Source organism: Alosa pseudoharengus, unplaced genomic scaffold (assembly GCF_046254945.1).
Source record: "Alosa pseudoharengus isolate Yale_2024_CS ecotype anadromous, Long Island Sound unplaced genomic scaffold, YU_APseudo_1.1 YU_APseudo_1.1_scf_2, whole genome shotgun sequence".
In the NCBI taxonomy this organism is placed as follows: domain Eukaryota; kingdom Metazoa; phylum Chordata; class Actinopteri; order Clupeiformes; family Clupeidae; genus Alosa; species Alosa pseudoharengus.
In genome coordinates, this window is record NW_027468663.1 from 39,691,994 (window position 1) to 39,764,082 (window position 72,089).

The 72,089-nt window shown below is 41.7% G+C and overlaps 1 pseudogene; it reads left to right on the top strand.

Annotated features, from left to right (window-relative positions):
- The first annotated feature begins 42,957 nt into the window (after positions 1 to 42,957).
- Positions 42,958 to 44,214, top strand: LOC143133507 (uncharacterized; annotated as a pseudogene).
- Positions 44,215 to 72,089: the final 27,875 nt, after the last annotated feature.

Here is a 72,089-nt window from a genome sequence, read left to right on the forward strand (position 1 = left end):
TCATAATCAGCTGTCATTATTTAATGACACGATTAAGGTGATGGAGAAGCAGAGAAGCACTGCCGTTCATTCAGCCAGCCATCTCCACACTCTTGAAGGGAAACTCCGAGAGCGGAGGTCCGCTGTCTTCACCGGTGTCAAGGTAGGCCTATCTGTGCTCTGCATCTCTGCCTGCTTATATTTAACAGGCCTATAGGCTAGTGTTGACTGTCTGCATATGTCTCGACTGTCCTATCCTCAACAGTTTACATATATATACTAAAATGTCCATTGGGATGAATAAAGTATCTGTCTATCTATCTTCATATAATCCTAAATATTGGCTGCAGCGCAGCACGGTCAATGAATGACCGTCTATTGCCTTGGCCCGCAATAGACAGACTGGCTTGGCTACAATGTTGCATCTGTGGCTGCTGGTAATACAACCACATACATTTGCAACATTTTGCAACAAAGTAGCCTACAGTATTCTAAATCTGCACGTCAGAATTTTGCAGTTTTTCACTGGCTACAATGTTGCATCTGTGGCTGCTGGTAATAGAACCACATACATTTGCAACATTTTGCAACAAAGTAGATTAATCTGCACATCAGAATGTTGCGGTTTTCGCTGGCTACAGTGTTTCATGTGGCTGCTGGTAATACACAACCACAAAAGTCTACTCTACGGGGCTACTATTAAATTGTTGAATTGCTTTTAAATCGCAGGTGAGGAGTTTTCTGAGCGCCCTTGATGAACCAAGGAAGGCAGAGGATTTCCGCAGAACTGTCTGTGATTTCTATGATTGCTGCATCTCCTACATCGAAGAATGGGGAGCACCGTTTAAGGAGTTGGAAGTTCTCTCCTGGACCCTGCTCAACAGTGTCCCTGAATGGGATGAGGTTGAATTATCTCTGCAGTATCTAACGTCAAAATTAGATCAGTGCGACATCGACGAGGCCCAGCTATTTGATGAAACCTCATCCGTGCGGGCATACGCGACAGGGATGGTCGCACAATGGAATACTGAAGCGAAACCAGCGGACGAGCGCTGGGCGGAGATGTTCGCTCATTTCAAAAGCAGGGAGATTCCATACAAAAATATATGTTTCATTTGTCAGTTCGCCATGTGCCTGCCTGGCACAAATGCTCCCGTTGAGCGGATCTTTTCCTTGATGAATAATACCTGGACTGATGAAAGAAACCGTATGACCGTTCCCACTTTAAAGGCATTGCTTGTGACAAGGGCCAATTTTGACGACACCTGCCCGCAATTCCATAGCAGGCTGTCAGCAAATAGAGCGATTTTGGAGCAAATTCACTCCTCAAACAAATATGTGTAGGGTAATTAGATGAGTGTTTGTTTCTGTGTTGAGGTCTTGTTTTCAGTTCTTGTTTGAGTTCTATGAGGTTGACATCTCACACACACGCACACAGACCTACTAGAGAAGAAATCCATGTGTTCTAATGCTTTAATAAAAAAAAGTTTTTCCTAAACTTTCTTCAGCTTCTGGCTAATTCCTACAAGTCCCACACGAAACTCATGCAATGTCTTTTCATATTTTCTCTTAAAATTAATGTGTAAATAGGCCCTTTCCCCTTTAGGCTATGTTGTGAGCAGTAGGCCTAGTCTACGTGCTAAAATTGAGCCTAATATCTGCGTCTACCACCTCACATGCACGAGCGCTACGGTCATGCGCAAAGTGTCCCGGTTTTAGGTTCAGGAAATATGGTCACCCTAAACCAGTGGTCTCCAACACGGTGCCCGCGGGCACCAGGTAGCCCGCGGGACGGCTATGAGGCGCCCCCAGCGCACTTTCTAAAAAATAGCCAACAGGTCACCTGCAGATCACGCTCTAAAAACACGCTCCATTGTGAAGTTTTCAATAGATATTTAAGTCTAGACCAGAACCATTTTAAGAATGTATGTAGCCATACATCTGTAACAATAAATTGATATTGGTGATACCTTATAAATTGTAGCTGCGTTAAAATTTAGCCTTTGGCTTCAAATCCGTTTCCCATTCAATCTTTAAACAACAACGGAAGCGGAGCGCACACGCTGCTCGCACGCATAGACAGTAAAGGGGGAAAAAACTTGCTTGTCTGGTGTAGCCAATGAAAGCATATCTTTGCAAAAGTTCTGTGGCCATTCCATGTTCGTCAAATACGGTTCTTGCATGATTGTTCAAGGACTGAAAAACAATTGCTTTAGCTCACAGGCCTTTTCTCCTCCGTAGGCAACTGCCGTATAATAGCGCTAAAAATGTTATAGCATGCATGACTGAGCAGGACTGTGCATTACCCTTTTTTGTCAGATCATGGATCATTTCAGGTGTGCAATAACTTTAAAAGGAGTTTTCATATGTTAGGGTGGTGTGGGCGATTACTATTGAAATGTTAAAACCGAATTGTCCACTGAAATCAGAACTTAAACATCCCCTGAATTCATAATGGTGGGTTGGTATAAATTGGGTACAAATTGTAACCCAAATTATTAATTGCACAAAAAGAAAGTTTTTTTGTAAAAAAAAAAAAAAAAAAATAGATTAGATTCCCCATGCAAACTTTGAAATGAACAAACTGAACAAAAATGTTGGTAGTGTTGCATAGGTTATTGATATTAAATTTGAAAATACAGTTGCTTAATATATAAAGACGTATAGGCCTGCACAAATAATGATCATTTAAAAGTAAAAATCACATAGGCCTATTATTTAGGAGGACTACCCTCGCAAAAAAGGGGTGAGGGTATGTTTGTTTTAAATGAGTAGCCCTCCATATGATTTCGGGTCTTCAGGTAGCCCTCATTCCCAAAAAGGTTGGAGACCCCTGCCCTAAACTACATGGAACAAGAACATGACATGCCTACGACAGTGTTTCTCAAACTTTTTCAGTTTCAGGACCACTTAACTAACCCTAGCTAAAAAAAAAAAAAGATTAGACCTACTTCAACAGTAGCCTATAATTAGTCTACACAATAGGCTTACTCACTGAACCACCTTGCTTATTGTCTTTGCACTTTGCTTATTGTGTGGATTCATACTGTATGATTTAAACTGGCATATCTTACATAGACAGTGTTGCAGAACTGTTTTTACATACAAGTTGGTTCAATATTGCAAACAACTCATCTATATTATATTTTACCACGTCTGCTCGCGGACCACTTGGGATAGCTTGCGGACCACCAGTGATCCCCGGACCACACTTTGAGAAACACTGGTCTACGAATATGACAGTGGTCCAGTCAAATCTTTTACTGTCTATGGTCAAATCCCAGCCGAGCTATAACTGTAGCTCGACTTACCTGTGCATGTAAACATACTGACTGACAAAAAATCAGAATGAGTAATTATAACAGACGAGTAGCCCTGTGGACACACAATATTGTTGGAAAATTGAGATGTGTGAAATACTATTTGACTCAAATGGTAATCAGAAATAATTTGTTATAAAAAAAAGACTAAAATGTGTTGACTAAAACTACACTGTGTGCTGTGTGTGTTTCACTAATTCACGGATTGGGATAAATTCAGAGACCAAATTTCCCTCACGGGATCAAAAGAGTATATACTATACTTATACTTGCCTCCTTCAAGTTGTTTTCCTGCAATTTCCTTCCTTCTATATAGAGGGAGAGCAGCTTCACAGAAGAGAACTTCTGACGGCAAATTTGAGGAAAAGTTGGTAAACCACCCTTCTTACCTAATTTGAGGGTGCTGATTCTGAATATTTTGTTTACCAAGCTCAATTATGAGTTTTAAGCTGCATAATCAGCATTTTAACATAAAATAGCTTTTTTTTTGCTTATTTTTCCCTAAATTGGGTTTATTTCAAAAGTAATGAAACGGAAACGATATCCAAATCCTAAAATATCTGGAAAAGAAAGGACGCAGGCCTTCTACAAGTGTATTGAGTCATTTGTGTTGAATTTGGTGCACTTTTGGTCAATTCTGGGTTTTAAACTTCTAAACTACATAATTATTATTTTTGCAGTCAGTAAAATAGTAGTTTGTGTGTGATTAAGTCCTTTATTGTTTGTTATAGCCAGTGTTGGGCAAGTTACTTCAAAATCATAATGTATTATGTATTACTTATTACTGTCTTTTAAAAGTAATTTGTTACATTATAATATTACTGTCTCTGAATTGTAAGGCATTACACTACTATTGCATTACTTTTAAGTTACTTTCACCAAAATATCTAGAAATATGGATTTGCCATTCTAAATGCAGTTTATTACGCTCAATGCAGCTTGCTCTTCCAATGGAGGGAGATGTGGTTTAGCATAATGAGTGAGCTAGGCTTAAGGCTAACAACAGTAGAATGCAATAGGCGCAGTGCTCATGATGCAATACAAGGAACAATCATAGTCAGAATTTTGTTAAAAACCGACAAAAGGTCAAAGTCTGCTAAATTGTGATAGAAATACTGTAACTTTAAGGCCTAGGCCTACTCATTAAAATCAATAGAGAGCCTACTATATTAATCAAAGCTTAAAGGAACCGTATGTAAGATTGTGGCCAAAACTGGTACTACAATCACTTTCAAATGACTGTAGAGCGGTGTATCCCCTTCCCCTCCCCTCTGACTGGCAGAGTTGGCAACCGGATGACGAAACACTACTGACTTTGTGATTAGTAGATAGGTGGAGGGTGGCGCATTAGGCCAAAACACAACATGACAACATCAACATCAGTTGAGGGCTGCAACTTCACTTTTTAAATGACAATATCCTGGCCAGACTACTGTTGTCAGGGATATAAGTATTTGAAATGAACATGATATCTTAATGTCTAGTGACATATCAGGGCAATTTTATGATTAATTGAAATACATATTTTACATACGGTTCCTTTAATAAAGACATGTCAAGATGGTGGCCTGCTGGCCATTTCTGTGCCCTAAGTGAGTGGCTTTGAGTGAGTGACATTTAAATGATAACTCAAACACTCAAACACCTGTGTGTTTTTAAACATTAATTTCTGAAGAAATTATGTTTTACCTATAAATGGTGCACTGTCACTTTAAGAGCATTGATCTTTACGTTGTCATAATGCCCTTTTGCCAGCTCTTGTTTACAAGCCTTATTTGTTTGAGTTACATTGATAGCACAATATTAACAATAATATGCACAATGTTGTTTGAAGCAACCTTCATTGCTTTGGAAATGGAAGTATGCAATGACATGTTGCTTCACATTTCGTTTTGCGAATACAAGTGAATTATGGTATCCACCTAGCTATTTGAATGGAATACGTTTCAGTCGACTCAGCATATCATGTGCTTCATGTAGCCTAAATGCTTGGAAAACGAATGATTGAAGACCCACCAATTCTAGTACTACGTGGTGATTGAGAGAACCCAAAAGGTATCAAACTTGCATGTAACATCGTGTTAGTGCATTTTGACATTGTTAACGTTATTGATGAAGAGTGAAACGCAGTTTGCAATAAAGCTACTATTCATTGGTTACATTTGGGTGCCCCCTCTGTCCTTTGGTGCCCAACGCAAAGTGCGTGATGCGCGTGGTGGGAGCGGTGGCACTGCCAGGCTACACAATCTTTTTCTGCATTTCTATCCCGTTATTCTCTTCAATTCAAGTTCACAGCACAAAGCTGACATGCACAACAGCATAGTTTGTGTTTTATCAAGAATCAAAAAGATTAGCGTGGCACTACTTTAGATAAAGAGATCTTTCGGTTTCGCACACAAAGTGCACTAACTATTATGTTCTTCATAGCCTTGTCTCTGACAAGCTGAAAATAATGAGCGTAGGCTTATGTCCATCCCGCAAATAGAGTCCGCCTGGGAGTCTGCTGCAGCAGTCATATTCAACCAGTATCAGGAGATAACGTTCTACTATTTTGCGCTGATTTTTTCTCCTCTGTTGTATCAATATGTATCAAAACAAAACACCACTTAATTTCGGGTTAAATGCATTGTAACGCGCGTTACTGAAGTTTGTACCGAGTAAAATATTACCGAATTTTTTTTTGTAATGCCTTACATTACCACGTTACCGCAAACAGCAATATATTACAGTAATTACATTACTTTTGTAACGCGTTACACCCAACACTGGTTATAGCTCATTTATATTGTGTGGTGTTTTGGCAATAAATTACCTTTAAAGGTGCCATGTGTAATGTCTGCCAAAAAATCAATTCATACTCCACATTCCATAAAAGATGGGGCAGTATACCTCCAGAAAGTGAGTTGGTCTACCCTAGAGTAACAACCGAGACACGTGTATTGCAGTTTGACTGGCTGTTATGTTGCCCGCATACCGCCTCCCATGGCCGAAACTGGTATTATGACACCTGTCGGGCTGTGGCTAGTAATTTAGCATGCTAATTCAGGTTGATATCTCTGCAGCACTATACCTTGTAATTTTTTTAATGACACCATCGCCCTTATTTCTTCTTATTCTTTTGATGCGTGTAGCTAATTTTTTGGATATTTTTACCTCAATTTTTACACATGGCACCTTTAAAAAGCCAAAGTAGGCTAGATCAAGGTCAGTGTTAATTACTGCAAGCAAATCACTTAATGCTATGCAGAAGAGCCTAATCTTTAGGCCATCTGATGTAGGCTACCCTAGGCCTTCCCGTGTTTATGGGATTTCTTTGACAGTTGCAAAGGGAAAAAAAGTGAAGAAAGTCGTCTTAGCTCCCAGACAGTGTAATTTATTAAGTATCTTTCAACCACTCAGGTCTTAATCAGAGGCCTACACCATTATCTGTTGCAATATCTGTGTGCATTCCTACAGGGGACGGACCATTGGTCCGACATCCCATTAGTCCGACATCCCATTAGTCCGAAAATGACCCATTGAGGAGAGATACCATAAGTCCGACATACCATTAGTCCGAAAAAAAGAAGCCCATTGGTCCGACATCCCATTAGTCCGACGATACTTTACTGAATACTGACCAAGATACAAATCACACAGTTTCACTTTCTATTCACACGTGAACTGACCACGTCATAGCTCAGGGCGCGCTCTTTTGGTTACTCTAGGCAATGCAATGCATAAACATACTTAACTATGTAACAAATCGCCCTTATTCAAAAGAACTGTTTACTACGCATAAAAAAGGTTACGGGCGGATCCAATAAGCAGGAAATCGTGCTGGTTCAATGCAGATGAAGGCCGTTTAACTTAACTTAAACTGGCAAAAGGCCTTGCCTTCCTCTTAATAAGAGTGTATATTACAGAAAGAAACCCAACATATGAGATTGATTCACTTTGTATTGTAATGCACGAACTTGCGGCCACTCGGCGATGGCCGCAAGTTCCAACGATTTCGGAAAAGAATCATAATCCACAGCGATCGCAGATACAGAGGAATTATCACAGTATGTTCAGCATACAAGGCCTCTAACGCGCGTTACTCCATACAGCCGGCTTCACACAGGTAACTCTCCGGGGCGAGCGCCTGGCGCTCCTCGCGCCTCCATTTAAACAAAGTGCCATAAAAGTCACTCCTACCCAAAACGCGCGTCCAACAGTCAGCTGAAATCAAATGTACATACATGGCATATTAAACAGAGAGAAAATACTAATACATTTTCATACAAACAACCATGTAAAAAGGTGATTTTGGCAACCTTTACAACTAGAATGCAAAATGAAATACAATAATGCAATTATAACATAGCCTAATTGATAATAAACAATCACCAAAAAATTAATCTAAATAATATTACATCTAAATCTGAGTCTAAAATACAATATCGAAAATGGCACTAACACCATGGATTAGGCAGGTCGGGTAAAGAAAAAATAACTAAATTGTTAATTGCCGGTGGGTCGTGGGTTGATGAAGGAGGGTTATGCTAAGTCATTAATGACCAAAATATTGACGCTATACTTCACCTTCACTGTGTGAATGCGTCTGTGGGCATATTTTGCGTGTCTCCGCCTCATACGTTATTTGGGATGCGCTACTTTGTGATTGGTTTTTTCGTAGGGAAGTTTTTTAGACTGAAACACGTTTCGATGTTCGTTTGCAAAAAAAAAAACTACACGTCTGCTGTTAGATAAACATTGCATCTCACAGGATGCGAACCTGGGTCACCCGAGTGGCCACCACGCACGCATTCCCTACCCTACGTCTCTGCCAACAATCGCTTTGAAAACATAAGATAGTCTTATCTATATCACATTCAACATCATGTCAGTCTAACAAAACAATGACAGACAGAGTTTTTAGGAAATAGACCAGAGTCTGGATTTATTTATTAATAATTGGTAATTAAACAAAATGGGTCAAACAGGGTTCAATGTCTTCACTATAAACCCGGCCACAGTAGGCTAATCAATACATCTCACATTTGAATTAATATTCTAAATTACGCATTTCAATCAACTTTTTAAACTGGGGTTTACACTGTGTTCTGGACAAACAACTACATACTTTTAGGTACAATGTATGCCCAAAAGAAATAAATGTTCAAAAGAATTATATTTCCCATGTTCCCTTGCTCAGCACTAGATGCTGCAGTAAGGCCTTCTACCTGTGAGTCTGTAAGCGTCAAGAGTAACGGGCCAGATGGCATCCATACAGCCAGGCAATCGTGGAGGTAAGATTCTGGTACACGAAGGCCATAGATATCAAAAAAATAAAGCAAGACCGGACAGAATCTACTGGCGTTGTTGGCGAAAGGGTTGCAATGCTTATGTGAAAACAAACGCATTTGACCTCGAGGAGCAAAACCCAGAGATCCGAATGCTAGGCCCACCATGTGCCAAACCACGATCATCCAGATGATACGGATGTCATTAGGTCCAGTGCCATCAAACAAAAGATGGTAGAGAAGGTTGTGGCTGACCCTTCAAAACCTGTCAGAAGGGTATATGATGAGGTCGTCGCTGATACAGTTGACCATGACCAGATACCCGAATTTATCAACGTTCGTTCTAAAACTGAACAGAAAACGAGCATCCCTTTTTCCTCCGATTCCTCATAATGTGGAAGATGTGGTGTGGATCGGGATTTCTGTCTCATCAAGACAACGAATGGGGAGTTTTGGTTTTTTGCACTGATGAAAATTACTCTAAGCTCAGGAGGTGTCAAGATATTTACATTGATGGCACATTCAAAAGTTGCCCGAGGCCCTATGAGCAGTTCGTGACCATCCATGGCAATTACCTGGGCAGGGTTGTGCCATTTGTAATGTGTTTGATGACTGGCAAAACGGTGGCCCAGTACAGGCAGGTCTTGGCGCACGTGAAGGGCAAGGTGCGGCACGTTACTGGGCACCGATGGAGACCGCAGCGCGTAGTGACAGACTTCGAAAGTTCTCTGTTAATATCCATTCAAACAGAACTGCCGGGGTCTGAAAGGTCTGGCTGTTACTTTCATTTCTGCCAGAGCTTGTGGCGGAGAGTGCAGGACCTGGGCCTTGTACGTCCATACCGACGGCATGGTGGGCTACGAAAATTCATCCGGAAAGTCATGGCAATCGGCTACCTGCCACTGGCATTGATGCGTCAAAATTTCCGGATCCTTCAAAATGAAAGAGCTACCATTCGGCTCACACGTCGCTTTCACAGGCTGGCAGAGTTCATCCAATACATGGAGCGGAACTACATTAACGTGGGTTGTCAGTTCCCCCCACCACTTTGGAACGTCTTCGATAGAACATCAGACAACAGAACCAACAACTTTGTGGAGGGTAAGACATGTATTGTATTGAAGCTGACTTTATTATAAGGTTTTGTCACTTGGTAGCCTATCTGCAATATAGCCTATATAATAGAAAAAGTCATACTGGATTAATATGACATAGTAGTATAACGTAGTTAAAAAATCCCCTGCTTAATGTAGGCCTATTTGTATGTATTTTTATTCACTGTTTTAGGTTTTCATCAAAGGTGGAACGCGATGCTCCAGAGGCGGCATCCGTCACTGTGGGTCTTTCTGAGGCGCCTGAAGGATGAACAGCGTGTGGTGGAGGTCGCGTCAGCTGCTGCAGAACGAGGAGAAGATCGTCCGCCACAAAAGAGAAAGTGGAGACGTCTGGAGATGAGAATAAGGCGTCTCAAGGCCGATTATAATCAAGGAGTTCGCACTTTAGTGGAATATTGGGAAGCGGTGTTGCATTCCATCCATAATTTTGTTTGACTAAAATTAGCCTAAATGTAGCCAAAAAACGTAATTTTCATTTGCTTAATTTAATATTGGGAAGCGTGTTGCATTCCATAATTATGTTTGACTAAAATGAGGCCTAGCCTAAATGTTAAATGTTAGACCTACCAATTTAACTAAAAAATAAAAATGCTTAATTTAATGTAGGTCTACGCTAATTTCATTTTCATACAATTGAATGGACGTGAGTTAAATAGCTTAATATAAAATAATAATTATATAGTTAGTTAGTAGCCTAATAGCCTAGTTAGAATAATAGGCCTAAGTGAAAAATGTTTTGACGTGTCTTTTGTTTATACTGTATGTTGGGATTGTGAAATAAAGTGATTGTTTTACTTTGTAGCAGAATACTTTTTAGGGGGAAATGCAAATCTTCGCTGATTCGAGACCATATAAGGGCAAGTTGACAATGTGTAAACGTGAGCAATATGGTCAAACGAAAAGGCCATTAGGGTAAATATAGGCTAAGGGTAAATAGCCTAATACAAGCTGGCCCACATTAACCAGGGAAGGGTATTTTGGGTAGGGGAACGTTCACTATGGGTTAATGTTTCAGTTAGTAGGCTTATAGCTTGACATTAGTGAGGACATTAAACTCTGTGTGATCGATTTTGTTTAATTACCAATTATGAGCTTTAATTAACTAATGAATAAATCCAGACTGCTGTCTATTTCCTAAAAACTCCGTCTGTCATTGTTTTTGTTAGACTGACGTGACCCTCTGTGTGAATAACATTATGTTTTACAAGAATTTATCAACAAAGACAGCGTAGTGGGTGCGTGCGTGGCAGATACACGGGTAACCCGGGTTCGCATCCTGTGAGATGCGACAATTCATCCGTGGATGTGTTTTTTTTTTTTTTGCAATCGAAGCTAACGTGTTTCAGTCTAAAAAAACATTCCTACGACAAAACCCATCACAAATGAGCGCATTCCAAATAACGTAAGAGGAGGAGACAGGCACAATATGCCCCCTACGCATTCACTCACACACAGAGGAGCATAGAGAACAGCTCAACACTGACAAGTAGCGTCAATATTTTGGTCATTAATGACTTAGCACAAGCCTCCTTAAAAGTCATCCATGCATCTCTCTACATGTGTATCGTCGGACTAATGGGATGTCGGACAAATGGGCTTCTTTTTTTCGGACTTATGGTATGTCGGACTAATGGGATCTCTCCTCAATGGTTCATTTTCGGACTAATGGGACGTCGGACCAATGATACGGAACCTTCCTACATTAGGTCTATTTCTTTGATAGTTAACATCATTTGCTACCACATAACAAATACCAATACGAAAGTTTCTCACAAACTTTCCTGCATACTTCTTAAATGTGCTGCAGTCAGATGGGTGTCCTAAAGACATAACTAGATCTTGAGCATCTATTACCAGTGTTGAATGAGCAGTTTTTGCAGTGATCACTACTGGACATTCCACATTGCTAGACAGCACCTGAGTGAGGATAGACTTATTTCCACTTCACAAATAACCATCGCTATCTGCAATAGCTACAGGGATATTAATCAGTTCATAGCTGAGGATTTGTCCTAGGTCCACTTTCCTTTCAGCATCATATGTAGTAATGATGCATATCTTGTCTAAATTCTTTGCAAATAATGCAATCTCCATAGCACTCTTCAGCACTCCTCAAACATGCACACTCTTCCATTTTTCTGCATGGCTGGAATTTGAATTATTCTATCAATTTATTATCAAGGACAGGGGCGCCTGCAGGAATTAATGATATGGTACCACACCCATCACAAAAAAAAAAAATCACGCGTGGACAATATTTGTCTGTTTCCCGGTTTTAGGTCTGTGCATTGGTCAGCAAAATAGTAGCCTACATAGCACAGCAACATTCACATGCAATAATACAACAACGTATACAATGACCAGTGATGCCAGTAACGCGTTACTTAGTAACGCGTTAGTCTATTTTTACCACTTTTTTCAGTAATGAGTAATCTAACGCGCTACTATTTACAAACCAGTAATCAGATTAAAGTTACTTATCTAAGTTACTGTGCGTTACTATTTTTGTCATTTTCCTTAATAAAAATATATATTCTTTGCTTTCTTCTTGTCTTGGGGATTAATGTCATGTAGGCTATGCTCACGTTTTCAGCATGAGGACAATTCACGTGCAGCGACACAAACGAAAACAACAATGGAGGGAGAGAGAGAGAGATGCACATTTCATCAGTCATTACTTTGAGTTTGTGTCAGCTAAACATGACAACATTAAGGTACATTGTACATTCTGTGCTGGCGACAAAGTGCTGTCTAGCTAGACATCCCAAGTCTCCCGAACTTTTGGGAGTCTCCCACATATTGATAGTGGCTTCCTGACGCCCGCAAATTACATAAAATCTCCCGGAACCTAGAGCGAACAAGAGCACGCAAGCCAGACCGGACTTCAAATCAAAGATAGAATCTTTGCTTCAAATCGCGTGTGCATAGCTTAATGCGCACACAAAGGAGAGGGAGAGAGAGAGGAGTGGTGCGTTTCTGACTGAAGCGCATCCAAGACAGAGAGCATCCTGGTCTGTTTTGCTAAATCAACCAATCCGTTTTCAGTGTAAGTGCTTATATCTCTTTTCTGCCAAACATAATTAATCAGTTCAGTCAGTGTATCTAGGAACAGAAGCGTCATGGCAGCGTCAGTGCCCCTCAAAAAGGAAGATTTAAGACCCATTTCACATCAGACTACACAAAAGTGCACCCAATTGTCTCAAAAGATTAAAACATAATGATAATCTTGCACACTGCACTGTTTGTAACAGCAACTTTAGCATTGCTCACGGTGGGTTAAATGATTGCAAAAGACTTGTTGAGGTGAGTTTAACAAGTGTAATTTCATTTGCATATTACTCAGGCCTATAGGCTACAAGATGGCTAGTTGCCAAGGCTACATGAAAAAAAATCTACATATTTTACTATAACAATTTCTATCAATAGGCCTTCCTTATTTGGTGTACTTAGACATTATTGAACAAACATCTGAATTTCAGTATCTAAGTAGGTTAGGTTGGGATGTCTGCTATACATTGCTGTTAAAATGCACTTCCAGTATAGTGAGTATTGGCAAAACCGGTTATCATTTTTATGTTGAGGCGTTGGGGGTGTTGTCGGCAGCTGCTGAAAGTAACTAATAAAGTAACTTGTAATCTAACATAGTTACTTTTAAAATCAAGTAATCAGTAAAGTAACTAAGTTACTTTTTAAAGGAGTAATCAGTAATCAGATTACTTTTTCAAGGTAACTGTGGCAACACTGACAATGACCTATTCATTTGGACAACTTGATACAGTCCTATACAGGCTAAAGTTAGCTTTAGTTTTGTTCTAGCTTACCGTGACGTCTGGCTTTAAACAGCTGTCTAATGCAGTCTAAGGTTCTGACAAGCAATTGCCTGTTCTTGCCCATCTGGAATAACTCCTCTAGCTTTGCTGCATCCATCCTTTCTGTTTTCGTTGTTTAAACTTGTGATATCCATGATGGAGTATTGAGTTAGTGAATTAGCTCAACATTGTGTGCTGATAACCATATATAGATAGCCGAGTAAAAGAAAACAACAAGTTGCCTAGTTGCGTGCCTGCGTGCATATTCTCTCTCCTGCTCAAACAAAATGTGTGCGCGTTAATTTTGACAATGTGTTCACTAACTTTATGTAATAGAAAAATGTAAATTGCAGCCTGATAGCATGCAGCTAATGGGATACGGTCCATAGTTGGGAAGGTATGGTGGGCCAATTTGTTGTGAATGCACACACAAGGGAAATTTCCTCTTGCTGTTGAGTAGCCTGATGGTAAGCACAGTGCGTACGGACGTACACCTGCAGGCGCGCCTGATCAAGGAATCTATTTTGTTTCTAAACGTCATATTGAATCTTTATATTTTAATTTTAGCTTATTTTCATTTGCTACTTGAAGGTCATTGGGATAATTCCTGCCCTGTCCTGTCCTACAACATATCTGATACACAAAGAGTATTAATGCCTTATTTTTTGCAATTCCTATGATATCTGATGGCAAAACCAAAAAGTATGTGAATTATGCTAATTAGCAAGCTTAAAACTCAAAATTGAGCTTGGTAAACAAAATATTTGAAGGAATTGAATTCAGCACCCTCAAATTGTGTGAAATAGCCCCTTTACCAACTTTTCCTCAAATTTGCCAACAGGACTTTTTCTGCATGTTTGTTAGCTATCTGCTCTCCCTCTAGTAGTCCTCCTTAGCCTCCTTCAGCTTGACTTTGAGTTCCCCTTGCACGCGCCTCAGCTCTGCCATGTCCCCCGTCTGAACGCCATCTTTTTCCTGTTAAGAAGGGTCTTGACATTGCTGGTTATCCAAGGCTTGTTGGGAAAGCAGCGTACAGTTCTGGTGGGAACAACAATGTCCATACAGAAGTTCAGGTAGTCAGTTGTGCACTGTGTGACCTCCTCTAAGTCCTCTCCATTCTGTAACACACTCCAGTCAGTGCACTCGAAGCAGTCTCTCAGAGCCGCTTCAGGTGTCCACTTTCTGAAGGTGCGTGTGGCAACTGGTAGCCTCTGTACTTTGGGCTTGTACATTGGCTGGAGATGAATGAGGTTGTGGTCTGACTTTCCCAGTGGGGGAAGGGGGTTTGCACTGTATGCATCCCTCACGTTTCACGCATTGCGTCCCGTCACAAAATCCTCGTGTCGGACTGGGCTGTCATGAAACAGCCATTACAGACTTGAAAGTCCATGTTTAACTTCCCATCCAGCAAATTAACATCCATCTCTGAACGCATTGTGCAGTATGTGCAAACCGCATGAGCCGATGTTAATAAGCGACCTTCCTGCATCCATCTCCACCTGCTTCTGGAGGGTTTGAAAGACCTTCCAATTTACGTTCGGTACTTCCATAGAGATCTGGGGCCGTATTCACAAAGCCTTTTATCTTACCACTAGGAGTACTCCTAAATTGCACTAAAAGGTTTTAGCTAGAAGTTTTCTCTTAAAAGTTATTCACAACGCCTTTCAGACCTACTTTTAGTAAGGAAAAATGCCAACTCCTAAACTAAGAGTGAGTCTCCGTTGCTATGGATGACGTCAATTCTCATGCACGAGCTTCCTCACAATGATCACGGTGATTGGTTGTTAGATGACAGGGCCATCATGCGGAACATAACACAGACGCACCACATCATAGCTTATCACATCTAAATATGTCTGTGTTCTACACAAAATAATAATAGTAATGTTAAAAGCATATATAATGACATGTTTGTGCAGGCCCCAGTGAAGTGTAATTCTAAAAAGGAAGACAGAGAGAAAAGTCGTGATTTCAATTATCAAGGTAGCCTAATACCCTAATGAAAACCGCCACTTGCCCAATAATGAAAAACGACATTGCATTAACACTTGCTTGGTTAATTGGCATCTTATTAGCCGAAATAGCCTACTTAAAGCAGGAAATGTTGCTCCGATTGAAGTAATGTCATAGGTGAATGTCGGTGATGAACTCGCCAAAACGGAGAAGAAAGCCTAACTGGACGCAGGATCAGCTACTGCTGCTGGCCCAGTTCGTGCTGGAAAAAAAACATATAATAAAAGGGAAATTCGGCATTGGCATATCAAGCCAAACCAAGCGTGAGACATGGGAGAGGATTTGTTTGCAAATTAATGCAGCATTCCCGCTCTTGTCGCGGACCCCGGACGACTGCGAGAGGCGGTGGTATGCGTTACAATCACAGTCGAGGATGGAAATTGCAGCCTTTAAACGGGCAAGCATGGCAACAGGTAGGCCCATAATATTATATATACAATATCATTATTGTTTGATGTAATTATAAAAAACGTTCTGCTTGTCATAAATGTAATTACTTATGGAAAAAATGTCACAAAGAACTTACATTAAAGTGTGCTTTTAAGTGTTATGTAGGCAATGCTTTTGAGTTGGTGAAACTTTCAATGTGTTAAGGAGGAGGCTCAGCACCTAAGCCATTGAGCCACGTTGCATCGGTGGTGTATAGTGTCATTGGGTCAGACACCAGCATAACGGGCCTTGCGGGTGCAACTGATCCAGCAATGCAGCTGCTCATTGAAATAGAGGGGTAGGCTATGTTTATGCAATGATTAGGCTACAATACTTGCACATTGTTGGTGATATTTAATGAAGGACATACAATATCATTATGTGCAAACCACCCAACCACACAAAAAAACTGTTCACAAATGATAAGATATTTTAACAGACTACAATTTCTGTTGCAGGCCAAACGAAAACCCAGGTCCTTCAGGCGCAAGTCATCTTCCTCTTGCGTGTCTTCCACCCCTGACCCTGGCACCTCTTCCTCTCCCGGCACCTCTTCCTCTCCCGGCACCTCTTCCAGCTTCCTCTTCCACAATCCCACCTCCCTCTCCCCTCACTTCTGCTGCTGGTGCAAGGCCATCACCCCTGGAAGAAAAGAAGACGAAGATGGAAATGCGTGTCTTGAAAAGGCAGAGAAGGGTCCTTGAAGCAAAAGAGAGGCTGATACAGTTAAAGACAGAGTATTACACTCTAAAGATTGAAAAAATGCAAAGAGAATAAACACACTGCAATTCAGCAAAATATGTGTCTTCACTCATTTGTGCATATGTGATTATTTACCCAAAGTGTGTATGGACAAAGTGATCCCTGAATGCCAGTCCACATTGTTCCACTTCATCCTCAAATTGGTTTAGGTCATTGTCGTAATCAGCTTCATCATCATCATCATCAGACTCATCACCATCTCCTGGCTGTGGTATGTTCCTTAGCCGACACAGGTTGTGAAGAAGCGCACACACAGTGATCACTTTGCTGGTCTTCTCTGGACTAAGGCGGATTTCACTATGTAAGACATGGAAACGTCGCTTTAGCTGTCCAATCCCCCTTTCCACCACACTGCGTGTCTTCTTGTGTGCTCTAAAACATATGCCAAGGAACAGTAGCCCTAAACATTATTGATTTAACCAACAACACCAAGAGCCACCACTAATTTGTTGTAAGCTTTCACATTGTGGTCATGCTATTAAATTATGCCACCTAAATAATATAGCCAACATGTGCACTTACCTATTGTAATTTAACTGTGGTCCCACTTGTGGACGGAGGTAAGGTGTGAGGAGCCACGACTTACAGGGATAGCCACTGTCCCCCACTAAGTGACATCCAGCTGGCACATGACGCCTCTCAAACAGTTGCCTCAGACCACTCTCCATCAATATTCTCGAGTCATGAGTGGATCCGGGCCACTTTGCAACAACATCGAGTATTGTGAAGTGCGCATCGAACACAATCTGCGTATTGATGGAGTGTGTTTTCTTTCGGTTTACGTACACGTCCTCATCCTGACTTGGTGCAATTATTTTAATATGTGTCCCGTCTATAGCACCGACCACTCCGGGCACACCGGCAATATCCATGAAGCTGGCTTTGTTTCTTTGGAGTTGGCGAATGTCCAAAGGAAAACTTATGAACTGTCGAATGATATGGGGTCTACAGAGTGCATCGATCGTTTGGTGGATGGATCTGCTTACTGATGGCTGAGATATCGCTAAATACATAATTGCAATTTCCCCGTTGCTAGGTAGCAAACATTTCAATTCGGCACTGATTGGGTTGTTGCGATTAGTTGGAGCTGTTATTGCATCTCTCACAAGATCCACAACAATCAGTATTCTCTCACGGTTAAGCCGGTATCTTTGTAATAACTCCGTGTCGTTGAGGGTCTCCAACACATTGCGTCGCGCTGCCATGTTAAGATCCTTTGTGAATAGGTCTTAGGGAGTTAGGAGTCCTCTCGACCTCTTTTAAGCTCTCCCAGACTTAGGTGCTACTTTTAGGTCTAAAATGCTTTGTGAATTAATTTTAGTGAAAAAAATTAGGAGTCCTAAAGTTAGGAGTGACACGCCCATTATTTTTAGGAGTTGCTCCTAAATTCGCCACTTAGGAGCTACTTTTAGCCTTAAAATTCTTTGTGAATACGGCCCCTGGACAAGATTCCTAATTCTGATCTCTGAGAGCAAGTTGTTTAATTTCTCAGCAATATCTGTTGCTGTTGAGAGACCCAAAAATTCTGAGCTTATGTATGTCGTCTTCACTTAGATAGATAGATGGATATATAGATACTTTATTGATCCCCATGGGGAAATTCAAGGCCCAGGCCCATCATATACTCTAATATGCATGTCTGTCTAACTGTTTAGACTGCAAATAATGATTCAGACTCTCGTCAAACATCACATATCTTTGCTCTGACACTTGGCGTCTCCTAAAGTAGGGAGCCAGTCCAAATGTATGCGCACTTGCAAACAAACACTAGCATGTAAAATGTGCACAAGCATCCCTGCCACAGAAGTGGTTGCAGAACATATCGACTTGACCTGTAAGGCAAGAGTAAAAGGTGTCTTCGTAGGTACATGTAGCCAGCAACATTCTCTCTCTCTGCATCCTAAGGGCAGGATGGCCAGCAAGAGGGTCCCATCCGAACGGCGCAGGATAAGTCAGATTTCCGCCGTTCTTAATATAGTCTGCTGTGACTTCGGCCGCAGGGGGAAGTAATTCAGCTGGGATCCGAGCGGTGTTAAGGTTGGCAGCGAACAGGGCATCGGGTACACCCTTGTGTGGAATTGTGTGCGCGTTCCAGGCTGCTGTAAAATTATGCAATCCAACTGCGCAGCACTTGGAAGCTATAGTGGAGACAGTGTTTGACATAAGGGTCATCGATATCCAAGAACCCATTGTTTACCAGAGTGCACAGCGTTGATTTTAGGGGGTAGTTGATTCTTGAATTGATTTCGACCCACTTTCTCTCAGCAGCGTGATTTTGTTTAGATTGGCTTTGAATAAAGGGTGGCCAGTTGACGTTTGTTCGGTGGTCCCGGAGATTATCTTGTTGGTAAAGACATAAATAAAATTCTCTACCATGATCAACTCTGAGTTGGTCAAAAAGGCCGTGGTTAAGGCAGATTTCCCTGTAGACCTCGTCGTATATTGTGAGGTTGTTTTTGATTGGCATGACCGAAAACCCCATTATTTTACCGCTGAATCCATCCGAAGCAACGACCTCAGTCACCCCAAAATCCACAAGCTTCTCATTCTGGTCTGCGTGAAGTTTGTGTCCTGCATACTCTGCGTAGTACACATGGGGGTTAGTTTGGTGTGCAGTCCTCTCTCTTCGCATTTGAGTGTATGTAGGGGTCAACTGCGCTAGAGCACGCCTTACGACTCTTTCACCCAACCTGTATCCTGACGCTCTCAGCATCCCGGTCATCATTTTTCTTCCACAAACAGGCCCACAAACCGTTACTGCTGGTTGCACGAGCGAATCCACACCATGCTGTCCGAGCCACGCATAATCGTATTTATGCATGGATATTCCTCCGTGCACAAAACTTAGAAATAGAGGAGATACTGGAACCCTTCTCCAGGCCAAGAGGCAACGTTATCAAAATCACCAAGCCACTACGTCGCGGCAACGTAATTTGATTACTTAATGGCAACTTCCTCTAGGCAAGGTTGTGGCAATGTTGCCACAACGTTGCCAGAAAGTAATGTCGCCATGACCAACTTATAGGCAACGTTGCCATCTGGTCATGTGTTCGTTCCGCTTCTCCAAACTGCTTCTGGCAGCGGCTGAGCTGACAATGACCGTAAATGCACGTCCCAACATCAGATATTTCATCATAATACTTTTTGTTACAAACCGAGACAAGACTACAAGAATGGGTAAAGATTTGTGGCTTTTTAGGGCCCCGAGAGGGCTGTGAGGATCCCGCAAAGATCTGAATTACTGTCTGCAGAGACCTGCCGCTGATCCCTGTGTCCAGCCAGCCATGGCGAAATACACTGTAAAAATAGTATTAGAAACAAAAACTGCTCTCTCTCTCTCTCACTCACTCAGGTTCCGGCGCCGATGTGAGTGGCAGCCTGCTTAGTAGCTCCGTGTCTTTGTGTCTTTTTCTCCGTCTTTGTTTAATTTTACTTCGATTACTTGGATTACACACTTTGAGGAGTGTTTTTTTTATTCTATCCCATGGATATGATCTATTGCAATGTTCCAGCAGCAGCGAACTGTTTACACAAGGAATCAGCTGCTCGCACTATGACGGAAGGCTGGTTTGGTTCACGATAACATCAACATCTCTGAGGAACTGTGGCGATTCCGGGGCTGCAGAGCGGGAATTAAAGTGAGGACGATGCGACGGGAGAAGAAGTGGAGATACAAACCCGCAGTTCCATCGATGGTGATGGGAAATGTGAACTCACTGGCTGCCCTGGTAAGAAACCAGAAGTTTCTTACAGAGAGTGTAGTTATGCTTCACAGAGACGTGGCTAACTAGCTGCATACCCACTACTAACGTTGAGTTGCCCGGCTTCAGCGTAGGCAGCTTTGACTAGCCATGCCAAAGGTGCAAAGCACCAAGCTATAGTGGCTGCTCGCGAAGCTAACTCCATCACCAGCTTTTTAAGTCCTCAGACAACGAATTTGACACCTGCTCCGGTTACTAGCAGCAGTAGGCTACCACTACCTCGTCTTTGAGACAAGGGACACTTACAAGCACCGTTACAAAAAATGAAGCGTTAACAGCTGAGATTTTATGGGCGCTAAAGGTAGCGACCGCTCACTACTCTTTCAAGTCATGTGAAGACACAAGCCAGGCAGAAATGTTTCGAGCAAGGACCATCTCTGACATTTTGGCCTTAAGCTCATTTAAAATTGAACACTGCTGTGCTACTTGTGCTGCGTGTGTATGTACCTGGGTGACAGATACAGATAGCTCATTAGTCTTCTCCTGAAGATGTTCAGACAATTTGGCAGCTGAGTTTTTCATTTCTAGTTCAACTTCCAGAAGGCCATTTAACACTTCGTTGTCCTCTTGGTCGATCCTGAAAGTTATGGCACAATCATTGTGTTAAAAGCAATAAAAGTACAAATTCATTCCATCACTATGTGGAAATGGGATGATTAAAGGATGTTAACGTGTCTGCCAGTGGTGTGTGTGTGTGTGTGTGTGTTGGCTTTAGTGTGAGTTTGAGCAAAACAAATTCTAAGTTGCAAAAACTGAATATTGATAATCAACTGGCATCAATCAACTGTCCAGTAATGTGAAATTCTTAAACTAATCAAAATGAAAAGGGGCACAATTAATACAAAGTAATACATAACAGTAGCCCAACAGCTGAACCTAACCTCACAAGGCACACAAATTAATCCAAACAAACAACAAACAAACCCCAGTACCCTCATAGGTTAGCTTTATCTGACGGAACACAATTCAGATCTGCACTTTCTTTATCAATCTGCCAGTAAAGACTTGCAAAACAAGGAGAAGACTTGAGTAATACCAGAAATGTCACATCAGAACTAAATGGCAAGTAAATAAAATACCTCTTCTTTTTGGTGTTTTTCCCCAATCTTGTGGCCTTTGCTTTGGCTAGGTCCTGGGTCTTTATGGCATAGAGTTTCCTGCTGGCTGTTTTCCAAAACTCTAGGTCTAAAATATAAAACATACATGATAAAGTTGTTATTTACCAAAAACACACATAAAATAGGTTATAGTGAATCTGCATAGGGCATACACTAAATATAGCTATAGACAAATGATCACCCAGACCCTCATGTGGCAGCCAATGTGTTTGACAGCTAACATTAAACATCTATCTAGCTGGCATATTAAGGCCATACTCTTTTGGCTGCATGTGAGGCCAGTTTCATTCATGTTCTATTCCCCATTCAAGTGCTGTCCACAGGGTAAGGCACAGAGTTGGTGTGGCAGCCCTCATCAAGACTTATTTCTACTCCATAGAGATTCTCCAATTTTCCGATATTATGGTTGATGCCATGACTAATACCATCTGTCCTGACTAATACCATCTGTAATCTAGCCTGGTATACCAGCCCTTCGTACTTCACTTCGCTTTCTACTGAGGGTTTGGACCTGATATCATTGAAATAGCCTAACTGTACGTTTAGACCGCAAGCAACACAGGCAACAAGGGCGACGGAAGTAATTCACTTTTTGTATGGACAAGGGCAACACGGGCAACAAAAGCAACAAGTGTGGTGGGCGACGAAACTTGGGCGTCTTGAGCGATAAAAAAAAGTTAAACTTCAGTTAACTTTATGGAAATGAGCTATGACACGATTCGGCAACTACCAATCAGAATGTTGATGTCGATATGTGGCTCCTTTGAAGAAGCAGGATCGAACGTTCGAATGCCTGACGTTAAGGTCCACTTGCCAAAATTTCCGCTTTTGCCGCTGTGTGTCAAGTGATGTTTTTGACACTCTTCGGCAACTCTGGGACATCGCTCGCGGTTTGAACGTACAGTTACCGAACAAAATCCTACCGGACCAATCAGTAAACAGAGGGTATTCGCGAGAATGATGACTTTGTGTGCTACATTTGAATTGTACTGCATGTCACAACCAAATGTTAGCGATTGGGTAAAGGCAGATCCAATCATTTTAAATTTCCTTCCAAACCTCCAGGAAGAAACGTGTTTTACAATACAGCTGGTCCAGACCCTCAGTACAAAAAGAAGTGAAGTACGAGGGGCTGGTTTACCAAGCTTTGGTGGACCATCACATCACCAAGAAAAACTGACACATAAAATGCCCAATTCCCATCAGCCTGTAAATGCTTATGAAAGTGGCTTTTTGATAAAAGGCACTGTTTGAAGTATGCTGTATACAGTACAGTATACAGTATATTATTTCCATTAAAATGATTATTCAGCAATGTCAATGCTTTGTTTTTATTTCATAGTTGTGTGTTAGACAATACATATCTGAAACTGTTTAATAGTGGTGTACATTTAAACTGACATACCTTTGGTTTCTGCTGTGTCAGCAATGGCAAGACTTTGCTGTCGCAGATTGTGAAATCATCAGCGGAATTAAGGTACTCCTTCACCGTCTCCCCCACCACCTGAACATCATGGCCCTCACAGATGGTGACATGGACGGTAGCTGCATAAAATAATAAAAGAGAGAGTTCACACTAGATGTGTAAGAGGCTCTTCAGTTTCCTTGTCAGTATCAGGTGGTTAGAGTGGGTGGCATGGCATCAAGCAACCTACACCACATCACTAGTCCTACATACACTGTTAGACTTAACTGTAATTTCCCAGTATCCTTACCGCAAAATGGCCAGAAAAATACCATAACATTATCATTACAGTATCACTACTGTATTTTGCATTGCATTATGGGCATTTTGATGACGTTTCATATAATTTATGGTAACTTACTGGGAAATAGGTAGTTTGTGGTAGCGCTACTGTTTCACACACTTTCACAGTAGATAAAAACAACAGTAGTGCTACCGTAACTTTAAATGTGTGTCCAGCAGCTGTTAAACACATCTGTAATTCTCCCAGTTACTTACCACAATGACCCAGTAAATTACCGTCTGATTAGTCTCGCTTTGGACAATAACCATAACCATAACCATAGTACGTGGTATTGCTGTACTTTGCAATGCATTGTGGTTTTTTTTTTAACAACGATTGATTCAAGTTGTGGTAAGCAGTGTTGGGCAAGTTACTGAAAATTAGTAATTAGTTACAGTTACTAGTTACTTCTTTCAAAAGTAATTCAATTACGTTACCAATTACTGTATATCAAAAGTAATTAGTTACTAGATAAAGTAACTTTTGAGTTATTTTTAAGTCTGTAATTCTCTCTAATTCAGTACTGAACAGTCACACACACAATAAACCTAATTTTTGGACCTATTTATTGTAGTTTCAACGGGCCTTCAAATCAATAGCCTTGTGCATGAGTTCTCAAACTTTTTCCGACCACAAAACATTCTACAATGCATGAAGGCCTCCCTGACCTTGTTTTGCGCCACCGTCACCATCTAGGTCGTTTGATAGATATGTACAGTACACTGCCTACTGCTTGCCTACTACTTGCCTTCTGCAATATAGTAATAAGTTATTATTATCATTATTATTGCAATCCTTCTGTAGGCTACATGGAATTCGTTCAATGGGATGTAATGTGAAACAATGTTAAATGGCCTATTTTCAAAGCAGTTATTGTCTGCTCACACACACATAACCTTAGGTTATCCTCATCCTGCTTTGAACACAGTTGTATTATATAGCATTTTAAGCACCACCAGTTTGGGAAAAGCCTGCGCTGCACAAGTGCTGACCTACCGAAATAAGTTCTAATGCATCCGAGAGTTTGGGATTGTCGCGCACTATGCAGAAGGTTATTCTTCAGCTGATAAGGTGTTCCAGAGAGAAGTTGCATGTTCCGTCGCAGACAATGAATCCATAACACTATGGACGTCAATTCCGATGTAAACATAGCCTACTGTGCAAATAACTCAAGTCACTGTTACGTAGGCTACGGTAGGCTATTTGGAGTTTTCTTTATCTGGTAAGTGAAATCTGCATTTTCCTCTCGAGTTAAACGTGTGCTTGCTTGTGCCAAGGCTATATATAGGCTACCGTAGCCTATTGGTGTTGTGGCGTGGCTATGTTGTAAGAATGAGAAATTGATATAACGAGGCTTTTGCGCAATAGGCGAAAAAGAGCGGAGATAAACAACAATGCGCTTTTACTGTAGTGGAGCTTACGAGATGGAAATGAAAGGGAAAAGGCTTTTAAGATGCCCATTTAAATTGTAGCATAATGCACTCTTGTGTGTTTTAGCATAAATCCGAAATAAGGAGGAATGTGAGGAGGCTCCTATTAACTGTAAAGAATGCATCTGCATCTAAACATGAAACACAATCGCTGGAAACACAGCTAAGGTCGGGAGACAAAGCAGCAAATGTGCATCTTGTCTGCAGTCGTTCATTCAAGATCAGAGTAACGCAAGTAACGAACTCTTTGAAATTTCAGTAATTGTAATTGCGTTACTGGATTTACAAAAATACTTCGTTACATGCTCGTTACCACTAAAAGTAGTGGAATTACAGTAACGTGTTACTTTGTAACGCATTACTCCCAACACTGGTGGTAAGTTACTGGGATTTTTTTGAATTTGTGGTATTCTACAATGTACACAATAACAGTAGTGATACTGTAATAGGGGTGGAAAGTGAAAAACAGCGCCCCCAGTGGTTTTGTTCCTATCAACGAGCTCCCATAGTTTTCAAAAAATATGATGTTGACACTTACTGCTAGCTCTTCATGTTAGGGGCCCAACTCAAAATACCCTAACTTGAAGGCAATTTTCCTTAAAAATAATAATAAAAAAACGAATAATTAAAAAAAACAAAAAAAACATCAGCTCCGCTAAACTGGAACGCCCCTTGCCCATGACGTGCCCGCTTTAACGTTACCAGTGTTGCCAACTTAGCGACTTTGTCGCCATATTTAGCGAGATTTCAGGTCCCCCCAGTGACTTTATTTTTTAAAAGCGACTAGCGACAAATCTAGCGACTTTTTCTGGCGTTCTTGGAGACTTTTGGAGACTCTGTCGTGATTGCATGTACTGTCCCATTTTACTCTTCTGAGTGAGCAGTGAGTTCTGTACTGTGTGTGATTGCCCCTCCTCCCTCGCTACTGTCTCACCCTCTCTCAGCTGATAGCTCTGCTCAGTGGCAGTGTGTGCTGCTGCGAGACAGTGGGCTGGATTCAGGCTGCTCGAAACACTGCAGGCCGTAGGCTATGCAAGTGAGCATCACAGACCGGTCTGCTTATCCTGTCCGTCATCTGCCATTCTCGTTCTGTATTAAATTATTAACGCCTTAACTAACGTGATATCTGATCATTTGCATTCAGTCAGATGAGTGTGGTAAAAACCAAACTTCGTAATCGGATGTCCTTGCAGACCTTTAAACTCCATCTTGTACATCCGTTATGGCCTGAAGCTGTCTGCTGAGGCTTGCTATGAACACCAGCTACCTGATAATGTTTTACAGCTTTTTGGCACTTACTCTTTCAAGGCAGGTCCCTCAGCTGCTGAACCTGCCATAGAGGGTGAAAATGAGGATGACCTACTCTTTGTTTAGTGTGTGTGTGTGTGTTGGGAGCAGAGGAGTTCTGAATAGTTCATAGGCCTAGTTGTAAATCAATACATTTAGAAATTTTCATAAAAGTGGGTTAAAAACCAATAAAAAATAAAAAAAATAAAAAAAAAACATTACAAAAAACACAAAACCATAAAAAAAAGTAACTCTGCCAGCGTGTCTTTTAATTTACGTCTGCCGGTCCTATGCCCGGGTAAAGGAGGAGGGTTAAATTCGTCATTACGTCATTTAGCGACTTCTGGCGACTTTTAGGACAGCCTTTAGCTACTTTTCTCACTGAGGAGTTGGCAACACTGAACGTTACAGCGCGGTCTGGCTGACTTCTACCTTTTAAACGTGCACATGGTGGAGGTAAGTTTGCCTTCAGCTCTTTTCATAATTCTTTGGACAATGCAAGTAAATGTGATTTATTATTTCTTCCAAACTATGAGAAATGTATGCTGAGCAGAAGTGAACAGTTGAAATCAGCCAGGTTACAACAGACGCCGGAAAAACAGCGTCAGTCAACGGTAACGTTAACTAGTTCTACTTGCAGAACCATAGCTAACTGAAGGAATAGGCGGGCTTTTGACGTTAAGAATGTTAACATCGGTAGCGTTGTCAATGTCAGGGAGGTCTGAAATGAATAACTTTGCATTGCTATAAGTTCACATTTGGAGTATTTTGTTGACAAGCAAAAGTTGGCAAAGGCGGGTTTTTTCTGCAACATTGTCTTTTACCAAGATAGCTAACATGCTAGCAATATGCTAACTTAGTTATTGATACATGCTAACGTTAGTAACATCACTGAAAAATTGTCACGTCCAGTTTCACCCCAAAGCAAGAATACGATGATACATTTTAAATCACGCCATATAGCCCGGCATGCTCAGTCCATCGTAATAATTAAGCTTAACTAAGCTATAATTAATCTTCCTAGCTGCTACCGTCTCCCTTTCTGCCGCTTCGTCATCGTTACTCTGAGAGACTTAACGTTAAGGTTGATGATAGCCATTTTGGACAATGCAAGTTAACGTGATTTATTATTTATTCCAAACTATGAGAAATATGTGCTGAGCATAAGCGAACAGTTAAAATCAGTCAAGTTATAACAGTAAAACAGCGTCAGTAAATGTCAGGTATAACGTCAACTTAATAGAGAACCTGATAACTGAATGAACAGGAGGGTTTTTAACGAGCACTTGAACTGAGTTGAGTAACATAACCCATAACGTTGCTCAGTTCAGTTCAACAGTTCAAGTGTCTCGATGTTGATGTTAACATCAACCTATAACGTTACTTAGCTCAGTTCTAGTGTCTCATAAGCCGTTTTCAGACAGATGTGTATTTCCGCAATGTTCACAGACTTTTTACGGTAGTGTTTTTTCTGTTGTAATGTCTGAATTCATATGTCCGTAAATCTACTACCGGAAATTTTCCTGCTGCCGACCTAGTAATTTTGCCGCCACAGCTGCTATGTGAATCCATTTGCGGAAAAAATTTCGCACTTGTCAGTGATGATCGAGGGAAGTATTACGTGTATTTAAAGCGCCCTAATGCCACTGAACAGTTTTGCATCTCTCTAACACGCTGCTGGTAATGCAGCAAGGCTCCATACTCCCGGTGTAAAAACTACACTTCCGCTCTCAAGCATGAACAGCTGACAGCGTGGCCGCATTTATAAGGCGTCATTATCTGCCCAGTGAAATTAACGGAAATTCTACATTAGATGTGAACAACAGGTGGCCGTAAAAATTCCGCATATATGCTTCATGTCTGAATGTCCATTACCGTCAGAAATGCGGCAAGCAATTATCGCAATATATGCGGAAAACCTGTCTGAAAATGGCTATAGAGTAACGATGACGGTTTCCCAAAGAAATAATAATAAAAAGTTCAGGGCGTCTTTTTTTAAGTTAAAGTTAAATCGTTTTTTTTTTTTTTTTTAATCCAACTTCTAATAGTCTAGGCTAACGTAGGCATGCCTACATATAATCTTACTAGCCAATATAATTGAGCCCACTTTGTGTTGGAGAAATAGGCCAAAAATCTTTTAATGCATGCAGTTGTTGCATATTGTTCTTACTGTGTTTTATAATTCATGTGTAATGAGCCACTGTGGCATGACAGTAAAAATACATTAAACTAGATGTACCGCAGAGCGGTACAAAATATGACCGCCGCCAAGTCCAGCACATGTTTTCCACAAAAATAAATCACGCTGAAAGGCCTATATGATTCTAACTGTCTCACTAAATTGCATTATCCACACTCAATTCTCACTGGTATCTGCTAGACAACAAGTACCAAAACATGATTAGTTTATAGATTTCACATGTAAAATTCATTTTATACAACCCCACCCCCATCTTGCCTGTTCATATTGCCTGCGTATGTGCCTGTGTTTGTGCATGTGCATGCATGCGTACATATGTCTACTGTGTGAGTATAAGTCATACGTATGATTACTGTGAATGTATGTGTGTGCGTGTGTATCTGTTTATGCACATGTGTGCATATGGAATGGGTTGACATGGCCCCTGGAGGCAAACATACGGAAAAAATTGGTCATCCTAGGCCCTACTGTTCTCAAGATATTCACAGAAAACTGTGTCTGCCCTACCCTCCTTTCGGGGGTCCAGTCCAGCTAATTTTTTGCTTTTTAATTTTTAACTAGGTGGCGCTATACATGAAATAAGTGGTAATGGGATGAGTTGACATGCCCCCTTAAAGGAGAATTCCGGTGTGATTTTGACCTAAAGTGTTTTGAAACATGATACCGAGTGTGAACGTATGTCTCATAGCCCATCTCGGCTTGTCCCCTGCACTCCGAAATCTGTCGCTAGTTAGCCGGTGCTACCAACAAGGCGGTCAATGGTGGTGCCTCGGCATCGGCATAGCCATGCAAATAAATCACTGTTTTACACCATTTACGAGGCTCAATGTATCTCCACACTTCATTGGTAGACTTCCAAGGGCCCTGACATTTAAAACGAGACATTGAGAACTTTGAAAAAGCAGTTACTTATAGGCAACAGGCCGATGTGCGTTTTATTTGGAGACTGTTTTGCGCGACAGAGACTGAGTTTGCTGCTGATATTCTGGGGATAGGCCTAGCCAATGTACGACTTCAGCCTTTTAATATATTTGCTGCATTAGATCAGTCTTTCTAGAACAGGCAAGGGCTTTCTAGCCTCACGTCAGCAGCGCTGCATCACCCATATAGTGATATAGTAATATACATTAAAACAACCAACGGATGGTGGGCTGGATAGCATATGACTCCACAGAAAACAAATTGTTTTGTAATATCTGCACTACAGCTAAAAACATGAATGTACCTCTTCCATCATCAACCCACGACCAAAAATCTTTAAAAGCTTTCATTCAAGATGGCTTTTCGAGCTGGGGTAAAGCACTCGAACGATTTAGATCACATGAAAAGTCCAATTTGCATCGCACTGCAGTTAGCATTATGGCAGCTACTAATGCAGGTGTTAATGTTGCTGCTTCACTCTCTGCTGGTAAACGAAGGCAGATGGCTGATGCCAGAATAGATTTGCGGGCTATTCTTTCTACTCTTCAATTTCTTTCCTGTCCGGGAGTGGCCATTAGAGGAAAAACGGACCAAGAGTCCAATTTTATGCAGATGCTGTATGTGCGTGCTGAGGATATCCCAGAATTTAAGTCATGGCTGGCTCGTAAGGAGAACAAGTGGCTCTCTCATGACATCCTAAACGAGATGATTCAAATTATGGCCTATGGTGTCTTGAGAAAGCTAATTGGAGAAATACAGTCTGCTGGGTTTTTCTCTGTAATAATGGATGAGACAACCGATATTACGGTCAAAGAACAGGTGTCTGTTTGCATACGTTATGTGACTGAAAATCTGGAACCAGAAGAACTTTTCTTAGGATTTTATGAGACATCAAAAACGACTGCAGACATACTTTTTCAACTTTTAAAAGACGTTCTGATGAGATTCGGCCTGCCAGTCAATAAATGCAGAGGACAGTGCTATGACGGTGCATCAAATGTGTCTGGTATTCGAACAGGTCTGCAGGCTCGCATGCAAGCGCTGGAGCCTCGAGCACAGTACATCCACTGCACCGCACATGTTGTGAATTTGGTTGTGCATGATGTCTCCGAAAATATTCCCGCATGTCGCAACTTTTTGACAAATATACGTGACCTGGTCACGCTCATCAGAAATTCACCAAAGCGACTGGCCTGGTTCCAGGAGTTTCAAGACGACGACGCTTCATCTCTTAGACCTCTGTGCCCAACCAGATGAACCTTGAAAACGGCCTCGTTACAATCCATTGCATCCAACTACAATGTGCTGCTGGAATTTCTAGAGGACCTATCTGAAAAAGAGAGGGGAGAGGCAGGAGGGAAAGCAAACGGTCTCCTAACACACCTGCTGAAATTTAGCACTTTTTTCTCCCTGAAACTCATGTTGAAATTCTTCTCTCGCATGGAAACAGTGAATGTTGCACTTCAAAACAGCCGGTTGCACCTACAGAAAGCTAGGCAGATGATTGACACACTGAGAGGAGACATACAATTTCTTCGTGAAGAAGGATTCCAAGAATTTTGGAAAAATACAACAGCAGAAGCGCATGTCCTTGACTTGGATAGCCCAAATGTGCCAAGACTAAGACGAATCCCCCAGCGATTGGACAGTGGAGGTGCGGCACACAGTTTTCAGACACCAGAGGCAATGTACCGACAGCAGTACTTTGAGGTCATGGATACAGCATCAGCATCTCTGAACTGCAGATTTAATCCTTCCGTTTTCAAACATATGCAAGACGATTTTGTAACTGGGAAGGCCGACTGTAAAGACATTATGCAGTTCTATGGGGATGATATGGATGGAAGCAGGCTGACATTGCATAGAGACATGTGCTTGGACTTGGCAAAACAGAGAGGTGTTCATATTACAACTTTTCAAGACGTTTATGAGTTCATGAAAGGAGATGGAGTTGAGCACTTGAGAACGATGCTGCCAGAAGTCACAAAGCTTCTGAAACTGGCTCTGACTGTCCCTGTAACATCTTGCTGCTCAGAGAGGTCTTTTTCTGGAATGCGCCAACTGAAAACGTATCTACGGTCAACAATGGGGCAAGCCCGGCTAAATCACATCGCTATGATGAACTCTCACAAAGAAGTGGCCCGACAGCAGAACCTGGACATCATCGCTGATGATTTCATCAAGCGCACCGCTGTCCACATAGAGACGTTCCTCCTTAGCAATTAACCACAATGGTGAGTCAACAAATCTAATTGTCAGGATCTGGCCCGGTCTGTTAAGTTTGTGCCACCCTGGTGGCCATTTTGTGTATTGTCCTGTGTTTGTTTTTGCCTGTTCCCCATGTGCTTTGTGTTCCCTGCCTGTCACCTGTCTTTGTCTCCGCCCCATCTCCTTATTTGGTCTGCGCTTCCTGTCTTGTTTGTTCTCCCTCCATTTCTGCCTCCTCACCTGTTCCCTGTTGTCTCGTTGGTTTCGTCCAGTCCTCTGTCTTTCTGTTAATTGGTATGTGTATTTCTACCCTCCTGTTTCTCTGTTCCCTGTTGGATCGTCTCTCTGTTTGTCTAGTCAAAGTCCTGTATGTAAGTAAGAAATTCTTTAAATGTAAAGTTTGTGTTTAAAATAAATTCTTTTTTGTCTGTAAGTCTGCCTGGTTGAGTCTTGCACTTGGGTCCTCCTGCACAACCCTGACACTAATTCAACATTTTGTAGCTTTGTGGGCCTAGGTGGTCTGCGCACTGAGTGGACTGTGTGGACTTGTGTGCTATCTTCATGTAGGCGTACATCGATAGCCAGGCCCAGGCCTACTAATTCATGTTTAGGCCTAGGCTAGAGTGGTATTGATTCTTAATTTCCCACAAAGCTGATCGCTTCAACTTTTCATCTCCAATCTTATCTGTATTTGGAGGAGTGGCGCTGTTCTGAAAAATAGCCTACTTTGCGGCTTTAGTATCGAGTCTACCTATATGCGTGTGTTCGTGTCGGCCGCTGTCCATTTGCTAAGGTTCTGAAATGCAAAACGGCTACTTTTTTGTGCACTCGTGAGCAACCACGGAGGAAAACATAAATCGGCGCCTATGCTCACTTAAAGGACTCTATGTACTGACCCTAGGCAGATGGGTCAGGCCCTTGAGTCGTGGATCTGCTCGAGGTTTCTTCCTATATATATCTCCAATTCTAGGGAGTTTTTCCTCGCCCCTGTTACCCATGGGCCTCTCTCTTGCTTTTCTTTTCTTCCTTTCTTTCCTTCTTTCTCTGATTGCCTACATTCTGTAAAGCGCCATGATACATGTGTTATGTTTTGGCGCTCTATAAGCACAATAAATTGAAATTGAATTGAAATTGACTCTTCCCTGGCTTGTCAAATAGAAGAATGCTCTTTTGTGGGAGACACTTTCTCTGCATTGTGTGGTCATTTAGGAATGCACATACGAGATGGCAAGAAGGTTTGCTGTCCTTTTGAGAACTGCAGAAAATATTTCTGTGTGAGGTCATCCTTTGCCACGCACATTTCAAGGAAACACACACAGGCCACTGCTCAGGTTTTAAGTCCCTCAGAAGGTTTAATTGACACTCAGTCTCAGCCTCCAACACTAGACTATCACACAGATGAGGAATGCATTGAGTCATTTTTACATGACTTGGCATTATTTTATCTGAAAATGCATGCTAAAATGCAGTTGCCAGCTAGCACCACTCAGTACATCATTGAGGGATTTCAGCATGTCCACACATCTAGTATGGCAGACTTTGGTAAATTGCAAGGCAAGCTATTAGAGCTTAACATTCCACAAACTGAGATTGACAAAGTAATTCTTGAACTCAGTAAGGATGATCTGTTAACTCGGTATAATGAAGGACCACTGAGATCTGACAAAACTAGGAAGACATTCTTTAAACAAAACTTTGATTACACGGAGCCAACACACATATCTCAATATCTCACAACTCCTCACCATCCTCATCCTCCTTGACCTTTCTGCAGCTTTTGATACAGTTTCCCACACCATTCTCCGCCGTCGCCTCTCTGAGCTCATCGGCCTCAGTGGCACAGTACTGTCCTGGTTCCGGTCCTACCTTACAGGCCGGAAACAGTTCATCACCCTAAATGGCTCCAACTCTGATCCAGCACTCGTCAGCCATGGCGTGCCCCAGGGCTCTGTGCTTGGTCCTCTGCTGTTCACCATCTACATGTTACCCCTGGGTCATATTATCCGTAAACATGGACTCAACTTCCACTGCTATGCCGATGACGCTCAGCTTTATATCAGCACAAACCCCTCCTCCCATCTCCCACCCATACAACTTGTCAACTGTCTGCAGGAACTCAAATCATGGATGACCACAAACCTACTCAAACTCAACAGTAATAAGACAGAGCTCATGGTGGTGGCCCCTGCACCACTGCTCAGGAAAATTGGAGACCTGGCCCTGGTTGTGGATGGCTGCTCCATTTCCCCATCTACTGAGGTGCGCAACCTGGGTGTTATTCTGGACTCCACTCTCTCCTTCCGGTCTCACATCAACAATGTCACCAAGTCTGCCTTCTACCACCTCAGAAGCATCTCATGGCTCCGGCCTTCACTCACACCTTCAGTAACTGAGACACTCATCCACGCCTTCATCACCTCCCGTTTGGACTACTGCAATGGTGTCCTGTCTGGACTGCCCACCAAGGCCCTTAGCAGACTCCAGTATGTCCAGAACTCAGCTGCCAGGGTTTTAACCCACACAAAGCCCTGGCAACATATCACTCCCATTCTCCAACAGTTCCACTGGTTGCCAGTCAAGTCACACATCGCCTACAAGATCCTCCTGCTCACCTACAAATCTCTCCATGGACTCTCACCACAATACATCATAGATCTCCTCCACCCCTACACTCAGTCACGCTCCCTGCGGTCCTCTGACAAGGACCTGCTGGCCACCCCCCGCACCAGGTTGCGGACTTTTGGGGACAGGGCTTTCTCTGTCAACGCTCCCACACTCTGGAACAGTCTACCACTCCTTGTCCGCTCTGCCCCGTCCCTGCCCATGTTCAAAAAACACCTCAAAACATTTCTTTTCACCAAGTCCTTTGACCCCTAATCCCCCCCCCCCCCTCATTGTTAAGCGACCTTGGGTACCATGAAAGGCGCTATATAAGTCCAAGTTATTATTATTATTATATATCTAGGGACTGACACTGCTGGCAAGGAGCGCTTTTGCCAATATGTGCCGATTAAGAAGACCTTGTGAACACTCCTCAAGCAAACTCATTATGTACAGTACACAGGGCAAGCCAGACGTCACAACTGCGACAACTTGGTTTTAAATGATGTGATGGATGGGAGAAATCAGGAACGGGCAGGAGGAGGAGTACAGGAGCCTGGTGGAGGACTTTGTGCAATGGTGCAAACTCAATCATCTTCAACTTAACACTTCAAAGACCAAGGAGATGGTGGTGGATTTCCGCAGGTCTAAGCCCACTCTGCTACCAGTCCACATTGATGGGGTCAATGTGGAGGTGGTTAGCACCTACAAGTATCTGGGTCTCCACCTGGACAATAAACTGGACTGGTCAGCCAACACTGATGCACTCTACAAGAAAGGGCAGAGCAGGCTGTACTTCCTGAGGAGGCTGCGGTCCTCAGGATGTTCTACCAGTCTGTTGTTGCCAGCGTCCTCTTCTATGCAGTAGTATGCTGGGGAGGAAGCACAAGGAAGAAGGATGTGGGGCGAATTGACAGGCTGGTAAGGAAAGCTGGCTCTGTAGTGGGAGCTGAACTGGAGTGCATCACTTCACTATCTGACAAAAGGACCCTGAACAAACTGATCAACATCTTGGACAATGAGTGTCACCCACTCCACAGCACTATTGTTAAGCAGAAGAGCCTGATCAGCTGGAGACTTCGCTCACTGCCTTGCACAACTGACAGACTGAGAAAGTCATTTGTCCCCAGGGCCATTGAACTGTTCAATGCCTCACTTAAGGGAAGAGGAGAGATAGACTTCTCTGCATAGTCTGCCTGCCTCTTCACCCCCTCATGTTTGGTACTGTCTGTCCACTAGCCACTTGTACCACTGTCTTTATGCCTCACTGTTTTCGTGCTATATTAGCACATTAGCACATATGCATAGCACCACAGCAAACTGTGGCCACACTTATACATTTTCTTAAATAGTTAAATATATAGATATATAGACTTTACTTTACTTTATTTCTGCATTGTTGCACTGTTGACTTACTCATTTGCACTATCACCATGACCACTATCACCATTGCACTACCATGACACTCATTCACACAGAGCACCTTAGAGCACCTTACCATACCTTACTATGCACAGAGAATCACAGGCTCAGTCCCTGCCTCAGTCATTGCAAGCGCCTCTGATTTATTAATCACCACTATGTGGATACTGTTTTAAGAATTGATTTAGATTAAGTGTTAGTATAATTTGTATTTCTGTAATTTGTATTTTAGTATATTTTTATATATTGTATTAAGTGTTAGTATAATTTGTATTTTAGTATATTTAGCATATTCTTTATCTTCTACTGTCCTTACTGCTTAGTTGTGCTTAGTTGTGTTTTTATATTATATACTTTAATAACTCTTTCTGCTGTTAAAGAATGTGTTTGTGTTGTATGTATGCTGCTGAGACCTTGAATTTCCCCTGGGGATCAATAAAGTATCTATCTATCTATCTAAATGTTAAAGAAAATTCCCTTTTAAAAAGTACTCCCTTGTTGTCTCTCATCCTTTACCACATACATGGGCAACATACGGCCCGCGGGCCACATCCGGCCCGTGGGCTTTCCCTGACCGGCCCGCGTAAGGTCCGTGAAAGAACAATAGTCAAGAGCCTAGCATAGAGATAATGCACCCAAATCAATATCGTTGCTTTTATTTTGAAAGCGACTGCTATTTGTACGCCTATACATTTGTGCGTGGATACATACGATGTAAACACCCTCACTGATGTGCTGGTAAATAGAATTTATGCTTCTGCGTCGACACAATGCAGTTGCCTTTAAGTCGGCGTAAACCTTTCAAAGTTTTGTGTCTCTTATGTCTGCGTCGCTCACCACCGCAAAGGTTGTCAGAACGAACTCCTGCTGTTTGTTGGCGATACGAAGTGTTAATTTCAAAACGTTACTGGCAGATAGACAGTTTACATTCGGATAACCCCGTCACTGTAACCAAAATATGTCTGAGTTTATTTGCAAAGCTTATGTTAGTGAACTAGTATGATGCTACTACCCACAGGTTGCTTGAAGCAGCCGGCTCAACAGGGCGAGTTGACCAATCACAGTTTTGTGCATAAAGTTAAAGCAAAAACATAGCCTACATTTTTAAAATAGTTTTCTTTGTGCATGTTGATTAACTAATGACAGCGTACTATTGTCTGTTCCACATTTTCATAGTCTAATTCTGCAAAGAGTTAATTTAATGATGGTAATGATTTAATGATGAAATATTGCTGAGTGTTGATGAAATGGTGGCACAGGCCTATGGTTGTGTGACTCCTTCACATTTTCATGGCCTAGCCTAATTATATAGATATTGTAGTACTTTTTTATATCAGTCTTTGAAAACTGAAAAAAAAAATGTCAATGTCAAAAAATCATTTTCGAGAATGAGAATTAAATACTGGACATAGATTAAATAGCCTATTGCTGTTTTTCCTTGGTCTCCCTCACATTTTCATCTGTTCTTACGAGTAGTAAACAAAACCATATGATTTACTTAATGTTATACAAGAACAGAATAGAATTGGACAGAGTTGAGTTCAGACTTGAGTTCGGTATTTTGGGTCCGGCCCTCCTCAACAGTCCCAGTTTGTCAAGTGGCCCCTTGGGGAAATTAGTTGCCCTACCAGGATGCTTTTGAAGTGGCAAATCCACTTGGCTCAGGGAAAAAAAACACAAGATCTTAGCAGTGTACTTAACTCTTGGAGAGATAGAGCCACATAACCGGTCCCTTGTCGATCCTATGCAGTTGGTCCTTCTGTGTCGAGACAATGACTTTAAGTCTTTTGGGCTAGAGAAGGTGTTCTCAAATGTTATTGCTGATCTTAAAGACTTGGAGGATGAGGGCATTACTGCAGATGATTGCAGTACAGTAAAAGCTTCTCTAATTTCCATTTGTGGGGATAACCTTGGCTCCCACTGTATTGGTGGTTTCACGGAGAACTTTAGTTGCAGTACACATTTTTGCAGATACTGCTTAATTAACAGAAAAGATTTTCAGGAGAGCCCTCTCACCTTAGGTCCAAAAAGAACAGTAACAGAACATAAGGAGACAGTGAAAAAGCTGGTCACCACAGATTAATCTATAGCACAGGGGGTTAAGTTTGACTCGCCCTTTAATTCACTTAAACATTTTCATGTCTGCACTGGGCTCCCTGCGTGTTTGGGTCATGATGTATTTGAAGGTATTGTGTCCTATGACTTAGCATTGTATATTCATCATTTAGTGAAAGAAAAACATTTCACCTATGATCAACTCAACCGGTCCATTACAAAATTTAAATACTTAAGTAGTAATGGTTTCAACAAGCCATGTGAGGTCAAGGCTGATGGAAAAAAGCTTTCTGGCTCTGCAGCACTGTAGTGTTATTGGCGTGGAAATATCAGAGACAAGCACACTATTCAAGAACAAGGCGACAGCCTGCTTCTTTACTTCACGTTCAACAATACACTACACTTTTACATCCTTATACGTCACACGTATAACCATTCCAGCCAATCAGAAGCATTCACCATTAGACTATAACTTGAACAGGTAACTGCTCATGCTACATCCCCCCCCTTAGAATAGCACCTATTGAGTAACCAATAACTGCATAACCAGTTCAGTACAACAGTACCATAACAAATAGTTGAACACAGGTACTCATGAATGACAAACCTAATACTTAGTGTAACTCAACATTATAAGTAATTACTAAATGATTCACACCATCCAGTGACTAATGCAAGACCCTTATGAAAGCACATAGTCTTGGAGATGAGCAGGTGGTTTGATGCTCCGACCTGGTCTGGTGTAGGTGGCATTTTGTGCATTGCTATTGACTGTACTTGAGGACCCTCTCTCAGACCTACTTCTAGCGGAGATTCTGTGATGTCCTCCCTAGCTTCACTCTCATCACCATCATGAAGGCTGGAGTCATCTTGATCATGATCAGGGCAGGGAGCTCTGTCTGGCCGAGGGTGTCTCCTGTTCCTGCGATAGCGAGCTCCAGAGGATGTGATGACATCATAAGACCGTGGTTCCTTTCTGATGTTCACCACTGTTGCTGGAGTCCACTTGTCATTTATCCTCATGCGCACCCTCTACCCCACCTGAAAGGATGACAATGGCGCTGCAGCCTTGTCATACTGCACCTTCTGCTTCTGTTGACGTTGGCGGAGGGCTGTGTACACTCCTACAGGTGTTGATGGTATCAGTACAGCGTTGCTGACCGGCAAGGTGGACCGTAGCACGCGGCCCATGAGAAGTTGAGCTGGTGAGTACCGTAGACCTGTGATAGGAGTATTTCTCAGGTGGAGGAGAGCAAGGTGGGGGTCATCACCTGACTGTAAGGCAGACTTCATCATGGATTTGACAGTGCGGATGGTGCGCTCTGCCATGCCATTCGACTGGGGAAAATGGGGGCTAGAGTGAACTATGGTGAAGCCCCATTGTGCTGCAAACTGGGCCATTTCATTGCATGCAAATGGTACATGATCAGCAACCAGGGTGTCTGGGATGCCATGTCTGGCAAACACAGCTTTGAACTTCTGAATGACTGTCCGTGCTGTCATGTCATGGAGCTGTAGGACTTCCGGATATTTGGAGTAGTAGTCCACCATCAGAAGGAACGGCTTCCCCTTGAGATGAAATATGTCAGCTGCAAGCTTTTCCCAAGGACGGTCTGGGACAGGATGGGGAAGCAGAGGTTCCTTGTGGTTAGCCGGGAACTGTTCTTGACAGGGTACACATGATTCAACCATTTTGCATACTGCCTCCGACAGGCCAGGCCAGTACATTATGGAACGTGCCTGTGCCAGTGAGCGCTGCATGCCTTGGTGAGCTGTATGCAGTCGTTTGAGTACGTCTGTTCTGAGTGTGCACGGCACAAACACACGTTTGTCAACCATGAGTAATCCCTCATTGACACAGAGAGTATGCCTTACAGGCCAATATGGTTGAGCCTGCAGCAGGACAGACTTCTTATGATCAGGCCACCCTGACCTGTGAAGAGTCAAGAGTAGCTGCATTTCAGCATCACTTGCAGTGGCTGTTTTCAGGAGCTGCATTATGCTACCCTGAAGTGGTGCACTCTCTGTAGAATATATGACTCTTTCATCACCAAGGTCACATTCGTCAGTTGTCTCTAAGTCATCAGGGTACGCCCTGGATAGAGTGTCAGCGATTAACATGTCTTTTCCAGGTGTGTACATGAGAGAGATGTCGTATCTTTGAATTTGAAGAAGCATCCTCTGTAATCGTGCGGGGGCCTTACCTATAGGTTTTGACAAAATTGCCTCTAGGGGCTTGTGGTCTGACTGGATTTTCACAGAAATGCCGTAAACATACTGGTGGAATTTCTTGAGAGCAAAGACTATAGCCAGTAACTCTTTTTCAATTTGTGCATAGTTTTGCTCTGCATCAGACAATGCCCTTGACGCATAGGCTACTGGCTGTTTGTCTTCCATGAGGCAGGCACCAAGTCCATCCTTGGAAGCATCAGCTTGAATTTCCACTGGGAGCTTGGGGTCAAAGAACCGCAGTAGTGGTGCTGTTGAGACAGCCGTTTTCAATGCCCTAAATGCAGCCTCTTGTTCTGGATGCCACTGCCATTCAACGTCCTTCCAGAGAAGCAGTCGTAACGGTGCGGTGAGTGTGGCCTCATTAGGTATGTACTGAGCCAGATACCTAGTCATGCCAAGTAGTTGCTGCAGGCTCTTTCGGTCAGAGGGTGGAGGCAACTGTTGGATGGCTGTGACTTTGGATTCATCTGGTCTGACCCCATCCGAACTGATGATGTGGCCAAGATATTTAACTTCATTAACCATGTATTGCACTTTGTCTTTGTTGAATTTGACATGGAGTTCTTTAGCTCTTTCCATCACCTGCTGGAGTATTTTGTCATGTTCCATTTTGTCTGCTGCAGCGACATGTCATCTGCCACTATGAAGACACCATCAATGTCACCAAAGCTTTCATAGTTGACCTGCTGGAACACTTCACTCGCTGATTTAATCCCAAAAGGCATGCGATGGAAACGGTATCTTCCCCATGGAGTATTGAAGGTACAGAGGTCTGCAGACTCATCATCTAATCTGATCTGCCAATACCCATCACGCTCATCAAGGATAGTAAAAATCTTTTTACCAGCTAGTCTGCGCTGTATGTCTTCAGCAGTGGGTATGGAGAAGTGTTGCCTTAATATAGCTCTGTTGAGATCTCTGGGGTCAAGGCAGACCCTGAGAGACCCATTTTTCTTTTCAGTGATACATAAGCTGCTGACCCAGGCTGTAGGCTTTGTGACTTTGCTGATCACACCCTTGCTTTCGAGGTCATCAATAGTCTCTTTCAGCCTGTCATGTACAGCATAAGGGATCTTCCTACACCCATGGATCACTGGGGGCACTGAGCGGTCAGTGTAGATGTGGTGTTGTCCCGGAAACTCACCGAGGCCTTCGAAAACCGAGGGATACCGTTTCAGCAGGTCATCTTTTGACGTTGGGGCAGCAGGGATTAGTGCCTCTACTTTCCTGATCAGGTCCAGTTGTACACACGCCTGGCGGCCCAGTAGAGGGGTGTCAGATGTTGTGGTGACAAAGAAATCCAGGTGACACTGTTTATGTTGCGTCTGAACATGCAGCCTGACTTTTCCAGCTGGCCTGATCCTGGATCACTGAAGAAGGCACACGCTGAAACGCGTATGTGCAAATAAAAGAGTATGTATGCATAGTGCGGCCTCTCTCCTATTTTTCTTGTATGTATAACTATCCAGGCCAGCACTCTTAAAGTTTAGAAATAGACAAATTGAGTGAAGCCTGCTCCTATCCTCACTGACTGATCCTGGCACCACCATATGCTATTAGCACTGTGTCGGTCTTTTGGAGTTTCACAGGCACTGAGAGGGAGCTCACAATAGATTGAGGCAGAATGTTGGCTTCCGCGCCCGTGTCCAGCTTAAATGCCACTATCTTTCCATCTATGTCAAGGTTGGTGTGCCATCCTGTGTCTATTTTCTGTGGTCTATGGTGTAATATGGATCCAATAAACAATGTGTCTACAGCTGCACTGGTTTCATCACTATCAGTGTCTGTTTCAATCGGCGCCACTACTCTCCCTGACTTGCACATTGCAGAAAAATTATTCTTTTTTCCACATGTGTTGCAATATGCATTGTATGCAGGGCAGCTTCTTGGCCGATGTTGCCGCCCACATTTGCTACATAACTGAGTGTGTTCTTTGATGGGTGTTTTATAAGCCTTGCGCTCTGTCCATGTATGTGGTTTGGAGTCCACTCTGCTCTGTTGAGCTACTGGAAGCCATTGCAAGAGCCTGTGCACGCACTACTTCCTTTGCTTGACATAGATCTACAGCTTTAGTCAGGGACAATTCAGGGATGGACAGCAGTTTCTCACGTAGAGCAGTGTCAGTCATGCTAAACACTATTTTATCCCTTAGCATGAGATCTGCTGAGCCTCCAAATTCACAATTGCAAACTCTTGCTTTTAATTCAGTTACAAACTTGTCAATTCCTGCTTGTGCATTGTATGTTTGCGCCCAGAACTGATGACGCTCATAAACTGTGTTTTTTCGTGGCTCACAGTACTTTTGGAAGGCAGCTAACACATCTGAAAGCTTTTTGTCGTTCGCATCACCATACTCAATCGTGAGAGTGTTATAGACTTCTAGCCCATCTTCTCCGATACAGTGTAAAAAGACAGCAATTTTCCTTGCCTATGACTTATCACTGAGTCCTGACGCCTCGAGGTAAACTTTGAGTCGCTGCTCCCATTTTCGCCAATTCTCAGCCAGGTTGCCGGTTGCTGACCACTTGTGTGATTACTACCCTTTGCCATTATATGAATTTTCAGGCCTAAAAGTTGTCTGCCTGCATCATGCAGTGTGCTTTCTTTAAACTATTACAGACATGGATGCTGATTACCTTCAACATGAAGTTAACAGGATACTACCAGAACTTGAGGAAGACACACTGAGAATGCTCATTAAACATTTGAGAGATGTTATTGGTGTGAGAAAGAGAGAAGATCTCCTAGTTCAACCTGATGATCTTATTCCTCTTCTCACACCAATTCAGAACCGGAGACTTATTCGAAAATTCACAAATGGTGAGAGCATTTCTCTTATTTTCAGCAAGTCTTTTCTCAAGAGAGAACAGTTTTTTAAAACAATTTTTGGTTAGTGTTTTTTTTAGTGTTTGAAATGTCCATCATCATACATCATATGATTTTCCCAAGAACTTCCCTCTTTGATCCTCTAATTTATTCAATCTGTAAATATGGAATTTATTTCAGTTTTTGAAGAACCAGCTGAGCAACTGACTTCATCTCCTTCAAATGGTCACACAGAACAGACTGTTTCTCCGCCTGTGCTTTCTCTGCCAGGATGTCACTTCAGAGTGATATTTCCCTCTTCCCTTCACCTTCACCACTGCCACTGTCACCACCACCGCTATATTCACAGAGGTACTGGCCCAGCAGTTTTGAAGTACCATGGAGCAGAATGCCAGCACGTCTGCTACAGGCCACAGAGAGAGGAAACACAGCACACCCAGAAGACAGGAGAGCAATGGTGAGAATTACTGTTGAAGCTCTCCAAGTTCACTGTCCAAACCCGACCAAAGCTGTCTGTGCTGAAGTTGCTCGAGCCATTGTGTCCAAATATCCAGGTACATTTGCTGATAGAACTGGGGAGGGAGAGCAGTTGGGATGTGGGCACTACTCTTTTTTAAATCAACTGAAAAACTAGAGTAGAACATGTGAATCGTTATAACGTCAGTCATCGCCTCCGACAGCCTAAAAGGTCGAGGAATGACAACAGTGATAATGATGTTACCATAAACACAGGCAGAACTGAAACGGACAGCTACGGCTGTCATAAAGGGCAGCCCTCAGGTCTTCCTGAAAATGAAACTGTGGAATCGCTTGAACAAAAGCGAAACACCATGACCACCATCTTCCAGTCAACAGGACCCGAGTGTCATGGATCTAACATATATCTATCAAAGACATATGATCAACACCTGGCCCTCTCCCAGTCTTTCTGAAATACATGAGCAGTGGCCTTTCCTTTTTACAAAGACAGGTCTATGTAATCACTTCCACATGCTAACAGACATTGATATAGACGTACGTCTACGTGAAGCTCTGTTGTCAAAAGGAAAGAGAACCTACAGATATTTTGCCAGCCAAAGACTGAAATTGAATAAACACATCCAGGCTCTCCTCCAGGAGATTGACTCTGAGCAGCTGACCGATGAGAAGATCGCCATTGCTACCATTCTCCTCTTAATGACCTTCTTCCAAGAGAGCGTAGACAACAGCTTCATTCGAACAGACGTAACAGCTCTTTTTATATTTGAACAGCTCTTTACAAAATGCTATGAATCCATTTTGAAAACATTAAGTCATTTTATTTAATTGTGTATTTCCCCTGGAAGTATTGTATATAAACCCTGGAAATCCAAAGTTCTCGCGAGAGCACAATTTGGCTATATTTCAGGTAATACAAGTGCAGTTGTGTTGTTTTGATTAAGTAAAGATAAATCAAATAACAATAGAGGTAATAAATAACCCAAATACAGTTCCACTGAAATTGCTTGAAATAAATACATAAATAATGAAAATGCATTAAAATGGATCATATAGGATTTTGGTAAAGAGCTCTTAATTTCATATACCCTTTTAAAAATCTAACATTTGAAAAGGAGCAAATATTCCTAAATAGAAATGGTGTGAAATACCTTATTGGCTTTTCTTTTCCTTTGGTCTGCAGCCAACCTCTACCAAGATGTCTACTGAGGCTAGTGTTGCCACTAACGACTAATTTTCTAACGACTAATCTTTCGACTAATTTTTTGATTAGTCGACTAATCTAAACGACTAATTTTTTTTTTAAATCAAGTGTTTGTTATTTTGTTGTGTCCGTTTTATTTTGAACTCAACTAAAGGGAAAACATAATATATATATCACTTTTGTTAGAAGCTGTATTACTGTAAGTAAACTGTTCAAAAACATTATGTATTAAAAAAAACACCCATTTAAAATGCTACCTTCAGATCTAATGTCAGACCTTTGATAGACTTTATTTGTATGCCAGTGTTTCCATGGACATAGACAACTTCTTTGACCTGAGGCCCGGTCATGGCATACTTTGGGGTCATAGGGCCCACCTACATGAACCCACCCCCCATCAAATGATCCTTATATCACATCACAATTATTATTGTTATGCTATATTGTTATACATGCACTTCAAAGCAGCCAGTGTTTAAAGTGCTAACATTGTTCACAAAAACGTTGTGAAAACATGCACACCAGAGGACTGCTTTACTAATATAAAATATAATTACAATAGTTTCATTGCTTGCATGGTTGCATGATAAAAACAACCTCAATTATATGGGTGTCATCGTTTTGGGATGTTTCCCTCATGCAAGCATCATACACTGGTAGGCAAATGGAAAGAATATTGACATATTTAATTATGCCACAAGCTTTTGGCCACGTTATTCAAATTTGACTATACAATACTCTAGATCAGTGTTTCCCAAAGTCTGGGTCGCGACCCACGGGTGGGTCGCAGGAGATTTTATTTGGGTCGTCAGCACAATTTATGTTGTGTTATAGGCCTAACTGATACCATTTGTCATTTGATATCAGGAAAGCTAACAGTTTTCTATTAGGATGTAGATTGTTAACTACCAGTCACGGTTTTGTCATAAAAGGTCATGAAACTGGCGCATGAAACTGGGGGACGAACGCATCGCAGAGGGGGTGCCAGCATGGATATCTACCTCTCAAAATGAAACCGTTCTGTGGGGCGCCTGCCATGTACCTCGCAGTTGCAAACTGCAAGGGACATGAATCCGCCTATTTGCACGAACATTAATAGATACCAGCTCCTCAACTTTACCGATTAAAATCTAGTGACCGGGCTGTCAACTAAAGCAGACATCCATAGACCGGACATAAGGCCATTCAATTTGCATAGTTTCGATTGCAGATGCAATCTTTAAAGTTAATAGCAACCTCGTCACATTCTTATTTATGATTTAAAATGCACAACAGTGCATTATAGTCTACAATTTAAATGGGCATTTTAAACACTATTCCTCTCGTTTTCTACCTCGCTAACTTCAAAGTAAAGGCGCATTCTTCCGGCTATTGCGCAAACGCCTCTTGTTCTGATATAACGACTATACAATAGCCTATAATATAATACAACAATACAATATAACGACTTGAGTTATTTGCTGTTTACATTGGAATTGACGTCCACAGTGTTATGGACCCATTTGTCTGCAACGCAACGTAGCCTACAACATTTTATTTTAGAAATACAGGAACAGCTTACTATGCTGACGAATGACGACTGCGCAACATGCGAGAATTTCCCCTACTCTCGGATGCGCATTAAAACGTATCTTTTCAGTAGTCATTTCCAACTTTTCACGCTGATGGTGCTCAAAATGCAACACATCCGTGTTCAAAGCAGGGATCCTATAGCAATGTATGGTTGGGGAGGCATAGAAAAGTTGGAGAACCTGTGGCCTAAAACAATATTGGTGGTTGCAGGGTAGATTTGAAGTGAAATGGGTCGCGATGGTCTGTCATTTTTAAAAAGTGGGTCGCCAGAAAAAAAGTTTGGGAAACACTGCTCTAGATAGTGTATTATAGTATGTGCTCTGTTTTTATGGAAGTTGCATAAATCCACATTGTTCTATTAAATGTAGTTTCATAATAGCCTTCCAATAGGTTGAATTGGAGCTTTGCTACCAACGTTATCAAGTGGTTTCAGTTTCTCTCGCGCATTGAATGAACGCTCACCACCATTTAATTGTATGCCTCTATGTTTGATGACAGTCCAGGGGCGTAGATTTGCGTGGGGACCGAAGGACTTGTCCCCACCAATGTCAAATTACGACTGAAATGTCCCCACCAATATTCAGGTTGAAATGGGGAAAAAAGCGCTCATGCGCTACACAAAGAGTTAAATCATTTCTCACTTCAGTGCTGCGGATCATCTCGTACAGATCTTGTAATGTGCAGTAGCCTATAAGGGTAAATTGTGCTGATTTGAAGTTACCTATAATAACTACCAGTGAGCCGCAGTCTCCTGCGCAGCATGCAGCGCTTCATCTTTACTTCACTACAAGCATGAAGTGCGTCCAAATTCACCCATTCTTCTCTGTTGAACTCCTCGAGAAGTAGGCTACTCATCACACATGTGTCACATGAAAGAGCCTTTTCTCAGCTTTTAAACGGTGCTAGCTAGCCACTGTTTGCTGTAATAAACAGTTCGCGAGAAAAATAACTTCAAGAGATGTAATAATTATTCTCTGCGCCCATGTCATCCATTCGTCTCGGTGGAATATCGTAATCCTACACACTCTTCACGCAACACATGACAAACCATATATCAGAATAAACAGCAGACCTTACCGAACACAAAGGTGTAATTTCCCGTGTATAGGCCTAGTTAGCTGTTCCAGAGTAATCCGGTTTTGAAATAAATTATAGCAAAATTCAACATGGTCTTTCGGCTGCATTTCTTAAAACTGAGCTGTGCTCACATCGCCTAGATATCTGTAAATATTAGAATCAGAGAATATACAGGCAGCTCATGTTTGTCAATGTAGCCTTAATGATTTCTTTTCACAAAATGCTAAGCATGCATGTATTTAAGTTTCTTAAAACTGAGCTGTGCTTAAATGGGCATGATTTCATAACAGACCAAATAGAAAATAAATGTTAAATATAGCCTACATATCTGTAGCCTACATATTAAAATCAGATTATGTAGGCTACACAGTGTAGTTAGATCAAGTTGGACAGTAGCACATTTTAATCATGGATAGTAGTTGGACAGTAGCACATTTTAATCATTTTATATATTCGGGGAGGGGGGGGGGGTAGTGGGTAGTGTCCCCACCAAAGCTCAGACCAAACCTACGCCCTTGGATGACACCAAATTAGCAAGTATTTCCTACTGATTGCAGAAACGTTTTTCTTTTTCTGTCGGTCCACGGTTCCTTGATCAATTGCGCAGCAAATTATCAGATGAAGCCCCGGGAATAATTTCACTCCGCGGCTCTGGACCAGCAGTGTCCACGTTACGGCCGGTGCTGGTCCGCGCTAACCTGGCCCTAGCCAGATGAATGTCGTTCCGCTTAGCTCCGCCTAGCTTCACTCACATCCATCTGGAACCTCTTCCATTGAGAGTGATTTCTCCAACCAACTTTATGGTTTAGCCAATCAGGACGCAGGGCGGGAGTTTCATAGATGTGACATAGCGTAGAAGCGACTGTGAGAATGTTATTAGCGTCACGGGTTGGCTTCGATGTGAGTGGTTGAAGTAGCACGTCAATAGATGACGGACAAGTGGCTTATTCAATCATATGCAAGCATTTTTTGATTAGGTCCAACCTTCTGAAGCAACACTTCAATGGATCGGTTCCAGATGGATGAGTGGAGCTAGGCGGAGCGAAATTCATCTGGCTAGGGCCAGGTTAGGTCCGCGCGGCCCATAGTTTGAGAAACGCTGGACTTTGAAAGGTGACAGGAGTTGAGGACTTTGTCTCAGCATGTTCAAAGCAAGTAGCTACAGGCACTTTGCGTGTCTTACCACATAGGTTACCTCACTTTATCAGTTGGCTTGAACTCTAAAAAAATATGCCTCGTGACTTATTGACCATGGGAAATGACGCGCACCTTGATTGTTGATATCACGGGCGGCGGCATGTTCGTTGTAACTTTTTTTGGTATGAATGAATTACAGTAATGACACGCCGTTGCGTTGTCAACGTGAGACACTCTTCACTTCATTTATTTCAATTTCCACAATACTATATTAGTCAGAGTCTGGACTAGCGTAACCTACTAGCTTAGCTCCCCCCACTTAGCTCTGCCTAATAATGAATTGGGCTGAAAGCAGGCAGGCACGCAGCTTTGTTGCTGGCGTACAGTTTGAGTGCAGTACGGGGTTTAAAACATGACTGCCAAAGTCTTAGCCTGTTTGACATCCAAAGAAAGTCATTGTACGTTTCAAGAGTTAATAACATAGAGTTAATTAATATAACATTGCAGTGAGTCGTTTGAGACCAAAATAAATAGGCGGTCAATAGTAAAACGACTCTTCGACTAAAAAAAATTGCCGTCGACTAATTTTCATGGTCGATTAGGTCGACTAATCGCGGCAGCACTAATTGAGGCGGACATTACATTGCCCACAACACCAAGGGTAGTCATGCTTGCAGACATCCCAACCTGCAAAAAGTCATTTCAGGGAGGTATCACAAAGCCCCCCCCCCCCCCCCCCAAAAAAAAAGACTTTAGCCTATGTTGCTATTTAGATACTGAAATACAGATTGATATGTTTGTTCAATAATGTCCAAATAAGGAAGATAGAAATTGTGAAAATAAAATATGTACATTTTGGTAGTTTGGTCTTTTTTTTTTGGTCTTTTCATGTAGCCTTGGCAATTAGCCATGTATAGGCCTGAATATAGAATAATATGCACATAAATTGGCACTAGTTAAACTCACCTCAACATGTCTTTTGCAATCATTTAACCTGCCATGGGCAACGCTAAAGTCACTGTTACAAACAGTGCAGCGTGCAAGACTAGGCCTATCATTATTTTTTACTCCTATGAGACAAGGGTACACTTTGAAATGGGTCTTACATTTTCCTTTTTTGAGGGGCAATGACTCCATGACGCTCCTGTTCCTAGATACACTGAACTGATTAAGTTCGGAGAAAAGAGATAAAAAAGCCCGCCTACACTGAAAACTGATTGGTTGATTTAACAAAACAGGATGCTCTCTGTCACACACGCACCACCCCTCTCTCTCTCCCCTGTCATGTGCCCGCTACACTCAGATGCACTCGCGATTTAAAGTCTAGGGGCCAATCTCAATTCTCTGTTTTACCCCTTCCCCTTCCCCTATCCCTTCATCTTACCCCTAGCCCTTGTCCCTCGAAACCGAGTGGCAAGACATAGGGGTGAAGAATATTCCCCTTGGAAATGAGATACCACTAGCCAACCATAAGGGAGAGCTAAATGATTGAAACACTTGAATTAACGTAATTTACAGAGATCGTACCACACTGAAAGCCAGACTTCACAAGTGCTTTGGCTGTGTTTTTTGCCTCGTTTTATGTCTTCAATTTGGAGTATCAAGAGGCAGTCTCCACAACACTGGAGATGGTACAAAGGTTAGTCACAACACAGAGTTCCAGTTTATTATTGTAATCTTAAAACCACTTTATTCACAGCTGTCCTGCCAGCGGGTCAGTTAACCCCCTCCACCACCTCCCCCCAACATTCTAAATCAATTGCATGCACCATATTGCTATGTAGATAGTAATATTGTACACCATTTGAAAGGATTTTTTTAATGTACAATCTGTATAGTGCTTCACATTGTCAGATTAATCATAGTATGTCTTAATTAAATTAAATCAAAAATGCCCTCCTCCGCTGGTGCTACCCTGACCTCTGCCTGCAGTGTAGCTGCAGCACAATAAGTGGATGCAACATATTAGGTACTGAAATATTCACAAGAATCCATAGAAATTGAATCTTTGTTGTTGTATCCAATATTAGTTGTGCAGATGTGTAGTCTATCTTATACACAACCATTGAACCAACAAAGTAAATGCAAAAGAGACTTTTGTGTAATTATTCCATATTTTGTGTAGTTGTTCTATGTCAGAACACCTGACATACAATCCAAATAGTCTACAAGAAACTTCAGAGTGTTACAGACCAATATTATGCTTCTACACAAAGGGGTTCATGTGCAGTAAGCATTTGATTGTCAGTATGCATTTTGGATAGCCAAAAGTCCTATAGGGAGTTTCCATAGGGAATTTTAAAAACGCATGAGCATACCTTGGCAAATAATGGTCTACAGTACTCATTTCATGCTTGAAAATAAAGTTGTTTATCTAGCATTAGTAGCTGATGATCCTTCCTGAAATGTAGATGTAATCATATGCATTCTTCTTCTTTTCTGTCAAGATTCTTTGTTAGGATCAACCCGGATGAGGGTACCAAGTGTACAGCCAAACAAGGGACAAGCCGCAAAACGGGTGGTGATGTCAAAAGAAAGGTCACAAGTGTGAATAACCGGGTGATGACCTTCATTCAATGGCTCACTGAATTTGAGTGGATGACAAAATGTGTGAAATACAGAAATTAAATGAACACAATAAGTTTGACTTTAACCCTTTCATGCACGCATTATGAAAAAAATTGTCTAGATTTTTTTTTATATTGATTTTTATTGCGTTTTGTAGTTTTTTAGCCTTTTTGTAGCAATTTTACAGTTTAGGCATTGACTTCAATCTTTAGTGTTTTATAAAAATTTGTGTTATGAAAGACTGAGAATAAGTGCATGTGTAAAGTAAGAAGTGTGTTGTGTGTGTATGTAAGATGTGTGTTGTATGTGTAAAGTAAGAAGTGTGTTGTATGTGTAAAGAGATATGCAAGTCATTGTTTGCGGTCATTGGATTTTGTATTTTTTTTTTCTTTTTTTTTCAGTTTAGGCATTGACTCACAGGTTGAGTCTTTTGTGTCTCATACAAATGTGTGTTATGAAAGACAGTGAGAGTAAGTGCATGTGTTGAATGTGTAAGAAGTGTGTTGTGTAAAGAGATATGCAAGTCATTTTGTGCTGTCATTGCATTTTGTAGTTTTTTAGCCTTTTTGTAGCAATTTTACAGTTTAGACATTGACTTATGGGTGTGTTGTGTGTGTATAAAGTAAGATGTCTGTTGTATGTGTAAAGTAAGAAGTGTGTTGTATGTGTAAAGAGATATGCAAGTCATTGTTTGCGGTCATTGCATTTTGCCTTTTTGTGGCAATTTTACAGTTTAGGCATTGACTCACAGGTTGAGTCTTTTGTGTCTCATACAAATGTGTGTTATGAAAGACAGTGAGAGTAAGTGCATGTGTTGAATGTGTAAGAAGTGTGTTGTGTAAAGAGATATGCAAGTCATTTTGTGCTGTCATTGCATTTTGTATTTTTTTAGCCTTTTTGTAGCAATTTTACAGTTTAGACATTGACTTATGGGTGTGTTGTGTGTGTATAAAGTAAGATGTCTGTTGTATGTGTAAAGTAAGAAGTGTGTTGTATGTGTAAAGAGATATGCAAGTCATTGTTTGCGGTCATTGCATTTTGCCTTTTTGTGGCAATTTTACAGTTTAGGCATTGACTCACAGGTTGAGTCTTTTGTGTCTCATACAAATGTGTGTTATGAAAGACAGTGAGAGTAAGTGCATGTGTTGAATGTGTAAGAAGTGTGTTGTGTAAAGAGATATGCAAGTCATTTTGTGCTGTCATTGCATTTTGTATTTTTTTAGCCTTTTTGTAGCAATTTTACAGTTTAGACATTGACTTATGGGTGTGTTGTGTGTGTATAAAGTAAGATGTCTGTTGTATGTGTAAAGTAAGAAGTGTGTTGTATGTGTAAAGAGATATGCAAGTCATTGTTTGCGGTCATTGCATTTTGCCTTTTTGTGGCAATTTTACAGTTTAGGCATTGACTCACAGGTTGAGTCTTTTGTGTCTCATACAAATGTGTGTTATGAAAGACAGTGAGAGTAAGTGCATGTGTTGAATGTGTAAGAAGTGTGTTGTGTAAAGAGATATGCAAGTCATTTTGTGCTGTCATTGCATTTTGTAGTTTTTTAGCCTTTTTGTAGCAATTTTACAGTTTAGACATTGACTTATGGGTGTGTTGTGTGTGTATAAAGTAAGATGTGTGTTGTATGTGTAAAGTAAGAAGTGTGTTGTATGTGTAAAGAGATATGCAAGTCATTGTTTGCGGTCATTGCATTTTGCCTTTTTGTGGCAATTTTACAGTTTAGGCATTGACTCACAGGTTCAATCTTTTGTGTCTTATACAAATGTGTGTGAGAGAAAAAGTAAGTGCATGTGTTGAATGTGTAAGAAGTGTGCTGTCATTGCATTTTGCAGTTTTTTTCCTTTTTGTGGCAATGAGAGAGAGAGTAAGTGCATGTGTTGTATGTGTAAAGTAAGAGTGTGTTGTGTATTAATTTTTTTTACTTATAACATCAGTAATGAATTAATCTTTTAAAATTATTAAACTGTTGATTTACATTGTTGCACATTTGAAGACTGAAGCTAGTTACATTCAGTCACATTCTTGTATTCTGCATGTACTGTAAAGTATTCAATAAAAAAGTATTTTTAATTAAAAATAAAAATCTCTTTCTCTATATATATATCCACAGTAAGGATATTGTACTGGACATTGCGGTAAGGAAATAATACTGTTGAAGGAACTTACAGTTAGGCTACTGTAAAGGGATAGGTAGGTAACTCACTGGCAACACTGTTGCATGCTGTTACATATGAATTTTCAAATACATACTGTATGCTGAAATCTTCCCTGTATCTTCCATGTCGGCAACATAGATCTGCTTTCGTACGGTGTTCACCCTGTGCCGGGGGTTTTGGAAGGTGTTTGATGGGTGTACGAAAGGATTGTGACTGCCCCTCCTTGAGCGAGGAACGGGAGGGATCGGTGTAGATGGCAAAGTAACACCTGCCAATTCTGTTTCTTTTCTTGTTCCTAATACAGAAAATGACCCCTTGTTCCTCATTAGCATGGTATCAAATTGCCCATTGTGATCGGGGAAAAAAGTTTCCCTTGTTATTTCATCTTGGAGGTAGACGGTATCTGGCTCCATCTAGAGAGACATAAGAAATATGTTGGATTAGTTTACGTGCCAATAGAGTATTGAACTAACCACATCAATATCCGCTACCAACCCCAGGACCACAACTGTTATGCTTAAAATCGACTTTTAAGCAATATAACAGTTGTGGTCCTGGGGTTGGTAGGGGACTCGCAACATTCTGAAGTGTAAAACAGACTTGTAACAGACTCCTTCAACGCCCTAATAACTGGCCAGTACAGAGAGGAAAGTCTCTGGCTTCGCCATATGCTATCCTTGAACAAGGTACCGCACGTTGCACTAGCTAGCCTACCATAGGGTAGACCAGAGCATATCATTCTTTGTGTTATACTGGCCCTGGAGCAATTTAAACATGTAGATCACCTTTAATTAAACGGTCAGTTAAATACATTTTAAATACATATTAAGGGTTTTAGTTAGCACCCTGGCTAGCCCTTGTAGATGCTATCACTAGCTGCCAGCACTTCCATTCACACATTAAAAAAACATCATGTCGCTAGATTTATTCAAAGGCTTACCTTAAAGATCACCTCCAGACGGTCCCTTGATATGTCTCCGCCTGTAAGTGTGACACACTGGGCCCCTTGGTTTACACTGAATTGAATAAAGTGCTGATAGTCCATGACTGACTGACTGACTGACACGTACCACACTTGCGCTTGGTCCACCCACGCAGTTGCACACCTCATTACCAGAGAGAGGTCTGCTCTACCCACCCGTCCCACCCCATCCAAGCCTCCCCTTCATTGGTAATGGACCAGTCCAGGTACAAATTTAAAATTCAAAACATATAATTTACCTATTTCTTTGAGGCATTTTCCACAGAAAAAATCATGACTACAAATCTACAAACATTAAAAAAAATCTAACTCTTCACTTGCCGAGTACACCAGAAAAATGAAAAATTGAAATGACAACTCAATTTTCGGTTTGTGTCAGAAGGTGGGGCAAGCAGAACAATGCACTGCAAAGCGTTACACGGACCTGTGGTGATATCTGTAGTTCCACGTCTTACCACAAGGTGTCAGTACCGGTTCTATTAATGAGTGATTACTGTTATTACAGATCAGATTTAACACTGAGATCATACAGTGAAGTCGCATGTAAGATGCTCCGTCTTTTAATAATAAATAACAAATTGCTGAATACAGTTAATTTATTGAAATGAAGAACAAAACAGGACCTTTTTTAATTATCCTTTTTAACGTCCTTATTAAAATCCCTAGCACTAATCCTAAAGAGTTTTACAACCATCAGTCTACCTGGCGTGATTAGGCGTCCATTGGCATCCCCGCCGGTCTGGCACCGGACAGACATAACAACGTACGCAACTTTTATTTTGACACTTTCCCCCCTGTCTCCCAACTTCCTTTTTCAATTTTCATTTTCCAAGTTGAGAATGGCACAAGGTGACGATTCCGTGCGCTCAATTTCGTTTTGCGTATTTGAACAATGATATAACGCAACACCCCGAAAATGGTTTTCCCATGGTTGAATATGAATCGTGCACGTGATTTATACTTCGGTCACTGATCCGGCCTGGAAGAATAATAATAATAATAATAATAAAAAACTAGAAATGCAATTCCAAGGAATTACCAGTGCATGAAAATGCTAAAGTTGTGATGTAAAATATCATACAGAGTAAAAACAAACTATATTGGTTGCTTGGTAGATGAGGTTTAATATAGTTGGAATGACTGAACAGTTAAATAGATAGGTAGATAGTGTAAGGTTAAATTATTTAGGTAGATAGTTGACGATAACTGACAGTTGGAATGGCTCTAATGTTTTCTAGCTGTTATGCTAACTATGTTAACAAAGATAATAATGCTAACCAAGTTACTTAACTTAATTAGTTGATTAGTTAGTTAATTAGTTAATTTAGCTAATGTTTTCTAGCATTTTTTAAAAAAATTTAATAATGCTAATGCTGTTAACTATGTTAACAATGTTAACTATGTAACTTAGCTAACTTAGGTAATAATTTATAACAGTTATGCTAAAATACTAAGAATGCTAACATGCTAACCATGTGACTTAGCTATTCATTTTTAGTAGTTATACTAACAATGTTAACTATGCTAACCATGTGACTTAGCTAACCTAGCTAATCATTTTTAGCAGTTTTGTTAAAAATTGTAACTAGCATGTTAACATGCTAACCATGCTAACTAAGATAACTAACATGCTAACAATGCTAACCATGCTAACTAGCTACAGTGGGTAGGAGTCATAGTTGATGACAAGTAACAGTTACAATGGCTGAACAGTTGAAAAGTTCAATAGTTTAAAGGGTTAAATTGTTTAACAGTGAAATATTGTAGTGAGGACTTTTATTTTGAAACAGTTTTTGGCAGAGGAAGCAGTTGAACAGGATGTGTAGTCTTAATAAGGCCAGTTTGTATGCTTAAAGCCTGAGACTGGCAGTTGATCCAGGTGGCCTGAACACCTGCCTTAGGATTCTAATTGCTTAACGGCCGTATTATGATGTCACAATCAGCAATGTTAAGTCTATGGGGATTTTAAAACATTTTTCCTTAATAGTTTAAAAAGTATAAAAGTTTCAAAGTTGAAAAGACATAGCAGCTTGGTCCGTTTGAATACCTACGTTACAAAGTTTGAATGAAGTTTCTAAGTTAAACTGTTCAAGAGAAATTGCGTACGGAAAAAGTGTTAAGCGGAATAATAATAATAAGAAGTTGTTGTTGCCTAGGAAGAACAGTACAGTGCATTTTCATGCACTGTAATAAGTCAGAAGAAGCCAAAGGAATAACAATAATATATCAGCATTAGGCTACAATCCTGAAAAAAACCCGACAGTGCATGAATATCGATAACAGAGATATCGAAACAACATCGGTTTATAGTCTGTATTGCCATAATCGATAGAGCATCGATGCATACTTAACTGAAAGATATTGAAAAGTCATGGATTTTACATAGATTCAATGACTAATTGTTATCTGGGCTTATATATATTTATTTGAAATTAAAGACTCTAGGTAAATATTGCAATGTTTTTCTCAAGTGTCAGCCTTGATCCAGTTACTTTTGGTAACTGTCTGCAACACAGCCTACACGCTCAGGCCACGCTCACGCCATTCACATGCAAGCTGCGCCGAAAATGCATGCATGCTAGAAACAGGACCGAGGCAGGCACAGTCAAACACATTTCTGGTGTGCAAAGAGAAAGACATAATGTAAATATAACATCTACATAGGTTCATAAATTTGATTAACTCACCTTCATCCCTGGAGATGCCTCGGGGAAAATGGTAGGCTACGGTATGTACCCTGTGAATTCAGACCTCGACCAGCTCTTCACCAAGTGACGCTCTCCACACATATTTTCTGTCACGAGATCGACGTATTTTATGGAAAACATTCCATCAAAAACAATTATATGACACAACAGCCTTTGCAGATAAATTGTGTTACTGTGGCATTTTCCTGTTGTTGGTATAATAACGTGACCTGCCAAATAACGTTAGCTCAGTACAGGTGTTGCCGTCTGCCACAGCAAACCTTCTTTTTCATTAATATTCTGTTGTCTCTTCAGCACAATAAATGTACTGCTAAATAATTTAAAGGTCCAGTATGTAGGAAATAATGGAAAATAAACTGTAACCATTCCAAAAATGATCACCATATGTTGTCAGAGAGTAAGGAAACACGATGAATTGAAGTAATGGCTTATTTGACAACATTACTCTAACCCAGCGGTTCCCAAACTTTTCCCCCCGCGTACCACCACCTACATTCCGACTCGGCTCGCGTACCCCCACCATCCGACACATAAACACATAAAAACGTAACGAATTCTATAACCCACATACAATATCCTATAATAGGCCTACAACAACGCCTAACAAGGATGTATTCGTTTGGACAACATATACAGCCTAGAAAGGCTAAACTTAGGCTACCTTTAGTTTGTTAAATGTAAAGCCTAGCTTAATGTTACCTTTCTTGCCCATCTGAAATAACTCCTAGCTTTGCTCCTTCCCTCCTTTCTGTTTTTGTTGTTTTCAAAAACCTGTTATATCCGCAAAACTTTCCCCCCACGCACCATCCAACGCATTCAAAAGTAACGCATTCTATTAGCTATTCCAGGCGTCATGTTTAATAAGCTGCCCTTTTTTTGATGAACACATACAGAGTTTATAAATGATATCCTTTAATTTCATGTTTCCATATCATTATGACCTGATTCGAAATTATGTATTTATTCATGAATTAATTACAAAAGATTTACCTGTCCGCCATAGCCCTTTTCGTACCCCCTAGAAGCAGCTCGCGTACCACAGTTTGGGAATCCCTGCTCTAACCCATAAAACCCCGTAAAAACCCATGAAAAGAGTTACGGGGCGGAATCTCTTGGAATTTTCGTTTATGTTTTGAACGATTAATTCTAGAATAGCGTATTAATAATGGGCTAGCGCGTCCTCCTATTTGGGTTGCCAAATTAGCAAAGGCCAACTGTCAACAGCTGTCAGTTGTAGTCATGAACGCCTACGAGAGGCAGGCAAATTTCCAAAATTAAAACAAGAAACAAATTAAGTGGACATTGGAGGAGCTTACTGAGATGGTGACGTCTTCGTCAAACGAAGAATATCAAGTCTGACGCAGAGCTGGCCATATTTCTCCACAACAGGTAGCCTAGGCTAAACTTCATCTGCATCGCTAACTTCAGCTAAATATGTTACGTTGGTTAGAGAGGTATTTTTTGTTTTCACTGTTTCCGTAATGTGTAGCTGGGTCATTGTTGGAGAAACGTTAAAGCAGCTGCAGGTCAACTAACGTTAGCTAAGTCTTCATTACATCTGGCAACCCAGAAGAGGCGCGTCTGGTAGTCTTGAGAACGTTCACCAGTGTTTTGATTTTGGCCTGCAGAACGTTCGGTAACAATCCTACAAATCGCACCTTTAATGAGTAGCCTACATGATAATGAACTTCAACTTGTGCTTGAGTGAACTACAAATTTCAGCGAACTCGTGGTAAGCACGCACAATTGAAATGAACAGTGTAGCCTACGTCATGGGAAATGTAGTCAAATTACATAAATAGCTATATTTTGCAAATCACATAATAATGTTATATAACACAACAAAATGCCTAATATTACTAACATTTGTCACGAATATGAAGTGAAAAGCTTGCAACTTTTGGTTTCGATATTTTTACATTTTTCAGTGGTCATCAGGATCAATGACAGAGAAATTTGGTAGGCCTAGGCCTAATGGTTGATCGTGGTTTAGGTAGGCTACATTAAACCACGTTAAGCATTTTCATAATTTTCTCTCATTTCATTGATCAAAAAACTAACTGATTAATTGGAGAAATTATCAAGAGACGACTGAATGTAATTGTTAGTTGTGTTATAGTATTGTAAACAATGTTTTTATTATATTATTATTTTGTTTAATGTCATTTTATTTCATTCAGTCCTTATCCATTCCTCTGTTAACTCATTGAATGCCAAGCTGTTTTCGGAAGCTTTGTCCTAAAGTGGCAGCAATCTAGAACATTGTTGATGATTTTTGTACAGCCACAGCATATTCTGTGTTATAGCTATGAACACATACAATGGCTCGTTTGAAAGGTGAGACTTTAAGCTCTCAGTGGGTGCAAACCGTGTATTTCTACACGCCTCTGTTCCTGAGAAATCCCAAGCTAAACAGTGGCTAGTTCTCATCAAAATCCCTGTTTTTTTTCTAGAAATGGAGATATTGCGTCTTTTATGAGTCACTATCACCGACATATTCGGCACTCTGGCAAGGGCGTGCCCTCTTGCAAGCACGACTAGGCCTACCACCCACTCCGCTAGGCCCGGCTCGTGGTGGAGATGGAACTTCCTCCTCAGCACGGTGTTCAGTCACTCCTTGTAATGTTTTTGACCTGTCGTGGTCAGTCATCTTGTCTTAGTAGAAAGGTGGACTCATCCAGCGTTGTCTGGCGAAAACGCACCTGCTGCAATATCTTTTTCTTCGACTTTTTCATTTCTCCCTTCAGCACCTGAGAAGTGTTGCCTGCAAAGTTTCTGGGAAGAGATCTAACGAGACCTAACCTGACTCTCGCCAGATGAATTTCGTTCCGCCTAGCTCCACTCATCCATCTGGGACCAGTGGCGTAACTATAGTAGGTGCAGCAAGTGCAGTCGCACCAGGGCCCGTGACCTCCCGGGGCCCGTCGCTACCCCCGCCCTGACTCCTTTTTTTTTTTAGAACTTTAGAATGTTAGAGCACGGAGAGTGAAGCGTCACTTTGACGATCTATCAGAAGATGAGCGCTTAACCGATGCAGAGATACTTCAAAGTGCAGGTATTTAATGCAACTCTGGACATCATAATCAGTCAGCTCAGATTTGCAAGTATGCGGGAAACATGTCATGTGTTTGAGTCTTTACGTCCTATGACCCTTCAACTCGCAGGTGATGATGAACTGCTTGAAAAGGCAAGACGTTTGTCAGACCATTATAGCAGGGACATTGCACCGACATTCCCAACACAACTCCTCTCATTCAGGTCTTGCTTTAAAGCAGAGATTTCACAGAAGTCATCTATTTTTCAACTTGCCAAAATGCTGGTGGTAGATTATGACAGTGTAACATCCACATTCGGGGAAGTGTGTACTCATGTTGTTTCTGACAATGCCTGTGACTGTGGCAACAGCTAAGCGATCTTTTTCCAAACTCAAATTTATTAAGACCTATACCTAAGGAGCAGCATGGGGCAGGAGAGGCTCCGTGGGTTAGCTATCCTGTCCATTGAAAATACGAGAGCCAGAGCATTAAATATTAGGAACATCGTTGACGATTTTGCACAACGAAAGGCTCGTAAGATGGCTTTCTTCTAATGGCCTAATTCACGCATATTGGGGATTGTATGCATATGAATGATTTTATTTGGTTTCTGGATGGTTAAATAAGTTAGGTTACATTAAGGTTTGTTTCTGCGCAGTGCGAGTTTATAAGCAAGCAATTTACGCTTGCAGTTTCAGCAGAGGGTTGAAGAGGCGCATTGAGTGTTCCCATAATTCCATGCGAGTTGATGTTAATGCAGTAATATTAGATTACCTTGGCCTGCAGGCTGTTAATAAAATTATTTTTTAATGTTTTCACATGTAATGGATATGTAGTCGTGTGTTTCTTATTTGAAATTGTAATCTGTAACTACTAAACTACTTCGGTGCCTCAGGCCCTTTGCATAAACAATTGAAGTCACCCTTAATGTGTATTGCATGTATCAGAGCTAATTCATCCTGGGCCAAAGTTCATCGATATGGGGCCCGCGTAGCGCTCTCGCACCTGGGCCCACCATTGGTTTGTTACGCCACCGTCTGGGACCAATCCATTGGCGTGTTGCTTCAAAAAATGCTTGCATATGATTGAATAAGCCACTTGTCCGTCATCTATTGACGTGCTACTTCAACCACTCACATCGAAGCCAACCCGTGACGCTGATAACAGTCTCACAGTCGCTTCTACGCTATGTCACATCTATGAAACTCCCGCCCTGCGTCCTGATTGGCTGTACCATAAAATCGGGTGCAGAAATCACTCTCAATAGACCTCTCCAGAATAAGTCCCGCCTCCTAACTTCCATATCCATCCAACCTTCGGTCGTCAAATGTCTATGGGAAATAACATGGCGTTTTGAAAGATCGTACCTGTCAAACTCTGTAGGTGACAAAGTAGAAAAAGCTGCTGGGCAGATTGGCCTACACACTTCTGCCATCTAGTTTCCACTGGATTTTTTGATTTTCGGTGCCGTTTAAGTAGTATAGTCTATAGTATACTACTTAAACGGCACCGACAATCAAAAAATTCATCTGGCGAGAGTCAGGTTAAACGAGACCTGCCAACTAGCGATAAACCCACGAAAATAACTGACCTGATTTTGACCTGGCATGCATGTCACTGATAGGCTAATCAGTGACTGATTCGAAACAAAGCGGCAACCATCAAAAGCCGAATTAAGATCAAACGTCCAGATAAAATGTCCAGATCTTGCGTTTTCATGAGTTTTCGATTGTCATATATTTCATTTCCATTCATCACAGAGTTCCCAAAATCACATATAAGGTGTGTTAGCGTGTCTAGTTTCGTAATTAAAAAAAAAAAGCTAAAAACGTAATATTACGTTTTATTACGTAATAAAACGTAATATTACGTTTTTGGCACTCAACGCATGGGAAGGAAAAACGTAATATTACGTTTTTGGCACTCAATGAGTTAATGTAATGGTGAATGAATAACATATTAGTTCCCCATACAATTGAGAGGTGGGTGTTTGGTTCCGGGGGAATGGTTTTCCCCACCTGACGTTTGGAGTGAAGCTGGAGAGAAGTGAGCGCGCATTAGGCTGGTTGTCTGTCTAAGTTGGTTGTGTGAATAAAAGAAGTTATAACCGAAGTGTAACCTGTCTTCGTCTTGTCCACGTGGAGAGTGTGAACTCTGCAAACCCACAAATTATCAGGTTACATACTGGTGGCAGCGGTGTTTTTCTCTTGCCGCGATTCATCCTCTTGGCGCCTTCTACAACCAAGGCAAACTGTTCTTTCTATGTTGGACAGTATAGCCTTCCCTGCCATACATATTTTTTTCTACTTTGCCGCGATTCGAAAATGTCACAAGACGAGTGGGATGATCCTTTGCCTGGACCTAGTAAAACGGATGATGCTAAGAATACTAGGAGAGTTATTCACTATAGAGTCGAGCTCCCGCCATGTTTCCACGGAGATGGGAAAGATAAAGAAAGTTTTTCGCTCTGGAAAGCTTGACTAGAACTCGCCGTGAAAGCATGCACGGATGACCAACGACAAAATCTAGCCACCATTCTTCCCACAAGGCTGAGTGGGCATGCACTAGCATATTGGTTATCTCTGCCAGAATTGGTGAAGGGGAATTATGATGAATGTATTGTCAAGCTTAATGACATTTTGCTACATTTTCAAACATTTATCAATGCCAGACCACGTTTGGCCAAAGAGCCATTGGAAGTATATGCAGCTGAAAACACACGACTGGTGCTAGAAGCTTTTCCAAATTATGGTCGGCCTGCCATTACCATGGAACGTTTCACGCGGTTTGTCACTGGTTTGGATCCAGTTCTTCAAACAAAATGTCATGAACATGGGGCAACGACCCTAGAGGAAGCATTGGACATTGCCTGTAAGTGGGAGCGGGATAGAGAGGCATTGAGGCTTTCAGCCCCATCTAGCTCTCAACCAGTCACCACTTCAGTTGCCACCTCCCCAGCTGAGGCAATATCGGCTATGGTGTCAGTAAAACGTACAACATGTCAGTCCAGTGCGTCGCCTGAGCATGAGAGCTGTGGAAGAGTTATGTAGCCACGTACAGTCCTCCCCATAGGGTGACTCATGGAGACAGGCAGTATTCTCCTGACTGGACCAGAACTACAAGGGAGAGAGAGGCGTATTGGGGTTCTCCAACATCATCTCCAGAGCGCCCCAGACCTTATCGTTCATCCCTGCCACGAGGTGACTACACCCACTACAGCACCTCACCAGGACGTCGGGACAGTAGGTACTCACCTACCCCCTCCATCTTCTCCACGACGATCTTCAAGCAGCAGTGACTACTACCACCGCCGCAGGGAATGCCCAAGGTTGTGTCTGCATTTGGGCTACGGTAGCTTCAACTAATGAAAACTCCTCCCCAGACTGATTGACAACTGAGTGAAATTCTCCAATGTGTGTGTCACCCGACACATGACAATCATCATTAGTAGGGTTCATGACACGAATGCAAGCTATACTATCAGACACCATATTATCAGACAGCGGGCCTATCGAACATCCCCTAATATGCGGGCTGAAATAGACAGGCAGGTCCAAAAACTGCTGGAGGAGGACATTGAAGAGAGTTGTAGCCCATGGTCCTCTCCAATTGTTCTTGTGAAGAAAAGAGATGGCAGTTACAGGTTCTGCATTGACTTTAGAAAACTAAATTCTGTGACTGTAAAAGATTCCTACCCATTGCCACGTCCAGCAGATGCATTAGACAGCTTATCAGGGTCCTGTTGGTTCAGCACCATGGACTTATTCAGTGGGTATTGGCAAATAGGCCTCAATCCACAAGACAGAGAGAAATCGGCTTTTACTACTGGAAGTGCTCTTTACCAATTTAAAGTTATGACCATGGGGCTAACCAACGCTCCTCCTACTTTTCAGAGGTCGATGGAGCTGGTGCTTCGTGGCCTTCATTGGAAGGAATGTTTAATTTATCTTGACGACATCCTAGTCTTCAATCAGACTTTTCCAGAGCACCTTAAAAGTCTAAAGGAGGTCTTTGGGCGGTTCCGCTCAGCCGGCCTTAATTTGAAGCCAAACAAATGCCATTTTGCATGTAGCCAGGTCACTTTCCTAGGTCACGTTGTTTCCAGTCAGGGCCTTCAGCCGGATGCTAAGAACCTTGAAAAGGTTTGTGAATGGCCCACGCCAAAAACCACCACTGAGGTGAGAGCCTTTGTTGGCTTATGTTCGTATTATCTGCGTTTTGTGAGAAACTTTTCGGGCCTTGCATCCCCTCTGCATGCTCTTACCCAGAAGGGAGCATTGTTCAATTGGACTCATGACTGTGAGGATGCTTTTTGGTCATTAAAGCATGCACTAACTAATCCTCTGATTGTGGCTCAACCCAATTTCTCTCAGCCATTTTTGCTTTACACATGCTTCTCAGACTTGCTTAGGGTCAGTACTAGCTCAAAAGCAAAACAACAGAGAACATGTCATTGCGTACGCGAGTCACACACTTACCTCTGCTCAGCAAAAATGGGCCACGTACGACCGGGAACTGTGGGCCATAGTGTGGTCTGTAAGACACTTCAAACATTTTCTCTCAGGGTCCCCATTCAAGATAATCACTGACCATAAGCCCTCACTTAGTCTTCAGAAAACCCAGGTTGATAGTGACCCAACTGGTAGGCGAGGTCGTTGGATTCTTGAACTAGATGTTTATGACTACTTAATCATTCATAGAGAAGGCAGACAGCATGCAAATGCGGACGCCCTGTCCAGACGGCCTAGCATTGAGACTGAAACTAAAGCTATTAAGTGTGTCTTAACCTCCAACATTACCGGGGAATCAGCGACATCTACTGGTGAAAGGGATAGCGACGCTCTGGGGGTTCCGAATACTTGCCTTTCCTTGTCCATTGATGTGGATGAGGTACGGAAACAGCAGCTCGCTGATAATTCACTGCTGACTGTGTTATCTTGGAAAGAGAAGGGCAAAAGGTGACCGCCTATAGGAGTTTTAAAAGACTCCACTCCAGTAGTGCGTAAACTCTGGCATGAATTCCCCAAGTGTTCGTAATGGCATACTTTGTCGTGCGTTCAAACCCCATCCTCATGCTGGTCAGGGTTATCAAGTTGTTTTACCGGAACAGCTTGTACCAACGGCCTTGAAAGCTCTTCATGGCAATGAGTTCAGTGGACATTTAGGTTCAGAACGCACTCTACAAAAAGCTAAGAAAATCTGTTTCTGGCCATACATGTCACGAGACATTTATAGGTTTTGTAGTGAATGTCTGCCATGCCAAAAACGGGGTTCCCCAACTCCGCATGAGAAAGCGCCTTTGCAGCCCATTTGCTCTGACAGGCCGTTTCAGAAAGTTGCCGCAGATATAACTGAGCTCCCTATAACATCACAGGGACATCGGTATGTGTTGGTCATTGAAGACAATTTTACTCGTTATGTCAATCTTTTCCCACTGAAAGATCAACGTGCCCCCACGGTGGCACAGTGTATTTTTGAGGAGTAGGCATCATGGTATTCCTGAATCAATACACACAGATCAGGGCAGACAATTTGAATTGGATGTGATAAAAGAGCTTTGTTCCCTGCTTGGAATTGTAAAAACGCGCACTTCCCCATACCATGCTCAATCCGATGGCATGGTAGAGCGATTCAATAGGACGCTCAAGGACCAATTGTCGAAATACTTGGTTCAGTATTTACCACAGGTGGAACTGGCATACAATACCACTGTCCATTCCAGTACTGGATTCTCACCCTTTTTCTTGGCCCATGGGAGAGAGCTACACTTACCATTAGACATTTTGTTAAATTGTGGTCCTATGGCAACATCTGCAACACCAGGTACATCTGCTGCCTATGTCAGTGATCTGACCACAGGTAGGTCAGACACTGTTCTGATGGGTACAGTACCTGTCTCTGACATGCTTCAATTTTCTAATTTTCCTTTTTTGCGCTTGTGGTTGGACTGAACCACGAGCACCGGGGGGAGAACACCATCTAGCTGGGCCAGGCTAGATGGTGGACGAGAGCGCCGCCTAAAGTTGTTCGTGATTTTGACTCATTACTTTAGAGATTAATAAATAAAACTTCGCTGATTTTTGGGAGATGGGACGTTAAACATAACTTTCAGCCTATTGAACATATCTACAGTATATTTGAATACCATGACCATGCCATAACAAATAATTCCCCAAAGCAGAATGCTTTGCCATCGACGTCAGTCTAGGCTATACAGGCCTATAGGCCAGTGTTTTTCAACCTTTTTTATGCCACGGCACACTTTTGACACTTAAAATGTTCCACGGCACACTAACATCCTGTGTGAAGAAAAAAATAAACATACCATAGCCTAATATTTCAAATAATACACAGATATGGCCTTATTATGGCTTCTATGCAAGACCTGCTCAATAAAACAAGCACCCTCTGTTTCATTTGTGACTATATCTAATTTAATTGTTGTTATGAACTGTGATGATTCTGTGAATACTGGATATGGGGCCCCCGTTGTACAATGCCTGCATACCACAAATAGTGCAATCATACAATCAATGAGAGCATGTGGTCATAAATTCTTTGATGCAACAGTTGCTTTTCTGGACCAGTGAGTGACATTTGGTTAATTTTCTGCGGCCCACCTGATGATCTCTCACGGCACACACAAGCACTGTTTGACATGGGGCATTTTTGCTTATTTAACACTTTACGCTAGACTAGGTTTCATTAAACGAAGACACAACAGTAAGTAATTTATCAGTTTATCCATTTATTAATTTCAACAGCAAATAGACATTGGCCTGTAGGCTACGGCTCAAGTCCATTAGTAATGCTCATGTAGGTCTCCAAAGCCTCCCAGAACAGCTCTTCTCTACCTGTGAGACATGAGTAGAACACGTACTCATAAGTTTCAGGACGCAGCAATGTCTCCCTCTGCATCTGAAGTTCTGGGTGACCATGGAGGGGGTCCCGTCCATAGGGGGAGGGAAAAGTCAGGGTTCCACCGTTCCTGATGTAGTCATTGGCAACGTCGACACCAGGTGGGAGGAACTGGGGTGGGATTCGAGCGGTTCTCAGGTTAGCGCCGAACAGGGAATCAGGTATGCCTTTAGACGGGATCGAGTGTGCATTCCAAGCCTGTATGAAATTGCGTATACCAACTGTGCAGCATTTTGAAGCTATGGTGGATACACAGTGTTTCACATACGGATCATCGATGTCCAAAAATCCATTGTTGACGAAAGCGCACAATATATGCTTCGGGTGCTATATGCTATATGCTATATGCTATATATCAAGTAGTTTATTCTGGAGTTGATCTCGACCCACTTTCTTTCAGCGGCATGGTTCTGCCTTGATTGGCTTTTAATGAAGGGGGGTCTGTTGACATTTGTGCGGAAGGCCTGGAGGTTGTTTTGCTGGTACAGACACAAGTAAAACTCACGACCGTGATCCACTCTTAACTGGTCAAAAAGGCCATAGTTTAAGCAAATCTCCCTGTATACGTCATCATAAATCGTGATTGGCATTACCGAAAATCCCAAAATTTTACAACTGAATCCATCTGTGGCTATAACTTCTGTCACCCCGAAATCCACCAGCTTCTCATTTTGGTCCGCGTGTAATTTGTGCCCCGCGTACTCTGCATAATAGACATGGGGATTCGTTTGGCGTGCAGTCCCCTCTCTGCGCATCTGGGTATATTGTGGGGTCAACTGTGCCAGAGCGCGCCTTACAGCTCTTTCGCCCAGCCTGTATCCTGAGGCTCTTAGCATGCCGGTCATGACCTTCCTTCCGCAAACAGGACCACAAACGCTCACAGCTGGACCCACGACTGCATCCACACCACGTTGGCCAAGCCATGAGTAATCGTATCTATGAATGTTCCTCCGTGCGCAAAATTTGGAAATCGAGGAAAGACTGGAACCGTTCTCGAGTCCATATTGATTCCGCAGAACTTCCCTTACTTGTTTGCATGAATATGCCTGTTCCTCCACTAACCTAACAGCTTCATACACATCCAGTGCACTCCAGTCAGACATCTTTAACACCTTGCATAAATACCTTGCCATTTTTTATTTAATAGATTACACCCTCTATAGGTGTGGAAGAAAAGAAACTTTACTTTTCTCCTACAATTCAGAAGCAATGCCATACGACTTTTGTAATTATGTACAGATTAAGTTCTCTCATTCCACAGGACAGAGATAGAAGCAGGGCTGAATTGTTTTTAGAGCACATCTTTAAAATGATCAGTTGCTACAGCTCATTCTGTGTCAGTGATTCAATGTCAGACCGACACACTCACAGTTCTTGAATTTCCCCTTGGGGATCAATAAAGTATCTATCTATCTATCTATCTATCTATCTATCTATCTATCTATCAGTTCAACACAGACACCCCCATATATACTCACAGAACAATGACCCCCACCCCACCCTGCCATCACCAGCTCTGCCCTTACCTCTGAACACGCCCTCTACTTCATTCTTCATACTTAGGTCCCATCTCCATCCACCCCCCATGTCTCCCACCCTACACACCCACATAGCCAAATATCCTTGATCCTCTCTCTGACAGTTCTTGCACTTTCTATACTATCCATTGTCTTTACACCCCCTATCCCCCATATCCATATCCATATCCATCACAGTTTTATCTCTCTAATACTATTGTAAAGTGATCATGTCATGTTATACAACAATTGGGTTCTATGGAACTATTTATTTGTTTCTGATTGGCCGAGAGACGTTCCATGAGTTGGAATATCCCTGGACATTTCAACTCAGACTTTGCACAGCTCCTAATAATAAATCACTCTGCGATACAATGCGAAGATTTGACACAATGTTCTCATCCCAGCTCTCCACTATTTTAAGCAATGGGTTACTCCTTAGCAAACCATAACGAAACAGTGCTTCACCACATCTGTGGATTAAGCCACACAGTCAACTCAATGTAAGTAAGATAAACGAGGATGCTAATTGTTCTCAGCATTGGCAGCATTGTGTATAATATGATTGTCACTTGGAGGAGACTTGTAGATAACTAAAGTTAGCATAAGGTGACCAGATTTCTGAGACAAAATCCGGGGACATTTTCAGTTGAGAAGCGTAAAACGTGTAATGTTTTAATCATTGCAAACTTAAAACGGGGACACTGTCCCAGGGGCATGACTAGACTAGATCTCCACAAGCCCCCCTAGGGGGGTTCGGGGGCATGCTCCCCCGTAAGAAAAATTGGTATATTTTAACGTTTAAATGCATCAATCTGGTGCACTTTGAAAAGAAATTCAGAGGTTAGACTTCATTATTCTTATCTATGGATGGAAAAATCTTCGCTGTAGCCAACTTCCACTTCAGAATTTTAACCATGCACACACAGTTGGAATAGTTATAATATTGCAATAAGTAATGATATTGCCCATCCACAAAGCATATTTTCTTCACAGTTTCACAGTTCAGAAATGGTCCAAAATAGTATTGGCTACATTTCAGCACTCCATGAAATTATATCATAGTGGCAGTGCTGTTCAGACAGTTAATCTAGCTAGTTATCTTGGTCATTGTAATGCCTATCTTCTTTTTTTCAAGACAGTCCTTTACCCATATCTGAGAATGTATGATGTGATAATATTTGTCTTATGTAGCCTAATAGGGCCTATGTGTTGTCAGTCTTATATCAAGAAAAAATAACTCACGTATCATGCTTTTTTTTCTTTATATATATGTCACTAGGAAGCATGCCAGTAGAAATATAGGCTATATTCATATTTGTAGGTGATTGTCTGGGATCTGGCAATATGAGAACCATTATGGTGGGATAGGCCTACTCTGGCTAACAATTTACAAAAATGTTTGTACTGACATAAATCGTTTACATGAGAATAGGCCTACATTATAATTTCAAAACCGGACTAGCCTACTCAGGAACCGCTTGTTGTAGGCCTACCGATGCTAGTTGTCACATAAGTTCATTGTTAATTTTCCTGCAAACCATTTATCACAGCAATTTGTCGCTAATATCATTGGAAAGCTTAGATTCCGGCCGTTCACGTGATATCTGCGTATGATATGATATGCTATCTGTGTGACGGGTTCTCCACAATTTTAGTTTAACCTGGACTTGAGCAGCTGGCACGTTCGTGATGAATAGTTTAATAATTCCCCCGCACAAGTGGTTTCATTTCAAAGATTCTACCGCGCTGCTATTAGTCAGGGGTCTATGTGGTTTCTGTGGGATTGAAATATAAATTTTTGGAGAGTGGTTGGACTGTCTTTAGAGGTCATTGAACATGGAGAAAAATTATGTCTCCATTTTTTTAACCTGCTTTAACCCTATTTTTGTGAAATTGTATAATCACTATAATTAACACCATACATTTCGCCTAAATCACTGGCTATGTTGAATAAAGTTCAAGAATAAAGTATTTTCTTATTTTCAACAGTATGATTGTATGTCAGTATTATGATTGTATGTTAAACAATTAGAGATAAGATCAATAACCAATCAGTTTCACCAAATACACATACTCCATTGCTGAAAGATAGCCAAATCACAGATGAGACCTCAATACATTTAATTAATTTACATATGTAACCTGCGTTGTGTTGAACGTGCGTGATTCAGCCCTGCACACGCCCGGACTTGAACCTGCGAACAGCAGCACCTCGGATCGGGAGGCGAGTGTGCTAACAATTGAGCCAATAGCCCAGGCTACTGGCTCGCATGCCAGCAGCACTCTTGAGGCGTCGGGGAGTGAGGTTTACCAACGTTCCACAAGCACAGCTAAGCTAGCTGGCATCCGTTACACATATACACAACATATTAGATCTCACCTCCACAATTTCCTCATCAAAATCTACAACTAGTCTACTAAACCCTATTTGTACTCACCTTCTTAAGACTGGTCTCCCCTTCCTGGATAATGTTTTGCTCTAGATTATAAATAATTCTATCAGGGCATGTACCGCAGTCGTTTAAGACATCTGTTATTAAGCCCTCCCTCAAAAAACCTAGCCTTGTATCGATACTGGTCCTCCTGGACCTCAGCGCTGCCTTTGACACCATAGACCATGACATACTACTTAGGCTTGAAAATTTTATAGGCATCAAAGACTCAGCACTCGCTTGGTTTAGATCATATCTTCCTAACCGTCAACAATTTGTACAGGTCCATAATAAACCATCTACCCAGATTATGGTAAAAGTGCCTCAAGGCTCAGTACTGGGGCCCCCTGTTGTTTAGCAGATGATACATAACTATACCTCTCCATAAAACCTGTTGAATTAACCCTGTTAGCCAAACTTGACACATGTATAAGAGATATAAAGACATGGATGACATAATTTCCTGCTTTTGAACTCAGATAAAACAGAAGTCATGGTTTTAGGTTCTAAAAAGATGAGGGATATCCTATCCACATCACAGGCTACATATAGTGATCTTCCACTGACCTCATCCACAAGTGTTAAAAACCTGGGAGTTATACTTGACCAGGACCTAGCACTAAGTAATCACATAAAACAGATCAGCAAAACTTAATTTTACCATTTAAGGAACATTTCAAAGATAAGGCAGTCCTTATCCTTACCAGATGCCGAGAAATTAATGTTTTGTCATCTCAAGGATAGACTATTGCAATGCTATTATTCTGGCTGTAATAATACCTGTCTAAAGAGCTTACAGCTTATTCAAAATGCAGCTGCTCACACACACAAAAAATATGAACATATTTCCCCCATCCAAGCATATCTTTACACTGGCTACCTGTTAAAAGTCATTGACTTCAAAATATTACTTATAGTTCTTGGTTGGTGGCCTGCATTGAAAGAGGACACCTCATGAAGACGCTCTTTTGTCTGCTTCTGACAGAAGAAGCACTTATCTATGCTGGCAGCAGCTGCTGCTGAACAAGTGTACAAAGTCCCTCTAGATGGACTTGATGCAGTTGCAGGTGTTGCTGCAGGTTCAGAAGATGGTCTACCACGTCTTTTCTGAAGACACTGAGTCCTGCCTTCTTCACATGATTTCTAGTAGCGAATCTTAGCATGCTGCAGATGATCACTGTTACAGGTGGATTTGTAGCAGTTCCTGTGCCAAACTGCTTTGTTCTGTTGTAAAATAACTGCACTGTAACAATGTAATCGTTGGCTGATCTGTGATCCCCATCTCCATACTCTATCATGGACAAAAACAATATGTCTCTAGTGATGGGTCAATCACCAGTCCACACATATCTGCCACTGGATACATAGCCCAAAATCTGTTTCTTTTAGAATATGTGTGCCATCACCTGACTAACAGAAAGACACACCTCAGAATATAGATATATAACTAGACTGTGCCAACATGAACTATGAAAATGTGCTTGCTCAAATGTAAAAGGCTAGGTGGTCACTAATATCACCAACCATGAAGAACAGAGCACTATGTGCTTATTCGATATTCTAAATTCCATCACTGCCAGCTATCATCAGCCAACTGTCACTGGTAGTCGGGGATGGATTACTGCACAGGCCTACCGGGCCCAAGCCCAGGGGCCCAAGGAGTCAGGGAGCCCAAGCCATTGCATGGAATCATTGCCTCAATATCAACAGATCATATCAACACATCAAATACATTTTAAAAAATGTCCCCCACAACAATTAGTGGGGGGCCCTTAATACATCTGGGCCCAGGG